Genomic DNA, 72,089 nt, shown 5'->3' on the forward strand with positions numbered 1-72,089 from the left:
CATCCGCTTCTGTGGCCCCCGGGTCATCCAACAATTCTTTTGTGATGTCCCCCAGATCCTGAAACTCTCCTGCGCAAATGACTATCTTGCTGAGGTTGGTGTGTCTGTCTTCCTCTCTTTGGCTGCATTTCTCTGTGTCATCTTTATTGGATTCTCGTACATACACATATTTTCTTCTGTGTTGAGGATGCCATCTGCTGAGAGCAGAGCCAAGGCCTTTTCCACTTGCCTTCCCCACCTCTTTGTCGTCTTATTATTTATTTCTACTGGTATATTTGAGTATTTAAAGCCTCATTCTAACTCTCCAACTGTATCAGACATTTTGCTCACTATTATGTATACAGTCGTTCCCCCAACATTCAATCCAATGATCTATAGCCTGAGAAATAAAGCCATAAAGTTAGCTATCAGAAAGGTTTTTAAGAGAATGAAAACATGTCTGTGTTGGTGACATTTATTTCTTTTTCTTTAAGAGAGAATTTAATATTTTATTGGACAATAATGACATTATCTTTCAGTAACTAATGAACTGATTTAAGAAATAAATTTAATGCGGGAAAGATGTGTGTATATACTGTGGGAGCAATTAAATATTTAAAAAAGGATCTACAAGAATTCTACATAAATATAATATAATGAAATTAACCCGTTAATACATGAGGGCAAAATAAAGAAAACTTTCTTAATATATTTTTAGAATTTTTTATTTATTTATTTATTTCAAGTTATTTATAGTGAATTTTAGACATGCCATATTTCAATACTGTTCCACCATCATTGTCAACCTCCTGTCCTCAGAAACAGTCCCGTGTCAATGCATTCGCCCCAGCCTGCCATGATAACACGCCTGTTTTCAAAATTGGTTGTTAAAGTTTGGGTGTCGAGGTTTTATTTTCATTGACTCCTTGGCTTGAATATTTAATTTTCTTATTAATCCTATCAATAAACCCAAATCCCCTTTGCAGTGACTTCCATATTTCACATTTGTCTTTCTCCTAACTAATTACTTTTCTTCTTCTCACTATTAACTGAGGTCAAGGGTTTTCTCAATAAACCCGATTTAAAACATTACATTCATTTATAGTCATTTGAAATACCACATTTAAGTAATGTCATCCTGTATTTATTCTTCTTCTGGCTTAACTCTTTTAACATAATATCTTCCAATTTGATCCATGTTGAAGCAAATTACATGATTGCATCATTTCATACAGCCATACAGTATTCCATTGTACCAATTCTTTATGACCCGCTCATCTGTTGTTTGACATCTAGGTTGATTCCAATTATTATCTATTCTGAATGCTGTGATGAATGTGTGCAGATTTACTTTTGGATGAATGAAAACTTTCTTATTGTAAGCTTATGATTTTTCATAATATATGAAATCAGAATTATGATCTTTTGAATATAAAATGGTGACTATAATTATTTTTCTCTTTAAAAATAACATTTATTTACACACTTTCTTTTACAAAGTCACACATAATATAATTTCTTCTGGCAGTCAATATTCCAACATCAATTTACACAACAATGTAAATTCCTTTCACCATTGTCCCTGGATCCCCACTCTGCCCCAAGCCTGACCCTTAGTATGTATAGATAATTCACTTAATATTGGTAATGGAATTATTGAATGAAAACCTTCACTAAAATAAGATTTGTGAAAATTTTATCTTTCAATGGGATCATTAAATTATCCTTAGGTTTACTAAACTGTTGCTTGTTGAGCATTCAGTGTTCATAGTTTTGTTTTGTGATCTTAGGTGGTTTCTATGATCATTTTACATATAATTTAATGTTTTTCTACTGGGATATCAGTTTTGAAAATCTGGAATGTGTCACAGGGCTGTATGTATATATGGCTGTTCATTCCAGGAGTTCAGGATCTGTCGAGCTGGAATGATGACCTGATATATGTGTCTTTGGGCCATGGGTATAGCTTCTGAGGTCTTTGGAAGTGCAGAGTCATGGGAGATGGGGTGGGAGAGGTTGTCAGCCCTGATTCCAAGAAAACTTCAGGTTTCTCTGCCCCAAAATTGTCATATCTGGAGTTTTCTGGTCGTCAGTTGTTTCTGCAGAGAACAGTGCAGAAGTGGTTAAAGTATGGTTACTGGTGTAGAGGCAGTTGTGAGGTGTGGGTAGCTTCAACAGGCTAGATGACCCCTCTTGCTTCCCTCTGAGTTTACCCAAAGCCATCAATTAAACAATTTGTTTATGCCTGAGTGTTAGTGCCATAGCTTTCTTTCTTTTTTTAGTTAAAAGTATTCTATGTAGCTGGCCAATTAGCTGACAGGTGCTGGCATTGAGTCACAGAAGTTATCAAAGATGCTTCTCTAAGTATATAGGTGTTAGGGGGAGGCTATCTGCACTGACGGAGCCTTTTTCTTATTTAAATCTGGGGACTCACAGATATTACAGGATGTTTAAAAACTGTTCAAATAACCTCATAACCAATATTCATTGGCTCCATGGAGCTTTGTTATTGCTTTTCAATCTTTTTGAGCTTCAATTCACTTATATTGAAGGCACTCTTGCAAACTGTCATTTTTCTCCCCTTTTTACTATTTCATGTGCACTTTGTCACTCTTATAAAGTAATGTTTTAAGTAACCATCAGTGAGATTCTCAGATATAGTAGTTTTAGGGTGGCAAAAATTATAAATGAAGAAATAAAATATTAATATATTAAAATAAAACATATAACATTATTGAAAGGTCCTTTTGCAAAAAAATTTAAGAGATAATTCCAAATTAAGTAAAATTTGCATATATTAGAAACAAATATAGGTGTATTATTTACATAGATAGACATCTAAATTAATAAATTTATTTGTATTTAATAGCATGAAAAATTATGAAAGAAAATGTATAAACTAAAAGCTTGGAATGAAAATAGATAATAAAACATTGGCATAACTATTAAATCAGTGTGGTACTGGAATAGAAAAACTCCTAGCAATGGACAATAAGAAAATATTCAGGATGGCATTTTATATATTTTTTATAAAGAAACAGAGAGCAAAAAATATAATAAAGGCAGCCTTTTCACCAAATGGTGAAGGAGAATGAATAAGTATGTGTAATAAATTAAATCTCTGTCTATACCATACATGTTGCACAAAAGTCACCTCAAAGTAGATGGAACACCTCGACATAAGACCAGTATATATTAAATATATTGAGGAATATGAGCAAATTGCTCCAAGTCCTAGACTCAATGACGTCTCTACAATACTGCCACTGGCAAAACCTAGAAAATCAAAGACAAATGGAGTTAAACAAAATAAAAAAATTTCTTTTATTTTTATTTTATTTTTTGCCTTTTGGGCCATACCCGTTGATGCTCAGGGGTTACTCCTACGTGCTCAAAAATCACTCCTGGCTTGGGGGACCATATGGGACACTGGGGGAATCAAACTGTGGTCTGTCCTAGGTTAGTGCATGCAAGGAAATGCCTTACTGCTTGTGCTATTGCTCCAACCCCTAAAACAAAAAATTTTCTGTGTGGCAAAACTAAACAAAAGCCCTGAAGAACAAAAGCATGGGCTAAAATTGAAAGACAGAAATCTGAAGTTGAGAAAATATTTGTATTCAACACATCTAAGATATCGAGGAAAAAGTATTCACAAAGATCAATATAACAACAAAAATATCTAAAACCTCTCAAAACATGGGGAGATGAAATGAAAAGACACTTTTCTGATGGACACCAATGGATGACCACTAGGAACATGAAAAATAGCTCAACATAGTTTATTATTAAGGAAATCAAATTCAAGACAAAAATGAGATATCAACTTATACCAGTAAGAATGGAACACATCAAATATATTGGGAATAATCTGTGTTGGTGAGTGTGTGAGTTACTCTAACATCACTGCTGATGGGAACTCTTATGAGTGGGGGAGGAACAGGAACTCTCACCCACTGCTGTACTGAAAGTTGTTTAAGACAACTTCTAAGGAGAACAGTTTGGAGAGTTGTCAGTAAACTCATAATTGAGCTTTCACATAATCTATCAATGCCAGTTTGGTTTATGTATCCACAGGATAGAAAAATATTCATTTAAAAAATGTGTGCAGGAAATTATTCACTGTTACATTCAGCTTACAGTATGAATCAACCTAGATGTCCTGCAACAGATGAGTGGATCTGTATAAAGATATAGTACATATACACAGTGGAATACTACACAGCTATAAGGAATGTTGAAATAATTCAATTCACTGCACTATAGATGGAAGAGGAAGATATCATGCTGCATGAAATAAACCAGAAAGGAGCCAGAGCAGTGGTGAACTGGTAGGAAGTTTGCCGTGCAGACGGCTGACCTAAGACGAACTGTGATTCTGTCCCCCAGTGTCCTATATGGTTCTCCAAGCCAGGAGTGATTTTTGAGCACAAAGCCAGGACTAACCCCTGAGCATCACTGGGTTTGGCCCAAAATAAAAAAACAAAAAGTAAACCAGAAGGATAACCCCAGGATGATAGAATTTATATGTGATATTTAGAATAACTGGCAGAGGAAATGCAATGCTTAAAGGAATGGAATGCATAATTCATCAATGATCTGAGTACAGGGAGAGTAAGGAAAGAAATTGAGTAGAAGTGAAAAAGTGACAGATGGAAGTAATAGGTTTGGAACAGGGAGTAGGGAATTCATGACTATCATATTTGATAAGAAATAATAGAGCTAAATATTCAAACCACAGAGTCAATAACACTAAAATCATGAGACACAGACTTTAACAACTGAACATCAAATGATGCCATTCAAGATGATGGGTGTAAGGGGTTGAAATTTCAAGATAGTTATTTTTATCTACATCCAGGTCGGTTCCAAAAATCTTACTCTTTACTCTATTTGGCAGTTTTACAGGAGTCAAACTACAGGGCAGAGAGACATACTTGTCATTAATGTTATATTAGTTATTTAGAGTAAAACTTAATTGGGATATAATTGTAGATAAATGGATGTTTCTTTTTTAATTCATTAAAATTTATTGGCACTTATGTCCTTTTCATATAGCATCTCTAATATCACAAAAATACAGATTTTAAGTAATTAATGTTCAGTTAATTTACTTCACTCAGTTTAAGTTAAACTTAACTATATATCATTTTATTCCTAGTCTGATGTTTGCCACTATTGGAAGGGTGGTAGTTCTTAAAGAGAGATAGCTAAGTTACCTTAGCTAGAGAGGACTGGGGGAGGACTGTAGGTCTGGGTTTTGAGAGATAAAGTAGAGAAAGACAAAAACAAGCAGGCAGTATCTCGACTTTGCTTTATCTACAGCCAGGCCTAGCATGTTCTGACCTCTGGCTTCCAATTGCAGGCAGGCTCTTCCTCTCTCTACCATTGGCTTTTCTTCCAATCAAATGTCAAACTTTTTCCTTAAATACCCACTTGACAATTGTCTATTCCAGAGGATGTGCCCAAGGGGCATGTCAGAGGACATGTCCAAGTCCAATTTCAAGGGCATGTACAGGTCCAACTACCATTAAAAGATTTACATTAGATATATCAACATTTCTTACTTTTATGTTTTTTTGAACACATGTTTTCCATTGTAAGATTGGAACTCAATCATGATCAACTTTGTAATCACTGAATTTAAGTAAAAGAAAAAAGAAATACATGGTAGAGTGATCTTTCAGTAATTTGTTCCAATGAACATAAATAAAAATGAAAGTTAAGTAGGTGAGGTCCTAACTAGGTGTGTTTTGGTTGAATCAAGAAAAATGCTTCATGAGGCAACTCAGAATAATTGTTATTGGGCCCAAGAGTATACTTGAAGTTCTGAATTCCCAGAGACTTAGAAAGTCTTTTCCTGCCAAAGAGACTTAAGATTCTAACCTCTAATGGTCATTGAAAGGTTCATTTTTTTCTCTCTTCTGTCTAAAGTTGCAGATTTCAAGAATCCCAGATAAGTGTTAACTGTTGTCACTGACAACTTGTCCTCATGTTGAGCGAAGCAGTTCCAGAATGTACTTTGGTGAGTTTCTGATACTGCAAAATATTAAACAGTATTTTGTGAAGTAATACTATCATTTTCAAAACCAGAATGTCTTGCATATCGCTATCATATAAGTCGATTAGTTTGTATATAGAATGGGTTTTAAATATATATATATATACATATATTTTATTTTACTGAATGTTACTTGGTTTGGTTACCATATCAGGCGGAGGTCAGGGTTTACTGCCAGCTCACTGGTAGGTAACAATTCTGGAAATGGATTAGTACAGGGATAGGACAGGGACCAAAAGCGATGATGGGAATCAAATAGAAGTAGTCTGAATTCAAGGCAAAATACTTTAACCATTATAATATCTTCTGGCCCTACTTTGCATTTTTAATAGTTGTTCAATTTGTAAGATTAATTTTAAAAGGATAAGTCATTTTCAGAAAGGAGACTTAGTATAATTTGTTCAAAGATGGTTAATGCATTTTTAAAACTGATAATGGAAGACATTTTAAAAACAGTGAAATAACCACATTTTTATTTTCCCACAGTCAATGATAATCTCTATAGATATAAATGGCAAGAGCATAAAGAAAGACATTTTTATAGTCACAATCACTAACTCACCTTTCATATTTTAAAACATTTTCCTGGAGAAATTCCAATGGCAAGAAAAAAAATCAAAAAATATTGTAATGTGGGGCCCGGAGAGATAACACAGTGGCATTTGCCTTGCAAGCAACCGATCCAGGACCAAAGGTGGTTGGTTCGAATCCCGGTGTCCCATATGGTCTCCTGTGCCTGCCAGGAGCTATTTCTGAGCAGACAGACAGGAGTAACCCCTGAGCACCACTGGGTGTGGCCCAAAAACAAACAAAAAAAATGTTGTAATGTAATGAGAATGTTTCTTTCACCCAGAATTATAAAACCATTCATAATAAAATTAACTGACAAAACTGTTAAATGTATCATATATTTGTTGTATTTAAAAACACTTTAATTTAATCTCTAAAACTATGAAATGGACTCAGGATTTTGTTTGTTCCTCTTTTATGTTGCACAAAGAATAATTTAGAGACAATTAAAATATAAAATGAAAGGCAGTCTTAAAATTTTGGAGTTATGGTAACAGACCTTTAAGACTACATTTAAGAAAAGTAAGTGAGAATTTTGCTGGTTTGTTTTTGACCACACCTGGCAATACTCAGAGATCAATCCTAATGGTCTTGGAGGACTATTTGAGAAGCCAGGGAGGGAACTAGCATCAATTGTGTACAAGGCTTTCCTACTGCTTTTCTACTTCTCCAACCCCCATAATGTGATTGTTTTAAATGATCTTAGATAAAGTCATATAAGGGACAAAAGTCTTGAAATGATATCTAAAATGTATCATATTACTTTCCTACTTGTAGTGTTTTTATAAGATATTAATATGGAAAAAATAGATTGAATAGGATTTAAAGCTGAGGTCTTATACTCAATTTAGCTGGAGGCCGCAGGAGGCAAAGTCAGGGTGAGGCAAGGCCGCATAAGGGATTTCACAAAACAAAGTCCCCAAACATCATTATTAACAGTTTTAATTATTTCTTCTGAACATGAATAGAAGATTGTGTGAAGATCATGAACAGTTCTTCTGAACATGGCATCTTTTGCTATTCCTTGCTGCCAAAGACTTGACAGCGCTTCTCACAAATCTGAACCACATTTGGCTTTAGAGAGGAAGCAGTTGAGACCCTCAGTATGGCTTGAAGATAAAAAATCATTAAGTCTAGACCTGTACTTTGACTTATTGAAGTTCAATGTGGAGAATAACTTTTCACACAAATATGTGCTCCCAAAAAGACACATGGTGCGCTTGAACATTCGGGAAAGATCAAGGAAGCTGGGGGGCAATTCTCTCAAAAATTGCCCATGCATGTCTGCTTTTCCACTAATCTCCCTGAACTTGGCTTTGAGATCAGAGTTGCATTGCAGGTCAATGAGCTCCATTTGAAGCACAGGAGGGGCATCTTGCACATCAAAGAAAAAGGGGTCCACAAAAATTTGAAAAGTGGCTCTGTGCTTTTTGAAGTTTGCAAATCTGTGATCAAATTCCTTCTCTAGCTTAAAAATAGCATCAACATATTTCTCACCACTGAATGATATGCCTGCACCCACAAGTTCCCTGCATGCTGGGAAATGGCAAAGGTTTGTCTGAGGGAGCTGGGATTTCCATAACACAAGTTTTGTGGAGAATGCTCTCACGTTGTCATAGGCAGCACCGATAAGCTGCCCTGGGCCTTGTAACATCTTGTTTCGTACATTCAGCTTATGTGTGATGTCAACAAGAAAAGCTAAGTTTATGAGCCATTTGTGATCACTCAACTCAGAAACAGCATTCCCATCATTTTCCATGAAGGCTTTCACTTCTTCTCTCAACTCAAAAAATCTTTTCAGGACATTTCTCCTGCTGAGCCAACGTACTTCAGTGAAATAGAGCAAATCTCCATATTCTGACTCTATTTCCTCTAAAAAAGCATGGAACCGCCTGTGCTTTAAGCCCCTGGATCTGATTTGGTTGATGCATTTCAGACATCACATTGTCACACGGCAGGCATTTACTGTAAAGGGCCTGCTGATGGATAATGCAGTGAAGAGCAATGGCCTTCTCTACACCCTCCTCTTCAAGTTTTTTTGAACAAGTGCCACCAGTCCATGTTTCCTCCCTCTCCTCGATGGTGCTTTATCGGTTATTATTCCAACAAACCTCTTCCATGGCAAACTTGCATTCTCAATGGCATCACACAAATGCCAAAATATCTCATTAGCCGTGGTCTGGCCATGCATTGGAATTATTGTGAATAGCTCCTCAAAATTGCAATCAACACCACGGACATAAATTGTGAGCTGCTCAGTGTCTGTTATATCTGTGCCCTCATTAAGAGCAACTGAGTATGCATCAAAACATTTGGCTTTCTCACACAATTGATGATAAATGTCACTTGACGTGTCAGAAATGTGCTCTGCCACAATGTTGGCAGAAAGGCTGATTTTACTAAACTGACCTTTCTTTTTCCATACAGATAGTACTTGTACCTGTAACATGCATTTTTTTTTAAACAAACTCTCCTTCTGTGAACGGTTTCCATGCCTTAGTAATCATCTCACTAACCATGTAACTAGCTTCAACTGATGCAACATTCTTTTTGGTTGCTTTCTTGAAGAAATCTTGTTGTCTCATTAGACATGCTTTAAGACTGGCAACCCGCTTGGCTCTCTCATTTCCTTGATATTTTGCACATTCCTCAGCATGTTTAGTTGAATAATGGCATTTCAAGTTGTATTCCTTGTGCACTGCAACTTTCTCTGAGCAAATATGTCATGTGGGATGCCTCTGTGCTCAACAAAAAAATACTGCATCTCCCACTTTTCCTGAAATTGTCTGTGCTCATCATAATCTTTCTCTTCACTGCAGGCTTTGATGAAGTCATAATGAAGGTATGACAAAATCTTATTCTGTAATAAACTTTACAGATTCTAAACAAATTTTTTCAGGGGTAAGGTCTCCTTGTATTTGACCAAGTGCTGCTGTTTTTTCAAATGAAGGAAAAGAAAAACCATACAGCACCACAAATGACTCTGGACACAGACAGATCATGGGGAGTTTCTTACGTATTCATCTGCTGCCTTGTGACTAACATCATCTCTGTAATGACCACATATATTTTCAAGGACTCATTCTTTTATACTGTGGTTGTCTTACATTCATTTCCCCCCTTAATTTAATTTTTATGGAAGCTTTAAAAAATACTGAGTAGGTGCTGGTATTCTAGTAAATTAAATGCTCTCATATCTCTTTCTGCACTATCAGCTCTCTAACCTTGTTTACTTCTTGCAGACTTTACATTTGACAACTACTGATATTTAGGATACAAAACTATACTTCATATTTATCTCATTTTATTAAACTTAAAATTCCTGTAAATTAGTTAATGTATATATAGTCAAAATTAAATTATACAAAAATGGTTTTACTTAACTTCTTTTGAATTATCTCCTAGAAAACATATATCTGATTAAATGATACGCTTTTGATTTATTATATGATTATGATAAATACAAAGGCTTGTTACATTTTATAGTAATTATTTCATAATCTATAAGGTACTTAGAATTTATACATTTTTATATAGTTACTTTTGAATTTTAGGTTTGTTTAATTTACTATTGTTTTACAATTCTACAGAATTTGGGAAATTCTACTTACCAGTCAAGACATGTTCATTTGCAGTCAAATTCAGACATAAGTTAATAAAGATTATATATATAATTTCACAACTGAGTTCCTTCTCACATGGTTTTCAGACAACACTGAACAAGAAATCTATGCTTCTGGAAATTGTTATTCAGCTGTATATGCGGCTGCATGCTCCAGGAGTTGCAAGAGACAACTTGTCAAAATTTGTGGGACACAGCAAAAGCAGTAATTAAAGGGAAACTCATAGCAATACAGGCCTATGTCAAGAAACAGGAAAATGACAAAATCAACAGTTTAAACTATCACCTTCAAGGAATTGGAACAGCAGCAGCAGAGAAATCCAACCACAACCAGAAGGCAAGAAATAATAATAATAAAAAAAAAAACAGAGCAGAAATAAACAACATAGAAACTAAGAAAAAAGGGGCCGGGTAGGTGGCGCTGGAGGTAAGGTGTCTGCCTTGCGAGCGCTAGCCAAGGAAGGACCGCGGTTCGATCCCCCGGCGTTCATATGGTCCCCCCAAGCCAGGGGCGATTTCTGAGCACATAGCCAGGAGTAACCCCTGAGCGTCAAACGGGTGTGGCCCAAAAACCAAAAAAAAAAAAAAAAAAAAAAGAAACTAAGAAAACAATACAAAAAAATCAATGAGACCAGGAGTTGGTTTTTCAAAAAAATAAACAAGATAAACAAACCACTGGCAAAACTTACCAAAAAAAAGGGAAAATGTTGTGGGCCAATTCTGTTGCAGACGTCAGCGCCTGCAAACAGATTCTTCGTGGAGTTCAGGAATCATTCATGGGGAGAGAGTGGGTACACGAAATGGCGAAAAGACGGAACATTATTGTAGAAATGAATGAGAACACACAGAATGCATGGGGAATTGCATCTAAAAAGACAAAGACAAATTTATTTTTTGAGCTGGCTGCTTTTAAGGTTTGAGGTTTGGAATGCAGGGTGTAAATTTTTGACATCAAAGAAAATGGGAAAAGAATGAAGGACCCTGGCTAAAATTAGCATGTTAAAGAGCCGATACTGAAGGTGAAAAGGCAGTTTCTGTTAGGTTTGCTTTGTTTTGGGTAAGCAGGGGGAAACAGGTAATTTTCAGGGAAGTGGGAAGAGAGAGAAATGTTTTAGAGTTTTTTTGGAAAAAACTAAAAATTACTTTGTTTTGAGTAAGCAGGAGAAAACTGAAAATTACTTCACTCATGAGCTAAGTGTTTGGAAAAACCTGATCTTGGCGTCAAAGTAGCAGAGATCATAAGAGCTGGTTAATGGGAGACTTTTTGGCGGGATTTGTACTGTCCTCCTTTGTTAGAAAGAATTACTAAGGCTTGATTTTTAGTAATGGTTAAAAATAAAGAGAGAGATAGTTACAGCCACTTTAGAATTATGGCCAAACAATCCACGCAAAGGGTCAACTGATTTTGACTGCTCTAAGCGGGCCTTTTTGGCAAATAATTCTTTTTCAGGAGTGCAACACTTTTAATGTGTGCCCTTCCTGAGTGAGGCGCAACAATTCACCTTTTTTTTTTTTTTTTTTGAACATGGGCACCTGGTGGCAATTTTAGGCTTTTTTTGGCTGTGAGCTCAGAATAGCCTTTTGCACACTAGGGACCAAATAGGAGTTCGAATTACTATTTTGCATCTGAGGCAAAACGCCTTACGTATGCTATTTTTTGCTATAAGTTCAATTAGAAAGAAAAGAGACAGTACCAAAAGAGCCAAAAGTTATTAATTTGATTCTAGCAAGGTGGGATTAGGAGTATGATACACTTAGCTAAATAGGGTATAAAGTATATACTATTTTATGAAAATTAAAATATAGGCTGGTTACTGTAACAATATAAAAATTGAGAATGTATACTGGCACTGAGGAATAAAAAACAAATAAGTAAGATACTATAAGTGAGAGAATTGTAAGGAGAAGAAAGATTGAGTAATACTACATTATTAAGAAAAGTTAGAAATAAAGAAGCATAGAAAAGTTGGAAATTAGAGGAGAATTTAAGCAATAGTAAAAACATGGCATATATGAAACAATTTTTGCTGGGAAATAGTTGGAAAGGGAATAGCTGGTTTGCTAATTATAATTATAAACACATATACAAAAAATTTTTTTGTTACAAATTACAATGATAATAAAAGTTTTGTTGCTGCTTTCAAGAAGGTAGGCTAAACAGGAAACATATACTCAGAATAAAAGGTGGTATTTTGTTTAAGAGTTTATAAGTTCAGTTTTTAAATTTTCAGAGTTCGTAAGTTCAGCTGCGGGTATGACGTCATCTGTTTCCAGGCAGCCTTCAGGGGTTGACAGTTATGGAGTTTTTTGTAGAAGTCAGTGGAGTTGGGGTTTAGCAGCTGAAGTCAGCAGGGGTTGAGAAGTTGGCAGGGGGTTGAGTCTCTGAGCCTGTCAGTTTCTGCAGAGGGAGGCTGATTTTTTCAGGTAGACAGCGTTTTAGCGTCAGTAGTTTTTGTGAATTTTTTTTGAAGAAACTGGAAAACTTAAGTGAAAAAATTAGTGGGGGCATGGTAATTGTTTCACTTTGACTGGGTTCCAGAGAAAACCTTTTAGACCTGTAGGGAAATTAAATAGCTTTTAATTATGCTTTGGGGGAGCTATATGCTTCCCTTTTGGACTTTATGTTGTAGAAGTTCTATAAAACAAAGGTTGTTAGGAGAAAGTGAGGGCAGAGAATTTGCATTATTTGTTTTTTAAAGGAGCTGTATTTCTTGCCTATAAGAAAGGAAGAAGGAAAGATTTTTGTTACTTTGATTGCAAGGGAATGCAATTGACTGGTATGATTTTGCAGTTTTAATTCCTGGAAAGGATTAAATTGATTAGTGGGATTTGAGCAGATCAGATTCAAAAACTCTAAGATTGTCTTAGAGGTGCATGTGTTCTTGTTTCTGTGGGAGGATAAAAGTTAATTTGCAATGAAAAATATGAAAATTAAGTAAAAGCAATTACAATATTAATTAGTATAGATTGGTTATAAAGCAAGGTAAATTATGTATGGTTATAATATTTAAATGCATTTTATAAGCAAGTAGATAAGGTAGTGGTGGTAGGTATATTTTTAGGCTAGAAATATAAGGAAAATAAAAGAAGCAAAACTTTTGACATAATAGCAATAAGATTATAAAGTAATGATTCTATACTTAAAAAAGAGAAAAATGTTTGTTAAGAAAACCACATAATTGACCTGATTATATATTAAAATAAAAGAGAACAAATTTATAGAAAAATTATAGAAAGGATAGAGAGAAGGAAAATACTTTTTAGTTATGTAAATAAAAAGTTATGCAGCAAACAAGACGTAAAAATTTATGTTTTTTATTAGTTTGAATGGCATTCGTGTGAAGGCACAACTTCATTTCTAGGAAAAAATACTTTAATGATTTGGTGGGAGAAAACACAGCTGAATAGTACTGTTAATTTGTTTACTATAAATTTTTGGGTAAGAGTTACCGTGATAAGGTAGAGTAATTAGTACATGAATAAACTTTGTTACTAATGACCAGTTTTTTGTAGTCATTAAGTAACTTTTACTTAAGTATTTTTAAATGCATATAAAACAAATACAGAAAGTAGTTACCAAATACATGTTAACTAAAAATCTTAATTTTAGATAGCTGAAATTAAAAATATATTTTTAAACATATATATTTATAAGATTGGAGAAAATTCTTTCTTTTTGGGGGCAGCCACTGAAAGCTGTTTGCAAATTTGGTTTGCAGAGAAGGCATTTTTGTTTATACATATGCAAATTAAGGTAGCCATTGAGTATAAACAAAAGATAAATTTAAAGATTTTAAGAGGCTGAAAGCACAGAGCAACAAGTAAATTTTTAAAATTGCAATTAGTAATTTAAGTTACAATAAGTTATGTAGCTCCGATTTTTTTTGAGCACTTGTAACATGAGGTTGAAAACATGCTTTATTACTAGAATTTTACCATATAAAGCATTAGATTAGTGTTTTGAAAATAATTTGGCATTAATAGACTGACAAATGAAATAGCCTGATTAATTAATTATTAAAGTTGTAGAGTTTTGGGGATAAGTTCCCTTTTACCAATTAAAGGTACTAAATTTTGTTGAAAATTTGAGGGCATTCTTTGAAGATGAATTAAACCTCAACTAAATTAAGACCAGTGCTGACAGGTGGTATATGCCAGCTATTTGTTATCATTTGAAAACTTATATTAAGGCTTAAAGATGGAAATGATGAAAATTGCCCTTATTTATAAAAAAATATAGGTAAATAAAATGCTAGATGTTTATTAAAGACAACAAATGGTGTTGGTACAACTGGAAAACCACATGTACGAAAGTCAAAATCGACCCATACCTCACTCCTTATACAAAAGTCAACTCAAAATGGATCAAAGACCTTGAAATCAGACCCGAATCTATAAAGTTTATCGAGAATAAAATTGGCAGACACTCAAAGACCTATATATCAAAAAGGTCTTCGAAGATAGAGTGTCAATGGCAAGAACTTTAGCATTAAACATAAACAAATGGGACTACATCAAACTAAAAAGCTTCTGCATGGCAAAAAAAAAAACCCTACTTAACACAAGAAGATAACATACAAAGCACTCAGAAAGTGGATCCCCCCAAAACCAAATCCATAAACAAAAACAAAGCCATAAAAATGGGGAGATGAAATAGATAGACACTTCTCGGAGGAAGACAGAAGGATGGCCAATAAACACATGAAAACATGCTTACCTTCACTCATCATCAGGGAGATCCAAATCAAGACAACAATGAGATACCACCTTACACCAGTGAGGATGGCTCACATCAAAAATAATGAGAACAACCTCTGTTGGCGAGGATGCAGTATGAAAGGCACACTCATCCAGTGCTGGTGGGAATGCCCCCTAGTCCAACACCTATGGAGAACAGTCTGGAGAGTGCTCAAAGAACTCAGAATTGAGCTGCCATTTGACCCAGCAATTGCTCTTCTAGGTATATACCCCCAAGTTGGAAGGACATTTGTAGGGTACCTATCTGAGACCCGCCCATTCCTGGGAGGGGTCTTGGAATAGGTAGATAAACCCGGTAGCCAGGGGATTAAGGGTCTTTGTCTTTTGGCCCTGGTGGGCTCTCGGAGGGAGATGGCTGAAATAAGACGTAGGGCAAGCCTAGAATGGCTAAATGCTTGAAAGGTTATGAGTAGGCCACACACATGTGGTGGCTAGGGCATAAATAAAGATAATGCTTCCCGAGGTCTGCCTGCTTGTGAGTCTGATTCCACCGTTCGCCTAACCTGGGACCCGCCGGCTGCATGGGGGTTGCTGAGCCACGTGGCCTGGGATTGCAGAAAGAAATCCATCGCCATCCAGCCCCATCCAGCCCCATCCTTAATTATTTAACACTACAAATGGCGCTCCGAACTTTGACCTCAATCCTGGACCCAAGAAAACAGCAATCATGGTGAGATTTCTGCTTTTCAGTTTCATTTTGGCTCTTTTCGGGTGCACTAAGCCCAAAACCCTGGGCCATGTGCAACAATGTTCAAAGATGGCCGTGACCCCTTCCAGGGGAAGAAGGGCAACTGAAAGAAGAGAGGTGGAAGCTTGCATCACCTCCAGCCCAGGCCCAGGCCCAGAACTGAAACTTTGTTACAAGAAACAAAAACCTCGGCCTGTACAAAAACTGATTAAAAGCTTAAATTGGAAACGGAGGAGAAAAAAGACTGTATTTAAAGTGAACTGATTTTCTGAAAATGACCTGCGGCTTGAATTTGGATTTCAACTTTGAAAATTTCGGACTGAACTTTTAGTTTAAATAACTTTAAACTTTGAACATCCAAAAGCCCTCTGCAAAAAAGCTGTGGCCAAAAACTGGCTTGCTAAGTGCTGCCCGGAGGAGAAAAGCGGCGAAAAGCTCCTATCGGCCCAAAAGCAGGAACGCCTCAGCTCAGCTCAGCTCAGCTTTTGCTCCGCTGCAAGCCTGGAAAGGTGAAACAGCAAAAGCAAACCTGCAACCTCATGGTCAACAAAACCGTCTGCGGGGCCTAAAACTATGAAAGGAAGCCACGTGGTGAGATCAGCGTGAAACAAACCAGCATCTAAACTTTAAGTTTACAAAAGCCACGTGGTGAGATCAGCGTGGGACAAATTAATCATTTGAACTATGATTTTAGGTGTAGGAACTAAGCGGGTAGTCTTATAGTTTACTCATAGTTGGTGATGGGATAAGTTTTAGTTAGTTAGTGGTTAAAAAATAAAAATAAAGGGAGGTAATACAAATTAGCCCATTTAAACATCTAATTTCTAACCACCTGCATCTTTGTCTTAGTCATTTTCTTTATAATTTAAATGTGTTTTGTTGTCTTTCATAGTTAATATTTTCAATTGCAAAATGTTTTATTGTGTATTTTAATGTACTTAGCCGGTTTTTAAAATGTATGTTATGCATGTATGCTGAAGTACTTGTGTATAGAAAAGGTATAGGAACAATAAAGTTCCCCCAATATAGTTTAAGAGTATAGGAACATAAAAGTTCCGGAATAATGCTTGGTAAAAAAGCATTAATAGAATTTTAGGTTACAGGTGTAAAGTATATTTTGCAAAAATATGTTTTTAAAAAGGGCTGGTATATTAATTTTCACTTTATTACGTTGCTGCATGAAAATATTAACCCACCTTTGGCTAAAGGTGAAGTCAAAATTACAAAAGGCTCTTTTTATATTTCAAAAAAGGAGGAAATGTAGGGTACCTATCTGAGACCCACCCATTCCTGGGAGGGGTCTTGGAATAGGTAGATAAACCCAGTAGCCAGGGGATTATGGGCTTTTGCCTTTTGGCCCTGCTGGGCTCTCTGAGGGAGATGGCTGAAAGAGGATAAGATGCAGGGCAAGCCTAAAATGGCTGTATGCTTGAAAGGTTATGAGTAGGCCACACACATGTGGTGGCTAGGGCCTAAATAAAGATGATTCTTCCTGAAGCCTGCGTGTGAGTAAGTGATTTCACCTGGGCCTGGAACTCGCCGGCTGCATGGGGGATGAAGCCACGTGGCTGGGGCCTAAGCACAAAGGCCTCCATCCATTGCCATCCAGCCCCATCCTTAATTATTTAACACTACAGACATTCATTCCAAAATACATGTGCACCCCACTATTTGTCAGCACTCAGTATAATAGCCAAGTCTTGGAACCAACCTAGATGTCCAAAAACAGATGAATGGATCACTAAGATGTGGTATTTATACACAATGGAATACTACATGGCAGTCAGAAATGATACAATCACAGACTTTGCAGCAACATGGATGGACCTAGAACATATTATGTTAAACGAAGTAAGTCAGAAGAAAAAAGATAAACACATAATGATAGCACTGTTCTGAAGCACCTAGAACATACACCTTATATACAACTAATACTCAACAATCAAATAACAGGGTATAACAAGGTAGAAACTCCAAACATGGTAATACTCAACTTATACTCGGGAGCAGTGCCCAAAATACATGAAAAAGGAACAACACAAACTCTTGACTACACATTATACCACAAAGAAACCAGCAATAGTAGAAACAGTAGCATAGAGAAAACAAGTAAGTTATCAGCCTTCTTCTACAAAGGCCCATAATATCTCTTAGGGATCTTATACAGGATCAGAGGTAAAGTATACCATGAAAAATCACTGACTCCAAAGGAAACATCCCATAACACTATGCTTTAATGCCTTAATCTTACTATATTTAAAATAACCTCTCAGCTTTTCTGTCCACAGGTGTTCTTGGATACAAAAATGGACAAACTAAGATGGCATCTCGGGGCTCACTGACACGAGATACCATACCCAGCTTGCACTACGAGAATGTCCTGAGAAAACTCTTTAAAATACACTTTATCTCTAGGTTATACCTTCTTTTAGGATTTGAAGCATGTGACCAGTCAGACCACCGAAGCTACAACTGTGACATACAGACTCATACTACAGGCCCTACTCATCGAACACATTCAAGCAAACTAGCATTCCCTTGCTATTTTCTCCTGTATTCTCACTACTTTTTTTCTTTTTCTTTTCCTTTCTTTTATTTTTTCTTTTCTCTTCTTCCTTTCTTTCTAATGTATTTTCTCTTTTCTTCTTTCCTACCCCTTCCATATATTTTCCCTCCCCCCCCTTTGGAAATCCAACTATTCCTTCACCCCTCAATCCCATCCAGACCTCCCACCATATTAAAACTCTTCACCCTTAGTTCTTAATCCATTAGGCATCAAGACTGACCTCCTACCCCAAAAAACCAGTACCCAGCACCCAAGCGAAGGGACACCCAGTCAAACCCACACCTCGCCCCCCACGAGAAAAGGCATCCAACTCCCCTGCGGACTCATGCTGCACGGACCTCCCTACAAAATCCCCCTACCATGGACTGTTACTTGAAACCGGAACTAGCTCTAAAAGTATCCCCAATGCAAGAACTCTTACAAGACCTCCATGCCGCAAATCCTTTGCCAATCTCAAGAAGATCAGGGGGAGTGATGGAAAGGTGCCTGGGAATTCACACACCACAAGAAAATCCCAAAAGACAATGGGAAAACCTATACTTCCAGCATAAGTATAAGACCTGTATTGCACCACCTTTTTACCTGCTTTTCCCCAAAAGTAAGGTAGTCTCATGCATCACATGGTTCCTTTAATTATTTTGTTGATTCATTTTGTTTAAATGTTTGTTCTATGTATACATATGTGAGCACATATATTTTTATTCCTACCTTTATCTTGTTTGGATGAGTGACCTGTTTCTGTTTTCTTCTCTGTCCACCCCCAAATGCACCTACAATATAAAGTAGCACCATTTCTCCCTGCAAAGGCACACTAAAAAAAAGGGAAATCTTACATATAAAAAAGAGCTCTTATCTACTAGAGATAAGAACTCATACTTGTTTACAATACAGGGATATCTCCTACCTTGAAAATATGTCACGCAGACCCAACTTAGACCTCAGGTTATTAGACACAATCCATCCAGCCCTGAACCCTGGATCCTAGACATAGAATCGACACTTTTAGAACCACAAAGACAGACTTCATCATAAGTCCCACTCCTGGACCTGTGCAGATACTGAGATCTATAGATAAAGAGGTCTTATTTCATCACCCAGGACGGAGCAGAAGTTTTCCAAACACCACGAAAGCACCACCGGTAGAGTAAATGAACCTGAACGGAGTCTATAGTTAATCCCGTGACAATATACCCCAAGGATGGAGAAACCCCATAGCGCTAAGGCCAAGTGAATTCCTTTTCGAATGACCCCAATATTTACTGTGCCAGTGCAGGAGGGGAATAAAAAAGGCAAAGAGCACAAAACATTTTTATCTTTTATATATTTTTTATTCATTTTTTATTATTATTACTATTTTTATTTTTATTTACCTATCTACTTTTTGTCAATTTCTTTGTTTTGGTGTGGTTATTTAAGTTGTTGTCCCCATTTATATTTATATTGTTTTTTTTTCTTTTCTTTCTTTAGGTGCTCTGCCATGTTTTTTAACTCAAGACCATGGGTTTGTTTTTGTTTTTGTTTTTGTGGTGCCTATCATTATCTCTGGAGTGCTCACTGAATATTTGACACTTCTTTTTGTACTGTTGGGGTGTTTCACATTCTTTTTCTCCTTCATCTCTCAAACCGATGATGAGAGCCTGTAGAAGGATTACGCCCCTTTTCAGCATATTAGACTTTTACCCCAGTTTACTACTTTTCTCTTCTTCAAATAAAACCACATAACTTGAACTATGTGGTCCTTCCTCCCAGTTAGAGGGGGAAATAAGGGAGGCACCAAGACCAAGACTATTAAGTAGGAAGCTAGGTATAGAGGGGACCACATATTCTCACAGCCCCAGGGGTGAGGGAGGAGGATATGGGAGGTAGGACGAACACGGAGGTGTAGGGAAGACAAATCAGTGATGGGAACCCCCCCTGATTTTATGTAAATGTGAACCTATAATATTATTGTCAACAATATGTGAACCACTACAATCAAAATAAAAATTATATTAAAAAAAGAAATTAAATTTGGATCCATATTTCACACCTTACACAAGTCACCTCAGTGTGGCACAAGGACCTTAAGATCAGACCAGAATCCAAAAAAATTATTCAGAAAATATTATTAGGAGACTCCAAAACCTAGACTAAAAGGATTGTTTACTTTACTGCCACTGGCAAAACCTAGAGAATCAAAATGAGACAAATGGAACTACATCAAATGAAAAAGTTTCTGTATGGCAAAGGAAATATGGGCTAAAACTGAAAGACAGCTAACTAAATGGGATAAAATATTTATACTTAACACTCAGAGTAAGAGTTGATTTCTAGGGAAAATAAAGTAATTACAAAAACCAACAACAATAAATAATCTAAAAATTCCAACAAAATGGGGAAAGAAAATGAACAGTTCCTTCCCCCAAGGAAGATCAATGGATGTCCAGTAGCACATAAAAATAGCTCATCATCACTTATTATTAGGGAAGTTAAAATTAAGACAAAAATAGGATAACATCTTATACCAGTAAGAATGACACATATCAAAATTACTAGAACAATTGGTGTTGGTAGAGAAGTTATTTACTTTAACATCCACTACTAGTGGGAATTCTCACAAGTGGGTAAGAAAAAGGAACTCTCATCCATGGCCAGAGGGAATGTTGTCTAATATAACCCCTAGAGAAAATAGTATGGAGGGTTGTCAATCAAATCAGATTTGAGTTTCCACATAATCTAGCAATGTCAGTTTGGGTATGTATCCCAGGATAGAAAAACATTCATTCAAAAGATTATGTACACATTATTCACTGTAGTACTCATTACAATAGCTAAGATTTAGAATCAACCTACATGTCCAACAACAGATAAGTAGATCATGAATATGTGGCACATATACACAATGGAATACTACACAGCTATAACAAATGTTGAAATCATGCAATTCATTGCACTATGTTTGAAACAGAAAGATTATGTAAAATGAAGTAAACCTAAAGATTTAACCCAGGATGACATCACTTATATGTGGTATTTAGTATAAATGGATGATGAAATAGAACATTTTAAAAGGGTGGAATGCTTACTTCATTCTTGACCCCAGAGTACAAAGAGAAGAAGCAAAGAAATAGAGTAAAAGGAAGAGAAGAAGCAACAGTTGAAAGTAATAAGAGTGTGAGGGGGCCAAGGAATTCATGGTCATTAGAGTTAATAAGGAATGATAGTGCTAAATATTCAAACCACAGTGTCAACAACACTGAAATGAGACTAAAACTTTAAAAATTGAACTTCAAAATCTGCCTTCCAAGATGGCAGGCTGCTGGGTGGTAGAGGAAGAAACCTGGGATATTGTTTTGGGAAGTTAACCCTGACTAGAGATTGATGCTGGAACACAGTATAATCTAAAATGATTCCGTAGATTACTAGTACCTTAAAATCAAGTAAAGAAAAAAAAATCACCTTTTCCTTTTAGGAAACATCACTCATGGTGGGTAAAAAGAAAGTGTTCCCTATTGTCACTGAAGCTTCCAGTGTAATTTAGGCCTTCTGACCCTCCAAACTCAGTGAATGTTATCACTCACATTCCCAAGCACTCATTAAAGTAAAGACAAAGTGAGATTTTGGATCCTTCCTAGAAGTAGATAGAAAAAACCGTTTTGAAATTTCATCCAAAATGAATAGGATGATTTTCATCGTTAAAGTGGCATTTCATAAAATAAACACATTATTTTGTAATGGAATGAAAAAATCCACTAAACAGAAGCAAACTTTTTTCATTGCATTTCATACATGATATGGGAAACAACAACTTTTTGTTATTAGATATTTTTGTTAAGAAAATAAAAACACTGGAAATTCAACTCCTATATGATCCAGCTATACCACTTCTAGGGATATACCAGACCTAGGAACATAAAAATACAATTCAAAAATCCCTTCCTCACACCAATACTCATTGTAGCACTATTTACAATAGCCAGACTTTTGAAACAACTAATATGCCCTTCAACAAATGAATAACTAAAGAAACTGTGGTACATCATATACACAATGGAATATTATGTAGTTGTCAGGAGAAATGAAGTCATGAAATTTTCCTATACATGGATGTACATGGAATCTATTTTGCTGAGTGAAATAAGTCAGAGAGAGAGAGAGATAGACACAGAATAGTATCACTCATATATGGGTTTTAAGAAAAATAAGACATTTTTGTAATAATTCTCAGAGACAATAGAGATGAGGGTTGGAGGGTCCAGCTCATGATATGAAGCTCACCACAAAGAGTGGTGAGTGCAGATATAGAAATAACTACACTGACAACTAATATAACAATGTGAATGAACAAGGGAAGTAGAAAGCCTGTCTCAAATACAGGTTGGGGGTAGGGAGGTGGGAGATTTGGGGAATTGGTGATGAGAATGTCATATTAGTGAAGGGGGATGTTCTTTATATGACTGAAACCCAACTACAATTATGTTTGTAATAAAATTGTATAAAGACATTAATGAAGAAAAAAGCTAAAAAACAATAGAAAAGAAAAAAGAAAATAATATAAGAGGTACTGTAGTTGGAGATAATGATGTTGTTGATGGGATGTTGCATAGAAACAAGATCTAGTCCTGTAGTCCAGTAATAAGACCCTTTAAGTAAGACTCTAATTGTGATGGGCTGGCTGAGTCTAGAAACAACCCCCCACCCCACCTCGAGAAAGATTTGGAGTGGAGTGTTGTTGACAGTTAGGAGAGCTAGTTGAAGGAGCAAGTGGATTGAACTGTTTCTACCCCTGGCTGTGGCTTTTCTTCCTGATTTGGACAGACATTTGGCTACTTTCAGCTGTATCCTTTTACTTTATATCATATACCTGTTCCTTTTATCTGGCTCTCAATTTGGCCTTACTCTGATCCCAAGCCCATCTCTCTTTCTTTCTTTCTCTCTTTACTGGCCTAGAGGTATGTCATAGAACCCTGGGCTTCTCTAATAAATAATACTAAGATATTTGTCAGAGTCTTACCTACAAGGCCCTGTGGACACCAGCAGCATGGGACATCTCTGTTAACTCGGGTTTGACATAGGTAAATAGGTGTTCGAAGCATATGGGATCAATCCATGGTTGTACTATTGCCTTGGGCCCCCCAAATTTATTTTTAACATTTAAATAACATTAAATAATCTTAAGAATAAATTTTATTTAAATTTATTCAGTAAAATTAATTGATAAATTTTATCCAAGTTTTGGAAGATTGAATCTCTTTTATCTTCTCTTGAGCTCAAATAGTGCAAACCTATGCCTTTATTTATAAATTATGATTTTCTCAGAGAACAAATTCACTTTTTGTTTTCACCACTATTATTAGAAATCATGTTAGGGTCAGAGCAGACAACCTGACCAGCACTGGGTGTCAAAAACTATCTCTGAGGGCCAGAGCTATGGCTCAGGGGTAGGGCTTTTGCCTTGCATGCAACGAACGCAGGACAGACCTCGGTTCGAACCTCTGGCATCCCTTATGGCCCCCAGCCTACCAGGAGTGATTTCTGAGCGCATAGCCAGGAGTAACCCCTTAGCATCACCGGGTGTACCCCCCTCCAAAGCTACTTCTGATAATGTAAAATACAAAAGGGAGTTTAATCAGCTCTAGCTGGGACAAAAGGCCCTGCATGAAACCAACAGATCACTTATATAGGGTCAACAGGCCTTAGCAGGCTAAACATTTTATTGATTAATACAAACAGTTTAACTTTCACAGTATACATGTTTGGTTCTCACATCTCACAATTCTAACTATGTCTCCTCCTACCTTCCTTATCTGGTCTGATGCCATTTAGACCGAAAAAACAGAATAGCCTTTATTAGAAGGAGGCCTTGAACCCTCTATGATACATACTGACACCACATTTTCTCGGAATTAGTCTGGGAATGAGAGAGAGCAGTATCTGAGAAGGGAGAGGGAATGGGTGTGCAAAATTTTCAGAGTCTGGGGTCCATCAACCATAGCTATTTTTTCATAGAAATGTATTCTACAAATTCAGAGGCATGCACTGAATGGAAAAGCAAATGTATGGGTAGTGATTTTACAATGAATGGATGTCACTTTTCACAACGGGACTTTTGTTGTTGTTGTTGTTGTTGTTGTTGTTGTTTTTGGGCCACACCCAGCGGTGCTCAGGGGCCACTCCTGGCTGTCTGCTCAGAAATAGCTCCTGGCAGGCAGGGGGACCATATGGGACACCGGGATTTGAACCAACCACCTTTGGTCCAGGATGGCTGCTTGCAAGGCAAATGCCGCTGTGCTATCTCTCTGGGCCCATCAGGACTTATCTTAAGCAATGCGTTTGCTTGCATTATATTTGGGAATTTTATAAGACTCAAACTGCAGAGCACACAGACATTTACTATAAATGGCTTCATATTACCTATTCAGAATAAAACTTAATCGGGATTATAGTTATAGATAATAGATTATTTTGTTTTATTAATTCAATATATTGACCTTTATCTCCTTTTCCTGTACTATATCTACTAATCACAATAATTTTAAATTTTAACTATTACCTAGTCAACTTATTTCACTCAATTTACTTAATTTAAATATTTTGATCCATTTTTAAAAAGGCACATATAAAAATGAAAACTAACTAGGTGAGTTTATAACTAGGTGTGATTATGGTGTTGAATAAATACTTTACAAGGAAAAATAATAATAATATTCTGGCCCCTGAGAATACTCAAAGGTCTAAATTTCCAGAGACCCAAGAGGTCATCTCCTACCAGAGAGAATTCATTGTGTAACCTCTAGTGGTCAATGAAGGATTGAAATAGACTCATTTTTTTCTTTCTTTTGTCCACATTTGCAGAGATCAAGAATTCCAGATCAGTGTTAATTGGTGTCACTGACAATTTGTCCTCATGTTGAGGGAAGAAGTTCTTGAATGTACTCTGGTGAGTTTCTTGAAACTGCAAAGTATTAAATCAAATGTATGTATTCGGATGATTTTATTTAGGAATCTGGAAAAGAACATTGTGAGGTTTGATTCAAGGAATATTTTGTAGAGTAAAACTCTTCTCTTCCACGCAACATGTTTGTATATTGACATCAAATAAGTATATTAATGTGTATATAGGATGGGTTTAATACAATTGATTATTTAGTATAATTAAATTTTACTTTATTTTATTTAATGTCATGTGATTTGAGTGCCATCCCTGGTGGTGATCAGGTTCACTGTCAGTTCACTGGTCAGATATCAATCCTAGAAGGAAACAGGAAATTGATAGGAATCAAATATGTTGATTGATTCCTTCCAATACATGCAAAATCCCTTAACTCTTACAGATTCTTTTGGCCCCACTTTGCATTCTTAATATTTGTTCACCCTGTATGATTGAATTGATGAGGAAAAATCATTGTAGAAGAGATTTAATATACATTATTTAAATATTATTAATGTATTTTTAAATATCAATGAATAACATATTTGAATAACAGCAAAATGCTCATTTCTTTTTTTTCCAAACTTAATCTATAGATAGAAATTTTCAAAAATCATCATAAAAATACCTTCTTTTAGTCACAATTCTCTCTTTACCTTCCCTACTTCTTAACTTTCACTGGGAAAAATTCTTTTTCTTTTTGGGGTGATGACTGGGAGAAATTCTTACATTAAGAAAAATTAAAAAAAACTACTATAATGTGAATGGCTTCCCCCCCAGATTTATAATAAAAGAAATGACAAAAGTGTTAAATATCTTATATTAAATATCTGTTGTATTTCATAACACTTTGATTTATATCTAAAACTATGAAATGGGTTCAAGATTTTGCTTGTTCCTTTCATATATGGGACAATGAATAATTTAGAACCAGTAGATTTTATGAAGGAAAGCCAATCAATTAATTATGAAGTTACAGTAACAGACCTTTAAACGTTCATTTAAGAAGAAACATTATTGGGGCCAGAGCCGTGGCAAGAGTGGTAAGGCATCTGACTTCTCTGCACTAGCCTAGGACGGACAACGGTTCAATCCTCCAGAGTCTCCTTATGGTCCCCCAAGCCAGGAGTGCATAGCCAGAAATAACCCTAAGTGTCACCGGGTGTGGCCCAAAAAACCAAAACACCAAAACAAAACAAAAAGAATAAGAAAGATTATTATTTTCTGGTTTGACATTTGACTGTACCTGGTGATGCTCAGAAATTACTATGCTCAGGCTTAGAGGACCATCTGGGGTTTCAGGGATGCTTCCAGCATTATTTTTGTGCAAGGCATATACCCTAACTGCTTTGCTACTCACTTGCTTCCCGAATTTTCCTATTTTTAATTATCTTAGATAAAGTGATATAAGGGACAAATGTCTTGAAATGAAATAAAAAATAACATATTATTTTCCTACTAGTGATCTTAATATAACATATTAATATGGTAACTATGGGTTAAAATAGATTTGAGTTCATATCACAAACTTATTTTTAGATGCACATGATTTAATATGTCAGTGATACATATATTTTAAATTAATATAAATAATATAGATCATTTAAACATCTTGGTTACAAACATGATTGTGGTTATAGATTATATATTTTAGAGATACAGAAAAATTATGTGATGCATGAAGATAAAAGTAAGATATGGGTGTTATTTTTATTATTAGTAACAATACATATGACTTATTGATTAAGTATGGCAATTAAAATAGATGAACAATATTTCTCTGTGTAAAAATAAAGTTCTTGGGGCCAGCGAGGTGGCGCTAGAGGTTAGGTGTCTGCCTTACAAGCGCTAGCCAAGGAAGGATCGCAGTTCGATCCCCTGGCATCCCACATGGTCCCCCCAAGCCAGGGGCAATTTCTGAGCGCTTAGCCAGGAGTAACCCCTGAGCATCAAACGGGTGTGGTCTGAAAACAAACAAAAAAAAATAAAGTTCTCTTTGTACATTGACTTTTATTAGAAAATTAAACAACATTCTCCCAAAAGATAGAAATGGAAGAAATTTCTCAAGTCTACAAAAATTGACTTGGTGGGTTTAAGAAGGAAGAACAAAATGTCTATGTGAATTAATGAGTTCTTATTATGTCAAGACACATTCTCTTTTAAGGCTTTTTTATGTCAGTATTTATATAAAGTTCTTTAATTTCAACTCCATTTTAAGATGCTTGTGAAACACATACACACACAGAAGAAGTATTCACACAGTGGGCAAACTGATTTCCATAAGTATAAAATTTGATATATGTTGTGTTTTTTACTTGTGGGAGAAGCTGACTCTAGAAAAGTCAGACTTGAATTTTTTCAATATTATTCCATGGTATGTAACAGATGCAAGAAAAAACCTTAGCTTTATATTAGTACAGTATTATCCCTGGAATCTTTCTAATGTGGAAAAACACAAAGTAGGCTCAGATTTTTTTTTCTGAGATAGGGTAACAGTTTGTTAATCAGCATATACATCAGCATATGTTATGGTTTTATTTCCTTCTAATATTTAGTCTCTGTCATTTCACACAAAAAGCAACACGTGGGTCATTTATATATTTTGAGATCCTAGTGTAGATATAATATCTCAGTGTAAAGTAATCATAAGTAAGAAAACATCACAGAAAACTTGCCTTATAATCATAGTATTCAATCATCCTAAAACCTTATGTTAATTGAGTTTTGGAATTTTCTTTCCTTTTTTTGTAGTAATTGTTTTGTACTACTTTTAACTAAGTTTGGTTTGCTTTTATTCTCTTTTTTCTTTTCGGCATTGCGTAGAACTGAAGCCAGGGCCTCAGACACGCAAGTCAAGTACTCTACAGCTGTGAAACATCCAGGACTCGGACAAATTTTCTCAAATAAAGTTATTCACTCACTATATGAAAGTGCTTCTAGATATACAGTTAATTATTTTAGAATACACAGTACTTTTGTTTTCTGTTAGTTACTCTTTTTCAGAATATATACACATTCTTGACCATGCTATTTTATACTTTCTATGATTTTCTTCATAAAAAGTATTTTTGAATGATTAAACATATCTTTTTTATATTAATATCTTTATTTAAACACTTTGATTCAAATATGATTGTAGTTGGGTTTCAGTCATGTAAAGATCACCCCCCTGATATTAAGCACAAAATCAGACTTTGTATATTCTTATGTTTTATTACGATTAATGAAATATTTCAGAGCATACATAAATAATACTTATTTATACAAATAATTTCCCTCTTTAAAATAGACTCCACACTTGCATTCTTGTGTAATTCCTAAGAAATATACATTAAATAATAAATTGATAAGACTTTGGCTAACTAAAGATTTGGAAGGGTTATTTATATATTATAATAATTTATTAAAATTTATAAAAGACCTAACATTTTTATATTTATGAAGAAACTACTGAGATTTTATTTAATGGCTTTTTTCATTTACCATTGGTTTTACCTCTACAGGATTTGGGGAGTTCTATTTACCATTCAAGATCTGTCATTGGCAGCCAACTTCAGTCAGAAGTGAGTGAAGAATATGGCTAACTTTACAGCTGGGTTTCTTCTCACGGGGTTTTTGGTCAACCGTGAGCTAGAAAACTTATATGCGTCTCTGTTCTTAGTCCTGTACTTGTTGGCTTTAACTGGTAACATCCTCATCATCACCACCACTTCCATGGATGAAAGTCTCAACACCCCCAGGTACTTCTTCCTAAAGCATCTCTCTTTCTTGGATCTCTGCTATATTTCTGGGACTGTACCAAGATTTATCATTAACTCCTTCTTGCATAGTGGAAACATTTCCTTCCTGGAATGTGTTTTGCAGTGCTTTGTTTTCACTCTTTGTGTTTCTGCCGAGATGGCCATGCTCACAGTGATGTCCTATGATCGCTATGTCGCCATCTGCCTTCCACTGCACTATGACATCATCATGGATGTCAGAACCTGTGTCCATGGAGTCATTGCAGTCTGGGTCAGTGGGGCCATCTCTGGAGTCATGCACACAGTGGCTACTTTTTCTATTCGCTTCTGAGGCCCAAGGATCATCCACCAGTTTTTCTGTGACATCCCCCAGATCTTGAAACTCTCCTGCTCCAATGACTATCTTGCTGAAGTTGGAGTCATTATCTTTGTAGCTATGTTGTCATTTCTTTGTTTCATATATGTTGGATTCTCCTACATGCATATATTTTCCTCTGTGCTGAGGATGCTGTCAGCAGAAGGCAGAGCCAAGGCCTTTTCCACTTGCCTCCCTCATCTCACTGTTGTCATCTTATTTATTTCTACAGCTTTTTTTGAGTACTTAAAGCCTCATTCTGACTCTCCAACTATGTCAGACATTTTAATCACTATTATGTATACAGTCGTTCCCCCAACATTTAATCCAATGATTTATAGCTTAAGAAATAAAGCCATCAAGTTAGCTGTTATAAGGGTTTTTAAGAGAAATAAAGGACCGAGGTCTTAATTATATTGTTTTCACTGTTGAGAGACTATTTTCAGTTTTAATGGCCAATAACAACATAGCCTATCAGGAACTTCCAGTAAATAAAAAAATTGATCATAGAGTCAAGTTGTGTTTATATCAGTAATAAGCTTAACTTAAAACAAGATAGGTTAATGACTTCTGATACTTATATCATGATGAAGTAAACTAAACTATGATTATTTTTCTTAGTTTAAATAACCTCTGCTTTACTCATAGATGTTGCATGATATTTATAAACTGATTAAAAACAACCGGTCCAGGGGCTGGAGAGATAGCATGGAGGTAAGGCATTTGCCTTGCATGCAGAAGGAGGGTGGTTCGAATTACAGCATCCCATATGATCTCCCAAGCCTGCCAAAAGCAACTTCTGAGCCAGGAGTAATCTCTGAGTGCTGCCAGGTATGACCCAAAAACAAACAAACAAACAAAAGCAAACAAAAAAACCAACCAGTCCTGATAACCATCATTCTTGGCTACTTGAAGCCCCCAAAATCCTGGTTTTTCAATATTTTTCAGTTTCAATTACAGATATCTTATAAAGTCTCATTATTCCCATTTTTACCAATTCTCATGGACTGGAACACTTGGCCAATTAAGGGGAAGTGTTATTACTGATTAAATAATAATCAGTGACAGTATGATAGAACATTTTTGAAATAGAATAACAAACAAAAAGATATAAATGATATATAATAAGATATTATTTACTATATTTATTTGCTAAGAAATGGAAGACCTGGGGCAGGAGAAGTGGTGCAAGCAGTAAGGTAAGATAAGGTCTGCCTTGCCTGAGTTATCCTAGAATGGACAGCGTTTTGACCCCCCAGCGTCCCATATGGTCCCCAAGCCAGGAGTGATATCTGAGCATATAGCCAGGAGTAACCCCTGAACGTCACCAGGTGTGACCCAAAAACTACAAAAAATATGGAAGAACAGAATTAAATAAAAGGGTACATGCATAAATATACAATCACATTATAACGGAAAATTTATAAATGCATTTAACAGTAAATAAAATTAGGAAAGGAAATAAATCAACTAAAATTTTAGTTTCTATTACAAAACGAAGTTTTGTATAGAGTAAAAAAAGTGATAAGGACCATGGAAAAGACTATATCACAAATGATTTAATCAAGATGTATAGTATTTTCCTACAAGCACATATCAATATATTATTTTATATACTTTCAAATAATCTTGTTTAAAAAGATAATAAAAGTAATAAAATGTATATGAAATATATACATAAATCATTTATATAAAGTGCAGTCATAAATAAAATATATTGTTAATGTATCCAATTATAAAAGTTGCTTTAACATTTTCCATAAAGTACTGTCTGCTTATCAATTGTATCTTTTAAGTCATTAGAAGCTAATATTTGTTGATGGTGTGTGTAGACTTCTACTTTTCATTCATTTTAAATATTTTGTAATATAGGGGCCAGAGTGATAGCAAAGCTGTAGACCTCATGCAGGGCAAATGTCCTGCAGCAGCTGACTCAGGATGTACCGCAGTTCGATCCTGGCATCCCATATGGTCCCCGAAGCCAGGAGCGATTTCTGAACACATAGCCAGGAGTAACACCTGAGCGTCACTAAGTGTGACTCAAAAAACAAACAAAAAATTATATTGTTAATTGATTCAGATCATTTTATTAGAGAATTTTAGTAACAACCTACTTGGAATTAAATGATAAGTATAGTTTTTTAATTCTCTTGAATTGAAGAAAATGTTTTTAATATCAGTTTATATCATTAATCTAGTTTTTACAGTGTTATTTTTATCAGAAATACAACTCTCTTCCTCTGTCCCTTCAAAGAGGGTATTACCATTGGAACTTCTTATAGTACAAGTTTTATATTCATTTTCACATTTTCTAAAATATACAAACTTTCCTTCTGATATGAATTGTAATAAATCTTAAATCAATTAGAAAATTATGTCTCCTAATGGTCACCAAGATACTTTCTTGCATAGGTTTAACTCTTCAAAATGTTTTTTATCAAGAGAGCCATGGGTTGGAAAGCATCTCAGTTGGAAAGCAGATGGCTTTCTGGCATTCTTGGCATCAAGACACAACAAATGAAGAAAGTGTGACAATGGGCTCATCAGTATAATATGTATTTTTATGCAATGGGTAGACAACAACTTTTTGTAGTTTTATATCTGCTTTCTTTTATTCTAAATTGTAATTTCAAAATAATCTGTTTTTGTGTCATTATTTGGAACTGCAATCTATTTTTATTTATTGATGTTATATTCAATGACTAGCCTGAACTGATTTTTATAAATGGCAATATGGAAGTTCTTTTAAATTTCTATGTGTATATCTTATCTCTAAATAAAGAGATTTTGTTTTCTCCATTCTAAGAGTAAAATCTTTGTTAGATTTTTTTTCATTTAATTGTGCTTTATTTCGATGGGAAAATATTTTTAATTGGAATAGATGAATCAAAGTTGCTTAATATGCAAACAATTGTAAGACAGATAGTACTAAAAAGTTAATTTTATACAAGGATTCTTTATGTGTAAGGAACATTGTTCATTACTGTTAAGAAACTATAATTGACTTCATTAACAATACATTAATACTAATTTATTTTCACTATGTAGATGGACTTAACTAGAGGTGAGGTCCTAGATTCACAGAACTATTAAATGTAATTATTTCTTATGACCTCTAATAATGTTTACAAATGGTACTGCTGTATTTTTTAACTTTATATTATTGGTTTAATTTTTGAGATTGTAAAACTATTTTGGCTTGAAACAATTTATTTACTGAAATATATATTATAAAATTATCTCCTTTCTTTCTGGGAAATATTCTACTACATGGGTGAATATGGAGACTATTGTGCTGAGTGAAATGAGTCAGCAGGATATATGTAGAATGACCATACTCATTTGTGTAATATAAAAATAAAGATAGTATGTTATTAATACTAATATAATAATATTAATAATTTTAATTCATTAATAAAAGAAAGCAAACAAAAAAGCATACCTTTTCGAACATTAAGTTACTCATGGAAATCACCTTTTTAAAAATTTTAATTTATTTAAAGAGCATGTACCACATAATTGACATAGATGATTATAATATATTTTTCAGATAGATTAGAGCAAAAACACTTTTTAAAAAAAAAAGGGAAAAAAAGGGAAGAGAAAAAGAGTAGCACTGAGACAAAAATTTTTTTAACAATTTATTGTATCTCCAATGAAGACATTAATTCATTGCCAGAACGTTCTTTAAGTTCTTGTTCCTAGCTAACCATTCTTACATGTCACTTGTTTCTGAACATTAAGTGACTTCATCTACACTTTAGTATCTGAATTGGTATGTTCCTATTGGGATAACAAAATTAAAATTGAAGTTGTCACATGACCACAAATGGGACATTGAGGTCCAGGAATTTCAAAGCAGTTCTGCTGATCTTGTAGATTTTGGTGCATCGTTTAGGCTGCCAAGACTTCTGGTTTTTTTTTTTTTGTTGTTGTTGTTGTTGTTGTTTGTTTGTTTTTTTTGGTCACACTCGGCAGTGCTCAGGAGTTACTCCTGGCTGTCTGCTCAGAAATAGCTCCTGGCAGGCACAGGGGACCACGTGGGACACCGGGATTCGAACCAACCTCCTTAGGTCCTGGATTGGCTGCTTGCAAGGCAAACACTGCTGTGCTATCTCTCTGGGCCCTAAGACTTCTGGAAGAAGGAAGTGCCTTCACATAATTCTGAAAATTCCTGGTGATATCAACCCTAATATTGGCATGACTGTAATTTGCTTCACCACTCCTTACAACTCTCTGCACAGTCTCTAAGATAAAACAGTGATTCTGGGTGATGGATACAGCAGGCATGCCTTCGATTGGATAGGGTCTTGGCCCACTCTCGTCTCCCAAGATTTCAAGCTTTGAGCTGTATGGCTGGTGACTTTTATATCTCTTTTTGAGAACAGAGTGAGTCTATGGTGTTGACCAGGTGATCGTGTTTGTAGATGAGAATTCAGCGTTTTTAAGTGACTAAGCAGGAAATTCCCCTAATTGCAACCAAAGCTACCAAATATCCCTTAAGTCTATTAACTTCCCCTCCCATAGGCTACCTGAATGGTATCACACACATTACCAAATAGTGATTAAAATAAAGGCAAAGTAAGATTTGGGTTCCATACTGACAATACATACAGATAGTATCATTTTTGGAATTTCACTAAAGAAGAGAATGATTTTTTTTTTTTCGGTTTTTGGGTAACACCCGGCAGTGCTCAGGGGTTACTCCTGGCTCTACCCTAAGAAATTGCTCCTGGCAGGCTCGGGGGATCATATGGGATGCCGGGATTCTAACTACTGATCTTCTGCATGCAAGGCAAACAACCTCCCTGCTATCTCTCCGGCCCCAAGAATGACCTTTTTGATCTTCATTGTTAAACTGACATTTCATAAAATAAGACAAAATTATTTTGTAATGGTAGGGAAGTAACATCCAGGGAAAGAAAAACAATTTCTCTTTTTATTTGATCTAAGAGAAGAGAAACAACAAAGAAAATGAGAGGTGCTGTGGGTGGAGAGACTGATGATGTCTAAAGTTGCTTAGGAGCGTGTTGATGGGTTGTTTGGACGATATAAATGATGATTAAGGGAGTTAACAGTATGTGTTTCAATTATGGCTTCATTATTGCTCTGGGCCCAATAAATTTATTTTTAAACATTTTAATGGCATTAAATATAATCTTGAAAAATTAATTTAAATTAAATTTGTCAATGAATTTAATGAATAAAATTAAAATTTTGCAATATTTTTGTTTTTACTTTTCTTTGAGCTCAAAGAGTCCAAGCCTACTCCTTTATGTATAAATTATAATTTTCTCAGAGAATGCCTTTACTTTCTGTAGTAACCCATATTCTTAGAAACTATTGATATTTTTCAATGGAATGTATTCTACAAATTTAGGAACACAGAGGTATGCACTGAATAGAAAACATATAGATATGGATTGTGATTTTACAATGACTAGATGTCACCTTTCACAACTGGACTTATCTTAAATGATAATTTTGCTTTCACCATATTTGGCAGTTTTATAGAAGTCAAACCCAGACACATTTATTATAAATGGCTCTTTCTCAGAGTAAGAGTATTACTTATTCAGAGTAAAGCTTAATTGGGCTATAGTTGTAGATAAGTGGATTTTTTATTAATTGAATTATTGACATCTCCTTTTCCTGTATCTACTAATCACAATAATTTCAATTTGTTAAGACTTGTCTGTTTAATTTATTTTACTCTAATTAATTTAAATATTTTGATCAACCTTCAATAAAGCATATATAAATAAAAATAAACCTAATAGGTGAGGGCATAACTAAGTATGGTTATAATATTAAATAGAAGAAAATTACTTTACAAGGTAATTAGAATAATTGTATTTGGGCCCTTTAGTCTACTTAAAGCTCTAAATTCCCAGAGACCCAGGAGGTCTCCTCTTGCCAAAGAGACTTTGTAATGTAATCTCTAGTGGTCAATGGAAGATTACAATTGGCTCAAATTTTTCTCTTTTCAGTTCAGATTTGCAGAGAGCAAGAATTCCAGATAAGTGTTAACTGGTGTCACTGACATTTTGTCCCCATGTTAAGGGAAGAAGTTTCTGAATGTATTCTGGTGAGTTTCCCAAGAACTGCAAAATATTAAAGAAAATGTATGCATTCATCTGATTTTAATGAGGAATCTGGAAGAGAACATTTTTAACTTTGATTCTAAAAATATTTTCTGGAGTAAAACTCTCATTTTTCATGCATATATTTTGTTTATAGCCTTCATATAAGTAGATTAGTGTGTATATAAAATGGGTTGTAAAAATAATTGATTACTTGTTTTTAAATTTTATTTAAGATTATTTAATTTAGGTATCATATCTGGTGGAGGTCAGTGTTTACTTCCAGTTCTCTGGTCAGGTATCAATACTGGAAATGATCAGGGAACCACAGAAATGATGTGAATCAAATGAATGGGTTGAATGCAATTAAAATTCCTCAACCCTTGTACTATAAATTGGCCTCAAAACACATCCTTTATATTTTTTCAGCTTTGTAAGTTTGATTTAAAGAGGAGAAATAGGGGCCAGAGAGATAGCACAGCATTAGGGCATTTGTCTTGCATGCTGCTAATCTGGAAGAACTGACATCAATTCCTAGCATCCCATATGGTCCCCCAGCCTGCCAGGGTTGATTTCTGAGTGCAGAGCCAGGAGTTAACCCCTCAGCACTGCCGGGTGTGATCCAAAAACCAATGAATCAGTAATAAAGTTTTAAAAAAGAGGAAAAATAACATTTTAGAACAGATTTAATTTAAATTATTCAAATATTAATGCATTTTAAAACTCTTAACCATTAACATATTTGTATAACAGCAAATAATCACCATTTTCTATTTTCAAGAATATTGATACAAATTGTGAAAGCATAAAGAAAGACCTTCTTTTAGTCTCTACCTTCCCTTCTTTTCTTTCTTTTTTGGTTTTTGGGCCATACCCAGCTGGGCTCAGAGGTTATTCCTGACTCTTTGCTCAGAAATAACTCCTGGCAGGCTTGGGGGACCATATGATATACTGAGGATTAAACCCAGTCAGCCATGCAAGGGAAAAGCCCTAGCCGTTGTGCTATTGCTTTGGCCCCAACCTTCCCTTTTTCTAAACTTAGGCTAGGAGAAATCATAATTTTAATAAATTAAAAATTACTGTAATGTGAATTTCTTCCCCATAAATATAATAAAATAATTGATATTTTATATTATATATAATAAAATATAATAAAAGAATGGATTTGCAAAGTCGTCCCTTCTTGGGTTTCAGACATATAATGAATCAGGACCAATAGAACCATCAGTGCTTACATCCATCAACAAATAATCCTCAAGCTCATCCCATAATATCTCCTCCTATCCCCCAGACTGCCAGTATAATACATCCATTTTAAGTTTAAATTGTTAAATTTGGGGTTCCTTGATTCTAAAGCTGCTGCCTTTTTCTTGGATATTTAGTTCTTCTTCATCTTTTTTTTTCTTTTGACACTACCAATGCACCTGAAACTGTTTGGTTCCTAGCCCCATCTTCTCATATTTGTGTTTCTCCTCTTCCACTGTTTCTTTCCTCCTCTCTATACTCTGGGGCCAAGGGTGTTAGAAACAACTCCCATTTAGACCATAGTGTTTCTTCATGCAGTTATTCTAAGTACTATATAAAAATGATATCATTCTGTATTTATCCTTTTCCTGGCTTACTTCAGCTAACTTATCTTCCCATTTCATCCAGTTGCAAATTACATGACTGCAACATTCCTTAGAGCTATGTAGTATTCCATTGTGTATAGGTACCACAACATCAGGATCCACTCTTCTGTGGTTGGACATCTAAGTTGATTTCAAATTTTGGCTATTCTACAGAGTGCTGCAATGAATAGTGGTGTGCATACATCTTTTTGGATGTGTGTTTTTCTTTCCTGGGTATAGATACCCAAAAGAGGAATTTTTAGGTCACATGAAAGCTCAATTTTGAGTTTACTGAGATACCTCCATACTGTTTTCCATAGCAGTAGGACCAGATAGCAGTTCCATCTGCTGTGGAGGAGAGTTCCTTTCTCACCATATCCCCTCCAAGAGAGATTGTTCTGTTCCCAGTATATTTAATATGCGCTGTCCTCACTGGTATAAAATATCATCTTACAAACTTGTCTTGATTTGTAATTCTCTAATGATAAGTGATGATGAGTATTTTTTCATGTGTGTGTCGATCATCTGTTGGTCTTCCTTGAAGAAGTGTTTGCTTCTTTCCTTTCCCCATTTTTTGATGGGAGTTTTAGGTTTTGTGGAGTTAACTTTTGTACATCCTTTGAATATCCTAAATATATAACCTTTATCTGATGTGAAGCCATTTCAAGTTCAATCTAACACTGGGAAGTGAATTTAGGATTTTGCTAGTCCCTTTCTTATGCAAACAAAAAATAATTTAGAGAAAATAGAATTTAAGACGGAAAGGAAAATGGAAAATTCTGGAGTTACATAATAGACCTTGAAGACTTAATTTAAGAAGAAATGTGTCTTTTTGTTGTTTTACTTTTAACCACACCTAGTGTTACTTAACGATCACTGTGTGCAAGCTTGGAGGACCATCTGGGGTGCCAGAAATGGAGCCAGCATGGATTGTGTTTATTTTTTTAAATATGGAATGCTTCACGAATTTGCATGTATTCTTGTGCAGGGGCCATGCTAATCTTCTCTGTATCGTTCCAATTTTAGTACATGTGCTGCTGAAGCGAGCAGAATTTTTTTCTCTTTTTAAGGATCTTAGGTAAAGCGATCTAAGGAGAAAAACCCTTAACATTATATCTAAAAAGCAATGTTTTATTTTCCTACTAATGATCTTTTTATTACATCTTATTATGTAAACAATAGGTTAAATAGAGCTTAGAGATAAGTTCTTATCACGTTATTTGATATGAAAATGATTTGATATGCAAATTATACATAGATTTAAAGTAGCATATAGATTTATATACATTATAAGGATTTTAAAGATAGAGAAAAATTATATCATGCATCGTCATGCATCTTAATATTAAAATTATTTTAATTATAGATAACAGTATATATGACTTATTGATCAAGAATAACATTTAAGATAAGTGAACATGGACTTTAAACTTGGATTCGTTCGTATTTTTCTACTAGAAAATATACAATATCTGGTGATACAAATTTGAATAATTGAAGAATTTATAAGGGTTATTTCTATATCATAGTCATAATCAGCTTCTTTATGCCTTAACACTTTTATATTTACAAAAGAAAATATGGAGTTAAATTTAATATATTGGCTTGTTTAATTTATCATTGGCTTTTAACTCTATAGAATTTGGGAAGCTCTCCTTTCTACTCAAGACCTATCATTTTTAGCCAACTTCAGTCAGAAGCTAGTGAAGGCTATGGCTAACTTCACAACTGGGTTTCTTCTCACAGGATTTTCAGCCAACCCTGAGCTAGAAAACTTATATGCTTCTTTGTTTTTAGTTTTGTATCTGTTGGCTTTTACGGGCAACATCCTCATCATCACCGCCATTTCCATGGATGACAGTCTTAACACTCCCATGTATTTTTTCCTGAAACATCTCTCCTTTTTGGATCTCTGCTATATTTCTGTGACTGTACCGAGATTCATTTACAACTCTTTCATGCAGAGTGGAAATATCTCTCTCTGGGGATGCGTATTGCAATGTTTTGCTCTAATACTTTGTGCATCTGCTGAGCTGTTCATGCTGACAGTGATGTCTTATGACCGCTACGTGGCCATCTGTTTTCCATTGCACTATGACATCATCATGGACGTCAGAACCTGTGCCCATGGAGTCATTGGAGTTTGGGTCAGTGGGACCCTCTCTGGAGTCATGCATACAGCAGGTACTTTCTCCATCCAATTCTGTGGCCCCCGGGTCATCCATCAGTTCTTCTGTGATGTTCCCCAGATCTTGAAACTCTCCTGCTTCAATGACTATCTTGCTGAGGTTGGTGTCACTATCTTCCTCTCTTTGGCTGCATTTCTTTGTTTCATCTTTATTGGATTCTCCTACATGCACATACTTTCTTCTGTACTGAGGATGCCATCAGAGGAGGGCAGAGCCAAGGCCTTTTCCACTTGTCTGCCCCACCTTGTTGTTGTCTTATTATTTCTTTCTACTGCTGCTATCGAGTATTTAAAGCCTCATTCTGACTCTCCAACTGTGTTGGACATTTTGCTCACTGTTCTCTACACAGTTGTTCCCCCAACCTTCAATCCAATGATCTATAGTCTGAGAAATAAAGCCATCAAGTTGGCTGTCAGAAAAGTTTTTAAGGGAAAGAAAGGACAATGGTTTTAGTGACATTGTTTTATACTGTTGAAAGAATATTTTGAATTTTATTGGCCAATAACAACATAGGCTATCAGGAACTTTCATTGATACCTTGTGCTTATATACTGTGTAATGATACTATTTAAAATATAACTATAGAAATACTTTTGTAAATATATTAGGTCAAAATTTATTTATTACAGCTAAATATAAAACTTAAAATCAGTCTGGTTAATGACTGTGATGTTTATATTAAGGTAAAATGAGCTATAAATTAATGTTATCTTATTTTAAAAAATCTATTCTTTACTCTTAGATATTGCATCATTTTTAAAAACTGATTAAAAACACCTAACCCTCACAATCAGCACACATTGGCTACTTTTAGCTCTATTATTGTTTTTTTTTCTTTTGTCTTGTTTTGTTTTTGGGTCACACCTGGCAGCGCTCAAGGGTTACTCCTGGTTTTATGCTCAGTAATCACCCCTGGCAGGCTCGGAGGACCATGTGGGATGCCGGGATTCGAACCACCAACCTTCTGCATGCAAGGCAAACGCCTTGCCTCCATGCTATCTATTATTGTTTTTGAAGTTTTCCAATTTGATTCACATATACCTTATAAAGTCTCATTATCTCCTGTTTTTACAATCGCCATGTACTGGAAAACTTTACCATTCATGGGAAGGAATGCTTTAAGTAATCATCAGTGAGAGTCTTGGATCATTTAAAAATTGCATAATTAATAAAATATAAAAGTAATAATAAGCCAGAGAGATAGTACAGTGGTAGGGCATTTGCCTTGCACACAGCCAATCTAGGATGGACTGTGGTTTGAATCTCTGTGCCTGCCAGGAGTGATTTCTGAGCACAGAGTCAGGATTAAGCCCTGAGAGCTGCTGGGTGTGACTCCAAAACAAAATAAAACAAAAGTGTCAGTTTTAAAAAGGGGCCGGAGTGCTGGCGCAAATAATAAGGTTTTTGCCTTGCATGCGGCTAACCTAAGAGACTGTGGTTCGATCCTCTGGCGTCCCATCTGGTCCCCCAAGCCAGGAGTGATTTCTGAGCGCATACCCAGGAGTAACCCCTGAGAGTCACTGGGTGTGGCCCCCAAACAAAATATATACATATATTCTGTATATATGTAATATATATGTATCTATAAAATAAAATATTATTTAAAAACTGACTTGCTAAGAAATAAGCATTAAATTATAGATATTTGCATAAAAATACTAACATATTACAACAAAAATATTTATAGATGTATTTAACAGCATATAAAATTAGGAAAGAAAATGACTCAACTAAAATTTGACTTCAATTAGAAAAGAAATATTAGTATAGACTAAAAAAAGTTATAAGAATCACAGAAAAGACAATATCATAAATGATATAAACAAGATGTATAACATTTACCTACAAATACATTTCAAAATATTATTTTATTCACTTCTTTTGTTCTGAGGGAATGAAAACAATCAATGTACAAGAAAAACGTTAAGTAATTCCCCCAAATCCTATTTTCAAATAATTTGTTTGAAATAATAATAAAAGTAATAAAATGTATATAAAATATATATATAACTTATGTATATAAAATATAGCCGAAAATAGAAAATATTGCAAAATTATCTTTTTTTGTTTTTGGTTTTTGGGCATTGCTCAGGGGTTACTCCTGGCTGTCTGCTCAGAAATAGTTCCTGGCAGGCACGGGGAAACATATGGGACACCGGGATTCGAACCAACCACCTTAGGTCCTGGATTGGCTGATTGCAAGGCAAACACCACTGTGCTATCTCTCTGGGCCCGCAAAATTATCTAATTATAAAAGTTACATTTAACATTTTCAGTTAAGTACTTTATGTCTATCAATTGCATTTTATCCATCATTGGAAGATAATATTTGCTGATGGTATGTGTTGAATCTCAGTTATTTTATTTATTCACAATCCAAATCCATTATATTAGTATTGTTAAATGAGTTCTATCATTTTCTTAGAGAACTTTCATGACAACTTGTCTGGAATAATATGAGAATATAGGGTTGGGAGTTTTGAATGAGTTGAATCGAAATAAATGTTCATGTTTTTAATATCAGACTTTGTTCATTGTCTAGTTTTATAGAGTTAATTTATATCTGGACTCTAACTCTTTCCCTCTGTCCTTCCAAAGAGGGGATTACCCTTGGAACTTCATATAGTCATACAAATTTTAGAATTACTTTCACATTTTCTGAATATACACTCTTTTTTTATGTTTGTTTTTGTTTTTGTTTTTTGTTTTTGGGTCATGACCAGCAGCACTCAGGGGCTACTCCTAGCTCTACACTCAGAAATCACTTCTGGCAGTCTCAGGGGACCATATGGGATGCCGGAATTCGAACCACTGTCCATTTGTATGCAAGGCAAACGCCATACCTCCATGCTATCTCTCTGGTCCAACACTCTTTGCTTTTGACTGGAATTGTAGTAAATATAAAAATCAAGCAAGAACTGTATCTCCTAATGGTCACCAAGATCTTTCATGCATAGGCTTAATCTTCAAAACATTTTTCATTAATAAGAGTCATGGATATATCTCAGTTGGAAAGCAGATGCCATGTTTTCGGGCATTCTTGACATCAAGACACAATAAAACAATCCTCCCCAAATGAAAAAAGTGCAACAATGGGCTCATAAGTGTTTTTTATGTAGATTTATTAGCATATTTTATAGATTTATTTCTGTGACTGCTTTTATTCTCAACTGTATGTTCAAAATGATCTGTTTGTGTCATTATTGAATTTTATCAACTTTTATGACCTTATATTCTTTTTTAAATTATCTTTATTTAAACACCATGATTACAAATATAATTGTAGTTGTATGATTACAGTCATGTAAAGAACACCCCCCTTCACCAGTGCAACATTCCCACCAACAATTTCCCAGATCTACCTACTCCCCACCCCACCCACACCTGTACTCGAGACAGGCTTTCTTTTTCCCTCATTCATTCACATTGTTATGATAGTTTTCAGTGTAGTTATTTCTCTAACTGCACTTATCATTCTATGTGGTGAGCTTCATGTCATTAGCTGCACCTACATGGGAGGATGGGGGGAAGTAAGGGTTGGGACTGAGGCAGTAAATATTAGAAATGAGCTTTGTAGGGCAGTATCAAGGTCCCAATACAAGATGGATATTATGGATATATAGAATATATGCACACAATACTATCAATATGAAAACAAAGAGAAAAAATTTCCACTGACTGTCCCAACATAAACCAGTGCTAGAACAGCCTGCCCTCCTTCCAGAGCGCATTCCCATTAGTGTAGGGAGAGATAGGGGGAAAGCATGTTGACCCCTATAGAGTCCACCTAGACCGGTGGCCAGGGAAAGACTGAAGTCTAGGGGAGAAAAACCCTATACCTGGCAAGAGCTGGTCTCCAGAATTAAGGAGGAAACCGGAAGCCAAATGTCTGCCCACCCTCCTCCCCATGCACCTTCCCCCTGTAGTACAGAGGGAGAGGGGAAGCCTGTGGACCACTAAGAGTCCACCTGAACCCACTTCTGGCCATATGAGATGGCACCCAGGGAAGGCCTGAAGTCAGGGGAAAAAGACAAGCATGGCTGGGGGCCTGGCAAGCCTCCCAGCACTCCCCAGGCTAGGGAGAAAGGTTCTGGTATGGAGCCTCCCCAAACCCCATAGCTGGCAAGAGCTGGTCTCCAGAATCAAAGAGGAAACCGGAGGCCAGATGTCTGCCCACCCTCCTCCCCATGCACCTCCCCCCTGGAGTACGGAGGGAGGAGGGAACCTGAGGACCACTAAGAGTCCACCTGAGGGCCCAGAGAAATAGCACAGTGGTGTTTGCCTTGCAAGCAGCCAATCCAGGACCAAAGGTGGTTGGTTCGAATCCCGGTGTCCCATATGTTTCCCCGTGCCTGCCAGGAGCTATTTCTGAGCAGACAGCCAGGAGTAACCCCTGAGTACTGCCAGGTGTGCCCCCCCCCAAAGAATTTAAAAAAAAAAGAGTCCACCTGAACCTACTTCTGGCCATCTGAGCTGGCACCCAGGGAAAGCCTGGAGTCAGGGGGAAAAGACAAGCACAGCTGGGGGCCTGGCAAGCCTCCCAGCACTCACCAGGCTAGGGAGAAAGGCTCTGGTATGAGGCCTCCCCAAACCCCATACCTGGCAAGACTGGTCTCCAAAATCAAAGAGGAAACCGGAAGCCAGATGTCTGCCCGCCCTCCTCCCCATGCACCTTCCCCCTGGAGTACGGAGGGAGGGGGGAACCTGAGGACCACTAAGGGTCTACCTGAACCCACTTCTGGCCATCTGAGCTGGTACCCAGGAAGGCTTGAAGTCAGGGGAAAAAGACAAGAATGGCTAGGGGCCTGCCAAGCCTCCCAGCACTCCCCTGGCTAGGGAGAAAGGCTCTGGTATGGGGCCTCCCCAAACCCCATACCTGGCACGAGCTGGTATCCAGAATCAAAGAGGAAACTGGAAGCCAGATGTCTGCCCGCCCTCCTCCCCATGTACTTCCCCCCTGGAGTACGGAGGGAGGGGGAACCTGAGGACCACTAAGAGTCCACTTGAACCCACTTCTGGCCATCTGAGCTGGCACCCAGAGAAGGCCTGGAGTCAGGGGGAAAAGACAAGGATGGCTGGGGCCTACCAAGCCTCCCAGCACTCCTCAGGCTAGGGTTAAGGGCCCTGGTAAGCTCAGTTTTTCTGATCTGTTAGTTCAGTGTGAAAATTTCTAATTTCAGTTGACAAATCTTCTTGATGCTTAATTTTGCTCTAGTCAAGTTTATCGATGCTTTTTTTTTGAGCTCCCTGAACATTTTCCACAAGTCTACTCTAAACTTCTTATTTGAGAGGATACCTATTTGTTTCCTACTTTTTAGATTATTAGAGGAGCCATCTTGATTTCTGTAAATATGGGGGTGTACTGAAAAATTACTCCATTGGCAAGGCTGTAGATTGCTTCTTAAAATGTGCAGAAATGGAATTCAGGGGTTACAAGTGTGTGTCCTGAAGAGATTATAGTCCTTGGAGTTTCTAGGCAGGCTCAGCAGAAAAGAGGCAGAGAGCATGGCCGCCATGCTTTATAAGTCTCTGGGTCCCCAGTAACAGGGCAGGAATTGTCCCCACGTGCGTTGGGTGGGGACATCTTACCGGGTGTGGATCCTGGAGAGGTTATAGTCCTTGGAGTCTAGGCAGGCTCAGTAGAAAAGAGGTGACCTTATTTCTATTCAATGACTATACTAAACTAACTGATTTTATAAATGGCAATTTATGAAGGTGTTTTAAAATTTCTATGTTTACATATTATTTCTCTGTAAGGGGATTTCTTCTTTCATGAAGTAAAACTGTTGTTAATATTTTTACCATTAAATTAATTAAAAATTTTAAGTGGGAAAATATTTTCCAATTGGAACAGTTGAATCAAAGCGGCTTAATATGCAAGCAATTGTCATACAGATAGTAATAAAGTTAATTTCATAAAGGATTCTATTTACTGTTCTAATTACTATTAAGAAACTGTAATTTTCTTTTTGAATAACACATAAAGAATGATTTATGTTATTCTCACTATATAGATTAAGTCTGAACTAGAGGTGAAGTAATTTTGTACTAGATTCACAGAACTATTAAATGTGCTTGTTTTTTATGATCTCTAATGTTTATAAGTGATACTGCTATATTTTTACATTCCTATAATTGCCTTGATTTTTGAGATTGTTAAATTATTATTGCCAAATAGATTTTATTTACTAAAATAAATATTATGATATTCTATCCTTTCCTTGAAATTTGGTCCTACATGGATGGATAGAATATTGTAATATTTGTTTTTTTAAATAAAATCTACTGTGCTGAACTGAGTCAGAGGGACAAATGTAGAATGATTACACCTATTTGGTAAATACAAAAATCAAAAAGTATATGGTATTAATATCTAAAGATGAAAGAGATGAAAGCCAGGAGGACCAGTCAATAATAGGAAATAGCAAAAAATATTGGGCAAGAGTAGTTAGAGTACGAAGGGACTGTCATGACATTGAGAATTGGAACTCATCTCTCTAGTCAAGAATAGCATGCTTAAAGGAAAGAAAGGGAAAAGGGAGAGAGGGAGAGAGAAAGAGAAAGAGATAGAAGAGTATCTCACAGGGGCAGGCAGGGAGGATTGTGAAAGGGAAACTGGGGAAACTGGTGTCAGTAAATGTGCACTGATGAAGAGTGTAGGACATTAGATGGTTGAAACTCAATCATGAACAACTATTGCAAGCTTGGGGGAAAAACCCAGCAACCATGGTATTTAAATAATATAATTTAAAATATAAAATAATAGAGAAGGAGGGAGAGAAGAAACTTAAGTAGAAACTGAGGTGGAACTGGGGTTAAGAAGATTCATATATGTCAATGGTGGTAAAGAATATTCAAACCACAGGGCCAACAACACTGAAATGATGATACCCAAACTATAATAACTGAACTTCAAAAGATGCCAGTGAAGATGGTAGTCTGGTTGGTGGTAGTGGAGGAAACTTGGAACATTCATGGAAGGAAGATGACAATGCTGGTAGCATTGATGTTGGACAATTGTATGCCTAAAACAACATTGAATATCTTTGTAGATTTCTGTGCTTAATAAAATAAAATAAGCACCAAGATCAATTACCCTTTTTTATTTTTTTACTTTTATCTTTTATTTGAAGACAAAGATGCAAAGAAATGACAAGGTGAAGTTACAGTGGGAAGGCAATCACCCATAAACAGAATTCTCAAAAGAAATCTCCTTGCTGACACCTTAATTTGGAATTTTCAGCCAAAAACCATTAAGAAAAATAAAACAAAATACATGTACAGTGACTTTGTCCCTCAAGTCCCCAGATTGTAGTACATTATAACATTTCTTAGCAGCACACAAAGCAATCTAAAGCCACAAAATTTATGTAGCTCCTTCAACATTATAGGAGTATTGATGACACAGTTGATCATAATACATTATTTCATTAAAGATGAGTCAAAGGAGCACAGCAAAAATGGTGTTAGAGTGGCAATTGTTTGCATAGGCCCAGCAAAATATAGGGGACATGGAAAGGAAAAGCCTTGGTCAAATACAAGGAGACCTTACTCCTGAAAAAATTTGTTTAGAATCTGTAAAGTTTATGAGTTTATACCTCATATATTATATGTCTTTGAAGAGTTAGGCCGGTTGGAGCCTAGGAGATAGCTCAAAGGGCTAGAGTGTTTGCTTTTTTAAAAATGTCTAATTATTTATTTAAACACATGGTTATTAGGCTGTTAATAATACATTTGTTTGTTGCTCACAGATAAAGTTGTTCATGATTGAGTTACAGTCATACCATGTATAATAATCTTCACCAGTGTTCATTTCTCACCACCCATGTTCCCAGTTTTCCTCTCATCTTCATAATGCTATTTCCCCTTCCTGCCTCTGGAGCATAATGTTTTCTTCTCTATCTATCTTTCTCTCCCTCAATTACATTTTTTCTCTTGTGGCAAATTTTCTAATAAATGCCTCACATTTGTGAAATGATCAACCTAAATATTACTGATTTGTGTTTCAATTTGAAGTCAGGCAACCTTGATAGTATGAGTCTATTTTTATAAGTTTCAAAAATTTTAAATTTTTAGCCAGTGTCACACCACTGGCTAAACAAAATTTCTTGCAAGTTAATTTCAGTCAAAATTTTATTTTTTGTTACTTCCTCCTTCAGAGTAAAATTGTATTGGAGTATGTGCTATGACTTTAGGAGACAATGCTTTGCTTTTTGGGTAGCAATCCATTAATGTAAGTACCCCTTTTCATATAGTATCACTCATAATTATGATGGTATCTTTTTAGAAATGAATATTCTGTTAATTTAGAAAATTGAATTCAATTAAGTCCTATATTTTATATTTGGAACCTGTAACAAAATCAAGGACAACGTTTATTCATAATTTTCTGATGCATACAAAATTAAAACACTAAATGTGCAATCATTATAACAAATCAACTGAAAAATGCTCTATAAGGAAACTCAAGATCATTATAAGCTTGAAGCCCCTGAGTGCTTGTTTGCTGAGTCCCAAATTCCCAGCGACCAAGCACTCTGCTCCTCCCAAACAAATTTTAAACTAACCTCTAGTGGCCAGAGTCCTATAGAAATGGGGCATTTTTTTCTTTCCTCAAGAAAATTAGACTGAAAGAGGCAGTTCACTGACATCAGGACCTTGGGTTAAGTGTTAGCTGCTGACACTGATATTTTGTCCTTATGCTGAGGGAAGAATTACTTGAATGTGTTCTGGTGAGTTTCTTGAGATTTTTAGAAAGATCACAAAAATGAATGCAAATTGCATGAGTTTTCTGCAATAAAAACTTTTCAAAGGCATATATAAGTTCAAATGCTTTTTGTGGAAATAGGGAACCTGGAAGAAAGAAATGTAAATTATGTCTAAGTTATCTCCATGAGTCTCAACTTTGAGCAAGTTTTCCAGTGCCATTACTTGCCAGTTATCTGTGTGAGAAAAAAACATCACGTTCAATTCTAATGGGCACATCTGGATTTACAGCTGAACATCTAAAAAGAAGGTCCATTGTCTTACTTGCTTGTAGGTCATGAGAGTAAATATATTAAATGACCATTCAGAAAATTATTTTTGGGGAGGAGATTTGTGTTCACCCCGAAGTGTTCAAGGGTTACGCCCAGTTCTGCACTCAGGAATTACTCCAGGTGGTGCTCAGGGAATGATATTGGATTCTGGAATTGAAACCACGTTAACTGTGTTGAAGGCAAGCTCCCTACTCAAGTTTCTACCTCTCAGCCCCTATTGTTTTTATTCTTCGGTCTATATGTTTTCTAGTCAGTGTCATTTCCATTCTCATAGATTTACATAATTTAAAGTTATATGTAAAATAATGTCTTCCAGTCTAAATAGTTGTCAAGTTCTTATTTGAGAAAAAATACTTCATAATCATAACTTTCAAACCTTCTTGAATTTTTATAATGTCAATAATTATTTTATTCCTTTTAAGATGTGTCAGTGTTTTTTTGTCATGGTTCCAATTTTAAAATTAAAGTTTTTTAAGTACTGATTGTACTGATTTAATTTACTGATTGTAAAATGCTTTAGCTACATCTAAAATGCTTTATAATGCTAAAATGCTTTAGCTATACATATACTCAGATTTTACTATAATACTTGTGTTGTTAGAAACATTCTTTGTAAAACAATATTTTATATTTCAAATCTTGTAATCTTTGAACTCAGAAAAGCCATACAAGAACTAAATATAATTATTGCTATGTTAACTTTCTTTTTCACTCTACACTTAATGAGCCTATGGGATCTTCACTTTCTTGATTTATTTTGCTGAGCAGAGAGTACCCAGAGTAGATTAGAGTATTTAGAAGATGAAGTGGAGAAATTTCCTGCTCAAGAGTTCTTAACTTACCTTGCAGTCAACATCATCAAAAATTATAAAGAATCATGGAAAATTTTAGTACGACTGGTTTTATTCTCATGGGGTTTTCAGCTAACACTGAGCTAGATAGTTTTTATGCATCTTTGTTCTTAGTCTTATACTTGTTAGCCTTAATTGGCAATATTGTCATTATCACCACCACTTCCATGGATGACAGTCTCAACTCCCCCATGTACTTCTTCCTGAAGCATCTCTCCTTCTTGGACCTCTGCTATATTTCTGTGACTGTACCAAGATTCATATATGACTCTTACATGCACAGAGGAAATATTTCTCTCTGGGAATGCATTGTACAGTGCTTTGCTTTTGTATCCTGTGCTTCTGCTGAGCTGTGCATCCTCACTGTAATGTCCTATGACCGCTACGTGGCCATCTGCCTTCCATTACGTTATGACATCATCATGGATGTCAGAACCTGTGTCCACGGAGTCGTGGGAGTCTGGGTTGGTGGGGCCATCTCTGGAGTCATGCACACTGCAGCGACTTTCTCCATCCACTTCTGTGGCCCCCGGATCATCCACCAGTTCTTCTGTGATGTCCCCCAGCTGGTGAAACTCTCTTGCAACATGGAGTTTATTGGTGAGGTGAGCGTTGCTCTCTTCCTGGCTCTGTTGGCATCTCTTTGCATTCTTTTCATTGGATTCTCCTATATGCACATCTTTTCTTCTGTGCTTAGAATCTCTTCCGCAGAGGGCAGAGCCAAGGCCTTTTCCACTTGTCTTCCCCATCTCGTTGTTGTTCTGCTATTTATTTCCACGGGCACTTTTGAGTTTTTAAAGCCTCATTCTGAATCCCCCACTGTTTCTGATATATTGCTCACGATTCTTTATACAGTGGTTCCCCCAATATTCAATCCAGTTATCTATAGCCTGAGAAATAAAGCCATAAAGTTAGCTGTTAAAAAAGTTTTTAAAAAAAGATATGGATGCCACTTCTGTTGAAACACATGTGCTCTTCTGTTGGGTAGATAAGCTTAAAATGTATGTTGTTATTGTTAAGGCATAATTTAGAAAATGTATCTTTTCCCCAATTTTGAAGAAGTTGTTTGTTTATGTAATGCTGAGTTTTAAGAATGCTTATATAGCTTAGATAATAACTCTCAGTGATACTGTGAAAGTTTTCTGTCAGTCACTACGTTGTTTTATGAATTTAGGACACTTACTGCATAGTAAGAAACATTTTAAGTCCGAGCTGTGAAGACCCATTTACGCATAGTTTTTTTTTTTTTTTCTTCTAACAATGGGTCATATCAATAAAGACATTTTTGGGATCAGTAACTTGAACAGTTCTGTTGATGAGGGTCAATACTCTTGAAAAGTGCTCATAATCATTGACTCTTAGGGAAATACTTATCAAAATGACAGTGGAATATTTCCTCACACCACAGACCACAGTCTCTGTCAAAGTAGAAACAATAAGTTCTGGTGAGGATGTGATTAAAAGGTACTTTAATTCACTGTTATTGGAACTGTTGTATACTTCAGACTCTTGGGAAACCTCTTAGAAAATAATTAATATAGTTTTCATATGGCCCTGTAATTCCTAGGCATCTACTCCAAAAATACAAACCCTCTAATTCTACAGAATATTTGCACACCTATTTTATCTGCTGAAATATTTACAAAACTAAATAAACCAAGTATCCAACAACAGATGCATGAATAAAGAAAATGCAGTAGAAATATGTTGTATAAAAAAAAAGAAATATGTTGTAAGCACATATGTTTACATATGCATTTAAGTGCACACAATGGAATACTACTTACCTCTAAGAAGAAGAAAAAAAATATTATGATTTGTTGCAACTTTTGTAGAAATGGAAGATGCTGAGTATCAATTGGAGGAAGCAAGATAGAAAAGATTTTTTAAAAAGAGGATATTGCTCTAGGGGGAGCATAATGAAGCAAAGCATAGAATTAGAAAATCCTAAACAGAAACCAATCCTGAGCCAAGGTCAACAGAACTGTAAACTGAGATAAAGAGAGGTGCTGAATAAGGGATATCTTGGGATATCAGGTTAAGAGACCTGGTATATCTCTGGTATTAAAAATGGTTATAGTTTTCTGAAGTATAAAATGATAATATCAACACTATTGCAAACTATAATACCCCAATATAAATGGATTGGAAAAAATATACAGGACAATAATGGTCAATCTCAAATTTAAATATAAACAACTAATTACAGGGAAATTTGTCTTATGAAAAATGTGTAATTATATGCTATTTAAATAATAAAAAATTAAAATATATACTATGTAAACGTTATTGCTATAAATAAAGTTGATTAAAATGTTAATCTTTGGAAAGAAATGAAATTTCCTTAATTTTAAAGAAGTTAAAATCATTTTTACTCATTTGTGAAAGGAAAGTATAAATAAAGTGTTTTATTTCTCATTTTTTAAATTACACTCACTTTTGAACACGATATATTCCAAGAGTTGATGAGAACATCTTCACTTTTCGGGCCCATGAGTTATTCATTCCAAGTTCAGTAGTGTTTTATTCACCTCGTTAGACTTCAGTTACTTACACCAAAGGCTGCCTGCAAAAGTATTTTCAGGTGTTTGCTGTGACAGTTTAGATGCATTGGATTATTATTGTTATTTTTGGGTCATAGTCAAAGGCTGTCAGAGCTTACTATTGCTTCTGTGCTCAGGGATCACACCTGGCAGGACTTGATAGGAACCATACTGGAAACTGGGGACCCAACCAAGGTCAACTACATGTAAAGCAAGTGTCCTATCTACTGTATTACTGCTTTAAGCCAGCGCTGGATAATTTTGTATAAATGAATGTGTAAATTATAATCTGTAAAAGCTTCAAAACAATTTTTTGCATGGTGACATGAATAGTAAAGAATGAAAGTAATATGAAGAAATAAAAATAATATTAAAAAGTCAATGCTGAGAAAGTAGATCTCTCAAAAATAAGTAAATATACTTATAAAATAGGCTGAATTATGTTTTAAAATGTAACTGATCTTTTCAAAAGCAGATAAAATGAGGAGATGTAAAATAAATAAATCTAAAGGTCATATTCAAGCAGAAATATATTTTTCTACACAGTAAACAAAACAGAAGTATAAAGAATCATAAAAAGAACAAATCACAACAATAAAGTGGGAAGATTATCAGTTACATACTAAAAATTTCCCTAAGTTCAATTTCACTTATTTTTTTATGACTTGAGGGAGTACGCAAAGACAACACTTTGAAAATAACTTCAAACATTTTTCAGAATTAGTAAAGCTACAGATAATTAGATTTGAAGCCAGAAAATTTTGTTTTCTATTTCTATAGAAAATAAATTTACAAAGTGAGTGTCCACTTCAAATTCCAATGAAAAAAGGGTTTTCTCTCTACCTCCCACAAGGTGACTCAGAGGCCAAAGAATAAGGCTGGTGATTCTGGGCCAATGAACTACTGTTGCAAGGCATCAAGGGTGTGGTGTGGTGAGAGCCACAACAACACAACCACTATTTATTCTATTAGCTTTTCCACTTGGTCAAAAAGTAATGTAAAATACCTGAACACTTTTTACTTTCCATCCATCTTCTTAAAAGTTTTTTATTTACACCTTTGTGATTTACAGTTATTCATAGTTGGGTTTTAGACATACAATGTTTCAGGACCGAAGTCATCACTAGTGTCCACCACAAACCAGAGTCCCCAGAGTCAATCCCATGTCACTAACCCTCCCCAGTCTGCCAGAATAACAAGCTCATTTTTAATTTTGGTTGTTAAAGTTTGGGCGTCATGATTTCATTGTTGACTCTGGCTTGGATATTTAGTTTCATCCTTTATAAATACAACCATGGCAGCTGAGACCCTTTCTTTCCATACATTTTAATCTGTGACTACTGCTTCATTAGCACAAAAATTGGGCATCCATACTTCCATTTACAAATTCAAAAATTCTAAGAGCATCCTCGCTTGCTAGTGTCCCATGTCATCAGAAGCCTGAAGAAATCTTTTCATTATTTGGAAAATAACTTTGCTCTCCAAGTATAGAAGAATTTAGAGTCAAGTGGCAGACAAATATATATTGGGGAAAAATAGCAAAGAAGTTAAAGCTAGATAATAAATTTATTGTAAGGGAAGTTGTTTTCTGGGAAAGATGTCAATGTATGTGTTAGTTGAGTAATAAAACATATTTTATATGGTATATAAACATTACTTTTGTGAATAAGTTAGATTAAATTTCATCTGACAAACATAAATGTTAATTTAAGTTGCATTGGCCCAGGGCTGCCAGGCTCAGTGCTGCAAGGCTCAAAGGGCCCAGCTACCTAGTGGGGCCAAGAAACTACCTAGGGATGCCAATATTTAGCAACCACCCACATGAGACAGAGAGAGAAGAGAAAGAGAAACCAAGTACACATTTTATTCCTCTGGATTTTGAGGCCTGTTGCCATTCCCCATAGGTGTCAGAGAGAGGGAGAAACAAGCACTATACCCAATGTACAATCATTTCAGTCCCAAAATATCTTGGACTCTTAAAAAACAATTTTAAGAGATTTATAGGAATAATAAAATCATAGGCTATTCTGTTTATATTAGAAAATTAACAAACTGGCCAATATCATAAAATGATTTCAAAAATTGAATACGCTATTGAAATTACAAAACAAATTCAAAATATTAACATACATAGATAGACATTATAGTTCTATTTTTTCTCCCATAATCCACTAAAATGATTTTTGCCCAAAATTGGTAGAATCAAGATCATTTAATAATAGAAATATGCAGTGGTACCTATATTATTAACTGGGTGCATTGTTTTCTTAGGAAATAAAACTGACAGCTTTGTCAGTGATCAGACGATGCTTTAGGTGTGAAGCATTTGAATCTGAACAATTGCAGTAAAGTTCACAAGTATAGTATCAAAGATCAATTATTGTAGTTTGTCATTTTTAAGACTAATATTCTAACCTTCCTAACTATTCTTTCAAGTGGGTTAGCCGTAAGCAGCCAGTGTTTGTGACTTCTTTTTTGTTCATTTGTTTGATTTTTTTTTTGCTCACTCCTTTTTACAGAAAATTTCAATGCAGGGGCCAGAGAGATAGCATGAAAGTAGGGCATTTGCCTTGCATGCAAAAGGATGGTGGTTCAAATTCTGGTATCCAATACGGTCCCCTGAGCCTGCTGGGGCAAATTCTGAGTGTAGAATCAGGAGTAATCCCTGAGTGCTGCTGGGTCTGACCCCCCCCCCAAAAAAAAAACCAAACCCCCCAAAAAGAAAATTTCAATACATAGATGTTTAGAAAACTTGCCATTTTTCTATAGAGATTCTAGTAGTTTTTTTCCCCACTCAACATGTGGGTATTCAAATAAAAGAATATACAGAATTACTTGCAGAGTTTTTTTGGAGATAATAAATGCCTTCAGTTATTCCCCTTTTAGTAAATTTTTAAAAATTACTTCCTCAATACAAATAATCTGTAGGATAAAGGTTACTTGGTTGGAGAATTGTTAAATTAAGAAATGTGGAAATATCATAATGTAGCATTTTGGTCCTCATAGTTTTATGTGAGCATTCTGATGAGAGTCCTGCAAGACTACCTGAAAAGCAAAACTTTGTTTTTGCTACTTAAATTACAAGAATTTTACTGTTCTTCTATTTGGGTTCATGTTTTGTTTTTTTTTTTTTTTGTAACTGCACTTTCTAGATCAGGCTATTTACATCCATCATCAGATCTTTGAAAATATTGTCTATGGGGTGGGAATGATAGCACATATGTAGGTGTTGAAAATGGAATATAAATAATAAAATTGAAATATATTAATCTTTCATTTGCTTCTGTGAATCATGCTGCTGCTCATTGAATTTGTTTAAAGTTTAACTAGAGTCCCAAAGCCTGAACAATGGTCAAGACATACACAGGCTTCGAAGCCCAGGCAAAGACAGAAACTAGGCATCTAAGACTGGCTTGCCTTTGTCATTTATTAAACTAGGTATTTTCTAGGTATACCTTGAAACAAACATGAAAATATTTGTGGGAGCAATAAACTTATGTACACGAAATTCAGATGAGATAGGAGAGGATGCTTGTGGTTAAAAATGGAAAGAGCTTTTGTTTCAAAATTGCTGCGTTTTTTCTTAATGATTTATTAAATGATGTATGTAACATCTCAAAACTTATAAAAAAATAACTATGTGACTGGCACTTGAGGTCCACGGAACACTGGAGATTGTTGGACCCCTTGGATAAGTGACAAGATAATTAAATCCTCATTGCTAATTACATTACTGACTGATTGTTTTTCTCTTTGATTTGCAGGAAGGATACTCAGATACTCAATCTGCTAGCCTGTCTTTTCTTCTCTCCTGGCTTCTATACCTCTAAGCCTCTATTCACTGCAGCGTTCTGAATATCCTCTGGGTCATGGGTCCTCTGAATAAAAGCTCTTAGAGCAGGAGGCTGTGAAGGCACCCATGACAGGATGAAGGGGTCTTAATCATGTCTTCCCAGATAAAGACCTGTCCTCCACAGAAGAAAAAACTGTGCACACACTGGTTAAAACAAAACACTGTCCCAAAAAATTATTTGGATGACTACTTCTCTTTTACTCTTGTTTCAGGCTTCTCTGTCTTTAACATAGGGAGTTTGCCTTGCATGTGGCCAACCAGGGATGGACTCGGGTTCAATCCCCTGCATCCCATATGGTCCTCCAAGACTGCCAGGAGTGCTGAGAGCAGAGCCAGGAGTAATCCCTGAGTTCCACTGCATATAGCTCCAAAACCAAAACAAAACATATACATATAGACTATGAGTTTTTTTTTTTACCAACATTACTTTACCTTTCTCTCTTTCCTTATGTAATACTTTTTACATACTCTTCTTAATGCGTATCTGACATATATTATGGTGTCTTCATTTTTAAAATTTTTTGACTGCCTAATTTAGTTTTTTATTATTCCTAGTATTAGGTTAGAATTTAAAGTGGATTAGATAGTAGATTAGAGTTTAAGGTAGATTAGTAAATTAAAGTTTAAAGTTAAAACTTGTTAGAAATGGTTTAAAAGAAAAATTTATACTAAACAGGCTGGAGGTCCCAATCCCAGCTGCCCGATGCAGAGAAATGAAGAGACTGATGCCCAGGCAAATGCTCAAGCGAGTCCTTTATTTCTGGCCAGTCAGGGTCTAATGCATGTCCACAACAAGACAGAGGCAAGAGAACCTGAGGCCCTTGACCATTCAGCTTATATAATTTTCAGGCAAAAGCAAAGTCACTCTTAGTCATTACTTTTTATGAGGATCAAAGCAAAGCTTAAGAGAGGCACTGGTATATTAGAACCACATCAGGGACCATAAGATAAGGGCAAATAAGTTTCGAAGCATACTGGTATTCTTTACGATAAGGAAATGGCCTGCACAGGGGCTTATGTATGTAGGCTTGCCCATGCAGGAGCGTGGAAAACCACATCTGGAACATTCATATAAGGAGCATGAAAAACAGTCAAAGGAATTTAAAACAAGTAAGAAAACTTAAGTAGTAAAATAATTCTTTAACAAGCAGTAAAAACATTTATTTAATAACTACATCAGTCACATTAACCTATATTGATTTTCTTTTTCCTTCTCAATACAAAAATGTAGATATTTTATGGCAAAATTTATACTATAAAGCTCATATGTGGAAAGGATAGTCAAAAATAGTGTTATGTTTGGTGATTTGGGGTAAAAATAACTCCTCTGTGCTAATTATATCTTGAAGCAATGAGTTAAATTTATTTTAATAGTTTTATTATGCTCCAACTATTGATCAAACTATTTTTATCCATAATAGAATTATTATGTTAAAATATCCCTGCACATATTTTATTAAGTCAATACATTTTATTAAAGTATGGAAAAATCAGTCAGAAAGGAACACTATTTGCAGAGACAGAATAGACTCAGGAAGTCAAAGATGGAGTTATACACCCACTGTAGGATGTCCATGGTTCTAAGAAGAAATTTTCCAAACTCATTTTAATTAACTTTGTTACTTCCTTATTTACAGTACAATTTGATTGGGGGTACAGGAATAAAAATCAGGGGATATTTCTTTGTTTTCTTGATTATAATCTGTTAATATTTTTTGTATAGATAAAAATACTAGTAATAAAAATTGAATGTGTAATGTATAGTTAATTGTATTAATATTATTCATTTAACTAGGTGTTTTCATTGGATTTGGTGAACATAAAGTGCAAATTACAATGATTTTCAATATTTGGTTTAGGGAACATACATAAAAATAAAAGCACAGCTAATTAAGTGTGACCACTCTACCAGCTTAACAGAAAAATACCAGAAAACAGTATAATTGCAGGATTGGGCCCTAGGGTATTGATAAAGTGACTCAAATACCCAGAGGTTCAGTAACTTTTTTCTTGCCATGGGGTATTCACAGCCTAACCTTTAAGGTCAAAGAAGAATTAAAATTGGCTTTTTTTCTTTCTCTCCACAGAGCCATACTTTATTGAAAGACGCAGATTGAAACGATCAGAACTTTGAGCTAAGAGTCATCACCCTCTGATATTTCAGCTCGTTCTTATGTTAAGGAAATTAGTTTGTGCATGTGTCCTGGTGAGTGTCTTGAGATTCAGTAATAAAGATGGATAAAATACTGTATGTCACCGATAGTAAAAATATTAATGAAATGTTAGAATTCATATTTTTAACTTGAAATTAGGAATTCAGAAAAGAATATTATGAATTCCTTCTATTCCAGAAACAATTGGTGGATCAAAATTCTCACCTCTACACAATGCCATCCTTTAAATAGTCACTGATGTAATTTACAGTGAGTATCCAACAGTGTGGCACAGCTAATGTATACTTGGCATACTTAAACAGATTGACCATTATAAGATCAATTTGCAAAAGTTTTAAAATCATTTGTACATCCACAAATACAGAAAAATGTTTCAAAGGTATTAAACAGGGGTTTGAGAGGTATTTATGATTTTCTTTACCCCTTTGTTATAGGTTAATGAGTAAGTTGGAGATGCAAAAAAGTAGAATTGATGAAATAACGCCCTAACAAATCTTGAGACTATGTTTCAAGTACGAGAAATACTTTTATATTTTATTAAAAATGAAAGTAATGAACAGGAGAGTAGGACAGTGGTAGAGTGTTTGCCTGGCATGCAGACAATTAAGGTCAGAAGAGGTTAGAATCCAGGCAGCCCAGATGGTCTCCCATGCCTGCCAGGAGTGATTTCTGACCTGGGTGTGACACAAAAACAAAACAAAAAATAAATTAATAAAAATAAATAAATAAAAATGAATGTAATATTTTAAATTCTGAGTTTGGTTAAAAAGATATGAATAAAGGCTATGGAATATTATGCAGCTGTCAGGAGAGATGAAGTCATGAAATTCTCCTATACAAGGATGTACATGGAATTTATTATGCCGAGTGAAATAAGTCAGAGAGAGAGAGAGAGAGAGAGAGAGAGAGAGAGAGAGAGAGAGAGAGAGAGAGAGAGAGAGAGAGAAACGCAGAATGGTCTCACTCATCTATGGGTTTTAAGAAAAGTGAAAGACATTTTTGCAATAATAATTTTCAGGCACAAAAGAGAAAAAAGCTGTGTTGTGAGCCAATTTTGTTGCAAGACTTCAGCGCCTGCAAACAGATTCTTCGTGGAGGTCGGAAATCCTTCACGGGGAGAGAGTGGGTACACGAAATGGTGAAAAGACGGAACATTATTGTAGAAATGAATGAGACCACACAGAATGCATGGGGACTTGCGTCTAAAAAGACGAAGACAAAATTTATTTTTTGAGCTGGCTGCTTTTAAGGTTTGAGGTTTGGAATGCAGGGTGAAAATTCTTGACATCAAAGAAAATGGGAAACAGAATGAAAGTCCATGGATAAAATTTGCACATTAAAGAACCGATACTGAAGTTGAAAAGAAGTTTTGTTTTGGGTTAGTTTTGTTTTGGGTAAGCAGGGGGAAACAGGTAATTTTCAGGGAAGTGGGAAGAGAGAGAAATGTTTTAGAGTTTTTGGGGGAAAACTGAAAATTGTTTTACTATGAGCTAAGTTTTGGGTTAAAACCTGATCTTGGCGCCAAAGTAGCTGTTTAGTGGGAGACTTTTGGCGGGATTTGTACTGTCCTTCTTTGTTAGAATTACTAAGGCCTGATTTTTAATATTGGTTAAAAATAAAGAGAGAGATAGTTACAGCCACATATTAGAATTATGGCCAAACAATCCACGCAAAGGGTCAAGTGATTTTGACTGCTCTAAGCGGGCCTTTTTGGCAAATAATTCCTTTTCAGGAGAGCACTACACCTTCTGGTGTGTGCCCCTTCTGAGTGGGATGTAACAAAGCTGGAAGTTACAGCTCACCTCATGAAGCTCACTGCAAACAGGGATGAGTTTAGTTAGAGAAATAACTACGTTTTGAACTATCCTAATAATGAGAATGTATGAGGGAAATAGAAAGCCTGTCTAGAGTACAGGCAGGGGTTGGGTGGGGAGGAGGGAGATTTTGGACATTGGTGATGGGAATGTTGCACTGGTGATGGGTGGTGTTTTTACATGAATGAAACCCAAATACAATCATGTATGTAATAAATTTGGTTAATAAAAAAAGATATGAATAAAGGCAAAAATACCTTGAAATGATATAGAAGAAGTTCCTTCTTTTTTTCTGTGTATATTTTTGGTATTATAGATAAATGTAGCAACAATGGATTAAATAAGTGTTAGTTATTCATATATAATGTGGCAAAATTCTGGCTACAGTGATAGTACAATAGGTAGGGCACCTGCCTTGCATATGGCCAACTCAGGTTTGATCTTCAACCCCAGTGTTTCACATGATCTCCTGAGCCCTTCTAGTAGGACCCACATTTGATCCTCAAGCATCCTACATGATGCCCTGAGCCCAGCCAGCCAGAGTGATCCCTAAATGCAGAAACAGGGAGTAAGCCCTGAGCACAACTACATAAGGTCCCTCTCACAAGAAGTAAAAAAATACTTTAGCACACAACAAATTGCTGAAGAACTTAATGACACATATATTTTCTAATCTATAACTCTGAATATTATATAAATTTTAAGTGACAAAACATTTAAAGATATTAACATAAAAACAAAATCTTTATACCATGTAAGGCCATGTTTTAATTAATAATACTATTTTAATATAAATCAATACAATGACTATATTGAGAATAAATATTAGATTTGAGAATTTTAAGTACACAATAAAAACAAGAACAATTCATCATTCTCAGATCTAAGTAAATAAATACAGGATTATCCACATAGTGATAAAATCTAAAATCTAAAATGTGTATCCAATTTTGTATTTGTCTTGAGTCAAGCTAACCCATCAACAACAAATAACATCTTATACTCATCATTCAGAAATATTGTTATTTTTATTCCTAAGTTTTTTCATCTCTGATTGTGTTTCTATTTACTGAGAATAAAATGTACCAGTATAGTATATATGAATATAAATAGTGATCAATATCTCACTTATGAAAAAGTGCATTATAATTTTCAGTGCCTTCTAAAATCTTACTGTGTAAAGAGTTTTTAATTTACTTTATAATTTGTGTGCAGATTTTAGTACAATTGTAAACAAACTTTATCAAATACATATTTTATTAATAAAATATTGCTTAGATACAGAATTTTCCATTTTGAATTTTAGACAATTTACTTATTATGTTAAATCATATTCTCTTTCCTGCAGTACACAAAGATTTTATAAATAAATGTATTTAAATTAAATGTATAATTTTTAAAATTATTTGTTTAAAATAAATGTATAATTTCTTTCCAAATGAATACAAATTAACAAAATAAAATTTCTTATGAAGAAAGTGCTTTTCAATGATTAAATTAAGAGTTTAAATAATTTATTGATTCAGCTACCTATCATCAACTCGATTTTATTTTAATAATATACTTTTTAGGATGCTTTATGATAAAAATAAAGGTGAAAGAACATGGTTGCCTCTATATCATAAATGGTGTATAGGTTTAAAACTAGAGTTTTTCTGGTTGTATTGACATTTTTTGCCTGAATTTTGCCTCCTAGCAGTGCTCTGAAGCATCTCCTGTGATATTCAGCCTATATCTTTGAAGTTCATTGTGCAAACCCAAGAATACTGTGATGTCAAGGGGTGTTCATGCCCTGTGTCTTCAGGGATTATGTATTGGGCTAACCTGGTGGTGCTTAGGATGCCTTCAATTCTGCATCCAACAATGCTCAGGGAACTACATGGTCCCTGAAATAACCTGGGGTCACCTATAAGCAAGATCTGTACCCTCTCTCTAGTTAGTTTCTGGTTTTAAATGTTTATTTGTTATGAAAAATGATGTGTATTTTAATTAATTGATGTATCATTGGTTTACAAACCTTATAAAAATTTTAGAAATACTGCCTTCCACTTTTATGTATGAATCTGAATCTAGTGGTAACAGGAAAATGCCTTCTCTCTTTTTTCCACCACATTACTTATCCTTTCCTTCTGTTAATCAACAGAAGTTTCACAAAGTCTGAGTAGTATTCCTCCTTTTCCCAGTTTAGATGTTTTGGTTCTTTAGGGTTCATCTGAGAATGATGCCCCTAAATTAAAGAATAAGGAGAACAACAAATTTTCTCTCCCAAAATAACAGAAATTTGAAATTGCTATAATAAAAGTAATGTTTCAATGATATATAAACAGAAAGATTTGTAAGAAATTAGAAGCATTTCAAGCACATATCAATATGTGTGTTGTGGAGAATAAAACATGTAAATTCACAGAGATGGAGAGATCTTACAGCAGAGAAGATTTTTCTTTGCATGCACCAACATTGTTTGGTCTGGGCAGTAAAAGTCTGACCACTGCCAGGAGTGACCCCTGAGGGTAGAATTAGGATTAAGCCCTTGACATCACCAGTTGTATATAACCCCTTAAAGAAAAAATCTTATAAAAGCACTGCATGTCAATCTAAATACTTTATAGTCCCATTAATGAAAACATAAATTTTAAAATCCCTTTGTTTGAAATGGAAGTGCAAAATTTTGTAATATAGCTTTTCAATATTAATTTTATTGAGAAGGCCTCACAGGGTTTATGACAATACATTTATAAATAATTGTATATATTGATAATGAAAAATGGCATCCTAACTTCTTAGCATATTTTATTGAGTATAAGTGGCTTATATTTTAATATTTACAACAATTTTTTGTTGAAGAGTGGACATCATGTCTTGTTACAACCAATCACGATTGGAAGTGACAGAAACCATGGTTAATTTCACTACAAGTGGTTTTCTTCTATTGGGGTTTTCCACCAAGTCTGAGCTGGAAGTGTTTTATGCCTCTTTATTCTTGGTCTTCTACTTGTTGGCTTTAACTGGCAACATCCTCATCATCACCACCACTTCCATGGATGACAATCTCAACTCCCCCGTACTTCTTCCTGAAGCATCTGTCATTTTTGGATCTCTCCTATATTTCTGTGACTGTACCAAAATTCATTTACAATTCTTTCACTCATAGAAGAAACATTTCCCTCTGGGAATGTGCATTACAATGCTTTGCTTTCTTAGTCTGTGGTTCTGCTGAACTGCCCTTACTAATGGTGATGTCCTATGAGCGTTATGTGGCCATCTGCCTTCCATTGCGCTATGACATCATCATGGATGCCAGAACCTGTATCCATGGAGTCGTTGGAGCCTGGGTCAGTGGGACAATCTCTGGAATAATGCACACAGCAGCTACTTTCTCCATTCGCTTCTGTGGCCCCCGTATTATCCACCAGTTCTTCTGTGATGTCCCCAGATCCTGAAACTCTCCTGTTCCAATGAGTATATCAATGATGTTTATGTCACTATATTCCTATCTTTGTTCTGATTTCTTTGTTTCATCTTTATTGGATTCTCCTACGTGCACATATTTTCCTCTGAACTGAGAATGCCATCTGCGGAGGGCAGAGCCAAGGTCTTTTCCACTTGCCTGCCCCACCTCGTTGTTGTCACATTATTTATTTCTACTGGAACCTTTGAGTTTTTGAAGCCCCATTCAGACACTCCAACAGCGCTAGACATTTTACTCACTATTCTGTACACAGTCATTCCTCCGACGTTCAATCCAGTGATCTACAGCCTGAGAAATAAAGTCATCAAAACAGCTCTAAGAAAGGTGTTTCAAAGAAGAAAATCATACTTCTTTGTTTGAGACCCATCTGTTTATTTTTGATTGGGAGACTGATTCAAAACAGATTCGGCAATACTTTAGCCACACAAGAATTTAAATGAAAACAAAGATGTGATTATATGGATGAATAATTGTTTTATGAGAAAGGTAACTTATCTATATGATGTATGCTATTTGAATAATAAACTTATTAAAAATTTCCTACTTAATTTGTACTCTTGTTTAGTTTGGGAGTCAAACCTGGTAGCTTACCTCTGTGATCAAGGGCCATGCTTAGCTATGGTCAAGGGGCCGTATGTGATTCTGGAGATCTAACCTGCAAGCCACGCAACTAACCCATTGTTCTGTTTATCTCTTTGGATCTGCCCAGGACTTTTTTTGTTTGGTTTGGTTTGGTTTGGTATTGGTCTTGGTTTCTGGGTCACACCTGGCTGTACTCAGGGGTTACTCCTGGCTCTATGCTCAGAAAGCACTCCCGGCAGGCTTGGGGGACCATATGGGATGCCAGGATTCGAACCACCAACCTTCTGCACGCAAGGCAAACGCCTTAGCTCCTTGCTATCTCTCTGGCCCCTGCTCAGGACTTTTTAAAGGCAGTGATTTAAAATTTCACCTTGTGAAGCAGTAAAATTTCCTTAATTTTTACTAAGTCATAAGTATTTTACCTATTGTTTCTTCTAGGAAATGTATATCTTTGACTATAAGGTTGTCTTCTCATGTTTCTCAGGTCCTAACTTTTGGATTTTACCTAATATTCAATACTTTATAATAAAATCTTGGCAATATTTATTATAAGTCTTGGTTCAATACATGTTGGCCATTTTGTGGGCATTGATATTGATTTGTGGGCTTCTATATTTGAAGTTACTGTGCAAGAATATTGTTATGCCATTTTCTTTTTCTCTTGTGTACTGTATTACTTTGCTATTCGTGAGAAAGAAACAGTTAAAGGATCATTTCTGGGAGACTGAAAGGAAAATATTTAAAGTGGTAAAGAATAAAATGAAGAAGCAATAATAATATAGATAAATATATTATTTAGAGTCACATTCTTTGAAAAGAATATTCAGTAAAATTTAAAAATATTGGGTCCAGAGAGATAGCACAGCGGCGTTTGCCTTGCAAGCAGCCGATCCAGGACCAAAGGTGATTGGTTCGAATCCCGGTGTCCCATATGGTCCCCCGTGCCTGCCAGGAGCTATTTCTGAGCAGACAGCCAGAAGTAACCCCTGAGCAACGCCAGGTGTGTCCCAAAAACCAAAAAAAAATTTTTTAAATATTTATTACATAAAGATAGTGTTATATTATAGTGGAAAACACAATTAATGGATTCATTAGCAGGTAAATAAGGAAAAATAAAATATGTGTAATTAAAAAGTCATGAGAAAGAGAATTAGTTACAAACATAAAAGAAAGATGTAAAAGTTGCCTACTTAGGGTTTCCCAAAGATTTATTGTATTAATTTCCCCATGCTTTGATGAATTAGGTAAAAGAAAATATTCACTAGTAATGTAGTCTCATTCAGAATTAGTTTCAGTTTGAAGATGCAAAAACATGAAAGTAGAATTATAAATGTGAAAGTTTAACATTTCTGGTAATGTTTTATTGTTTATCCTTTGCATTTGATAGTCACTATAAAATAATTTTGACAACCTATGTGAGGGAGGCTCTTGTTTTATCTGTTCATAGAAATATACAACTTAATTAGTAACTGGATAAACTGAGAAATATATGCTTCTTCTATGAATTTTAGTAGCGTCATTGTTGGAATCAGATTATGATGTAGGTATGGGGGTGTTTAATACATTGAAATAAATGATAATATTTTATTAGCTTGCTAATGAACTAGCCTCAAATCTATTTTTGTTCTGATTTCATATCACTTTCCTAATAACCTTCCAGATTCTCTTGGATGCTCTTATGTTTTCTATCTTTGTTGCAAAATTAAGACCATTTTTCAGCTTTCAAAACACATCTATTGAGGTTTTTTTTTGTTTATTGTTGGGCCATACCTGACAGTACTCAGGGGCTACTCCTGGCTCTATGTTCAGAAATTGTTCCTTGCAGGCTAGGGGGACCGTATTAAATGCTGTGGATTATACCAGTATCAGCCAGGGAAAAAGGCAAATGCCCTATCGCTGTGCTATCACTCCAGTTCCATGTACTAAGCTTTTTACTGGAATTCCTGGAAGCTTGAGATCAAGTAGATTATTGAGTTCTTATTGTACTCTTTCATATTATTTGTCTTTGGATTTTTTCTCATCAATAATATAGTTTCCAGTATGATGGATAGTATTTTCTATACCTGTTTTTGTGTACTATTCTATATGTTTGATGTTATTCTGAATTGTAACTAGACAATAATGGTCTGCTTTAATGTATTTGGAAATACAATAAAATGCTCCTCTGTTGACCTGATACTTAATGACTTTGCTTATTTTATTGTGTTTAGAAGTTATCATGGAACTTTATAGGCTCTTTAAATTTTCTACATTTGTTTTTTGTAAGTAAAGGGTCTTATTTTTTCAATTCCAGTTTTTAAAAATTTGTTTAATTTTAATTTCCAGAACATCTAGATCAAAATTCAAGTAAAGTACCTTTTTATATTTTTTAATTAATTTTGATTTGGGGCCCAAAAAATCCAATTTGTGTAGTGCTGAGGGATCACTCTTGGTGGGACTATGTGGTTTTCAGTACTGAATGGTAAGTTTCATGCACTTTAGTTCCACTGTTTAGTTCTACAACAGTGTGTGGAAGGAGTATTCTTTCTCTACCATTTCACTCCACTAATGTTCCAATTCCCAAACCCATTGAATCATTCACAGGGGAAAACTTCCTACTCAAGACAGGATCTTGGTTTCTATTGTCCTTTGGCATTTGTCCCCTGTGCTAAAGTATCTTACACCAAGAACTTGTCCAAAGTCTTTTCTAATTGCAATATTTGAATCACAATTAATTGATGTAAAAAAAATGATGGTACATTTGAAAATGTCTGGAAAAATTAGCCTAGTTGTTGGTGGAATGGAATGAATTAAGGACTCTCAATCATTGTTGGTGGGAATGCCCACTTGTTCAGCCTCTGTGAATAATAGTTCAGAGACTTCTAGAAAAAATTCTGAAGAGGGTTTCCATACACCCTACAACTTTACTTCTTGATAACTACAAGCGCACAAAAAATTACCTTGAAAAACAGACAGGCCCACCTAAGCTCATTGCAGCCTTTAGTATTATAGTTAGATTATGGAAACACCCAAAGGTACAATACACGAGCATCATGATGATGTAGTACATATAATTAGTGCAATATTTTGCAGTAATGAGAAGAAATGAAATCTTGTAGTTTGCTGCAATATAGTTAAAATGAGGAAATATTAAATAAAATTAATCAGGGACCGGCGAGGTGGCGCTAGAGGTAAGGTGTCTGCCTTGCAAGCGCTAGCCAAGGAACAACCGCGGTTGAATCCCCTGGCATCCCATATGGTCCCTACAAGCCAGGGGCAATTTCTGAGCACTTAGCCAGGAGTAACTCCTGAGCATCAAATGGGTGCGGCCTGAAAAACCAAAATAAAATAAAATAAAATTAATCAAAGACAAACACTTGAATGAACTCACTTATTTCAGGTCTTCTGGTGCTAGAGCTGAATTCCAAGTCACACACATGCAAGGTATCATTTGTGTGTGTATTTGTGTGTGTGTGTGTGTGTGTGTGTGTGTGTGTGTGCGCGCGCGCGCATATATACAAAGAAACAATAGGCTTGTGCTCAGGGCTTTCTCTTGGGTCTTTGTACGGGGACTGTTTCTGACAGAGCTTGAAAGAGCAGTTTTGGTATGCCAGGAAACCCAGTTTGACCAAATGCAAGGCAAGCAACTTGATCATTTTCTTTTGATTTATGGCCACATCAAACTGTGCTCAGGATTTAATTCTGGCATTGTACTCAAGGATCTCTGGGGAACTACAGAGGGTGTAAGGATAGAACCTGGGTAAGTGGCATGCAAAACAAGTTCTCTACCCACTATATTATTTCTCCAGCTCCAAGCCTTGTTTTTATTTTTTCAATGGCTATTTGTTCCTTTTCTAATCTAAGTTAAATTTTATTATTATATAATAGTATTAAATAGCAATTTTTTTATTGGTATCAATGCTTAGTATTTAGACCATTTTTATTAAGGGAATATATATACATATATACCAGACATTTTAATAAGATCAAATTCGAGGTTAAATTGCTTTTAAAGTATTTATATAAATAGGTTACTTTTAAGTCTTTTGTCGGATATTTTGAATTTCAAATACAAATAATGAAAATTTTCAATTATTTGATCCAATAAATGTAAAATAAGTTATATATCTCATTAACTAGGAGTTATTTTTAAATTAATGCAAACAACAATTACTCTATAAGAAAATTCAGTGTAATAATCTGCAAGATTTGACACCAGTTTATTTGTAAAGAATTCCAAATACCCAAAACACCCATGAACTTTGTTTTGGCCAAAGGGAGCTAATAGCCTAATCTCAAGTGGCCAAAGAAGATTGAAATTGAGTCATCTTTTTTTTTTCTCTCCACCTACCACAGTTTTTAGTCAATGGCAACATTCAACTTGTCCTCTAAATAGCAACTGCTGACACTTCATCTTGTCTTTATGTTGAGAGAAGTAAATCTTTGATGTTGTTGGGTAAGTTTCCATTCGTTCCAGAAAGATGGAATATGCTGAGTAATGGAATGTCTGTAAATTGCAGGGTTTTGGGTGGATAAGATAAAACCAGTCCTTTTACTAATTTACATTTGAATAAAACAAAATTTTCTTCACACAGTCATTGTGAAAATGGTTTAATATTCCTTATACTATTATGATGATTGATTTTTATAGAATATATTTATGAAGAAATTTAAATACTTTCCATGTCAGACCCATTAATAAATTGCTCAAGTATGGCAAACAAAATTTTTGATTTTTGGGCCACATATGATGATGATCTGGGGTTAATCCTAGTTCTGTACTCAGAAATCATCCTGGTCATGCTCAGATAACCAAATGCAATGACAATGACAAAGCCTGATTTGTGGAGTGATGGAAAGTGCCTACTTCCCTGTACTATTTTACTAGCACTTTGATAAATAAATCTTTAAATTATAGTGGAATTATAACTATGCTTATATTATATATTTACAACATGATATATGCTTATATTATGTATATAAACATATTTGTATGCTTTATATTTTACTGTGCTGGACCTTATGTGTCAAGATATTCAGTGAATCTCTAAATTACACCATTATACCATGGAGCAAATACTTTTGTGAGAGAAAATAATCTTTCTTTCCATATTTACAATGCAAGGCAAAGAGCAACCATTATAATTGCAAGAGTAAATTGAGAAACCAAGTTTCCTTTTCTGCTAGTGATTCTAAATGTTTAATTATAGGAGGATAAAGTTCAGTCTTGGCATGACCGATACCCTGAACTCCCCTTGAAACGTCCCTTGAATCCAGAATGATTTGAATCCCCCAAATAGTGCCAGGTTTTATTCCCAAATAAACAAAATTCCGAGAGCAAATTTAATAAACTGCTGTAATGTATATGTGAAAGGTTCATATCTAGAGACTTATAAATTACAACACATGATTAAATTTTGGTTATAAGACTTTAAAATTGTAGGATTATAACTCCACTATCTAACTTCTGCCTGTATAAGCATCAATACTCCTCATCCCGAACACCAATGTCATCACAGTCAAAAGGACAATTTACTCTCATCTCCCTCACTCCTCTCCATTCCCTTAGTAAACACACAATGTTTTCTGGGTCTAAGAATTAGCTTTGTGGGTTTTATTTATTTTTTATTTTGCTTTTTTGGGGGGCTATTCTGGCTTTGCTCATGACAGGTTCCTAGATTTTTGCTCAGTTCTCACTCCCAGGGAACCAGGGTCTGCCATGAGCAAGACAAATGATTGGATCTCTATGATGTTTCTCTGGCCCACTTAGTGCTTGGGCCCATTAAGTTGGCTTGAATATTCATATTTTTTAGTGTAAAGCCATCTTGAAATTTTCTTTTCCTTTACTTAAAAATATTAAGAGAAGAAAAAATAATTAGGAAAATTTTTCACTTAGAAAGGACAAAATTATAAAGCAACCATGGTAATCCAATGTGGTTGTAGTGATATACAAGATAATAAGAGAATGAATACATTAATCAGAAACATATTAATGAATGGCGTGCTGTGTTGAATAGAATTTTATGATAGAGGTTCATTTTATATAAACTCAAAGCTAACATGCACTTTCCTGTTATTTATATGTGCCCTTTTTCTTTTTTAAATTGATGCGGTAATGCTAAATTTTGTAACCTCCACAGTCAGCATTTCTTTCTTTCACAAAGTGATCAAATTATTCAACAGATTTTTATATATGTATAATATATATTAGATATAGTGAGAAATTTGTGATAGTGATTTCTAGCCAAAATTTCTAAGGACAAGCGCATAGATTGATAGGGTACAAAATTGTCCTCTTAAGATATTTCACGTTCTTTTGCAGAAGCAAAACTTGGAAAGGAAGAAGGACTATGACTAATTTTACCATGAGTGGATTTCTTCTCCTGGGATTTCCTGTCAGTGCTGAGCTAGAAATATTCTATGCATCTTTGTTCTTAGTCTTCTATGTGTTGGCTTTAACTGGCAACTTCCTCATTATCACCACCATTACCATGGATGACAGTCTCAACTCCCCCATGTACTTCTTCCTGAAGCATCTCTCCTTCTTGGACCTCTGCTATATTTCTGTGACTGTACCAAAATTTATTTATAACTCTTTCATGCAAAGTGGAAACATTTCCTTCTGGGAATGCGTATTCCAGAGCTTTGCTTTTATTGCCTTTGCTCTCGCTGAGCTGGGTATGCTCACTGTGATGTCCTATGACCGCTACGTGGCCATCTGCCTTCCACTGCGCTATGACATCATCATGAATGTCAGAGCCTGTGTCCATGGTGTCGTTGGTGTCTGGGTCAGTGGAACCATTTCTGGAGTCATGCATGCAGCAGCGACATTCTCCATCCACTTCTGTGGCCCCAGGATCATCCATCAGTTCTTCTGTGACATCCCCCAGATTCTGAAACTTTCCTGCTCCAATGAGTATATTGGTGATGTTGCTGTCACTATTTTCCTCTCTTTTCTGGCATTTCTCTGTGTCATCTTTATTGGCTTCTCCTACATACACATATTTTCCTCTGTGTTGAGGATGCCTTCAGCGGAGGGCAGAGCCAAGGCCTTTTCCACCTGCCTCCCCCACCTCACTGTGGTCTTATTATTTATTTCTACAGCTTCCTTTGAGTATTTAAAACCTCATTCTGATTCTCCAACTGCTTTGGACATTTTGCTCACTATTATGTATACAGTAGTTCCCCCAACATTCAATCCACTCATCTACAGCCTGAGAAATAAAGCCATCAAGTCAGCTCTCGGTAATGTTTTTAAAAGAAATAAATGTCTCTTCTGTTGAAGTACTTAAAATCATTCTCATTTGAGAGAGAAGTTTAAAATATTGGTTAATATCAAGATACAAATTAATAAATTAAAGTGAAATAGAAATGGTTAAAGTAATATTTTAAAGCTTGAGAAATCTTTTTATTAATGTGTTCCTTGAGTATAAAAATGTACAAACATGAGTATGTATCATTACTCGTGTGAATTTTGTTTTTTTGGAGCCTCTTTTGATGTTTACTCCCAGGGGGATAAAGGGGGATCGTGCAGAGTTGGGGGTCAAAATTGAGATAGACTCCACACAATGTAAATATTTAAGCCCTGTATCTCTAATCTTCTATGTTGTAAATATTTTAGCATACATATTATTCTCCCAAAGTTGTTGTAAATTAATGAAAATTGTCATTATGTATAATAATTTAGGTTAAATGTGGAGAGATAGAACAAGAGGTGAAATGGCTCCCATGTACAGGCCTGTTCATAAATTTAATTTCTTTTTTGGGGATGGGGGTTTTCGGTCACACCCATTTGATGCTCAGGGTTTACTCCTGGCTGAGCGCTCAGAAATTGCTCCTGGCTTGGGGGGACCATATGGGACGTTGGGGGATCAAATAGTGGTCCTTCCTTGGCTAGCGCTTGCAAGGCAGACACCTTACCTCTAGAACCACCTCACCATCCCCCCTAAATTTAATTTCTATCATAGAATTATATGATCTCTTAGTATTTCCAGTACTGCTCTCTGGCCACAAAGTCCTGAGCATTTCAGTTGTGATACCAAACCACCTCCCCTCAAAAAAAATTTTTTTAGGTTTATTTTGTTTCCCCAATCAGTTTCCTAAAAGAAGGATAAAATAAGTAAATATAGGATTTTTTGGTTATTTTTATACTTACACTAATTTGCATGATATCTAAGAATGAATTATCAAGTACTAATTCTCATTGTTATTAATATTTTTAATTTCAGATTTATTAAACCCTTAGGAATCCAATAGATATGATGAAATCACTCTGAAAATGTCTCATTATACTTTTATTCCTCCTATGATGTACTAGATTAGTTTTTCTTATGAGATTGATAACTGAAAAATGTGTGACCACAGCTGAAATGCACATTTACATGATAAAATAAATATACTTTTTAATAATATAAAAGGAAAGTAGTTTAAGGAGCCATAATAAAATAGATCATTTTAAGCTAAAATAATTTATATAATCGTATTTTGTGATTGAAACAGAAAATTTAGTGAATAGATTCAGCAGCAGACATAAGTAAATTTGATAATATGATTTAAATTTTGAAAATCTGGTTCTTCATAGTCAGAAAAGTTGCATTATAAAAATTATGGAAATTAAAAAGGTATGGAAATAATAAAAGAAAAAGTCATGAATCTGGA

The 72,089-nt window shown here is 35.3% G+C and overlaps 5 protein-coding genes, 1 non-coding gene and 1 pseudogene across 6 annotated transcripts in view; 6 read left to right on the forward strand and 1 right to left on the reverse strand.

Annotated features, from left to right (window-relative positions):
* LOC125995902 (olfactory receptor 14J1-like) overlaps nucleotides 1-451 on the forward strand; it is a 936-nt gene extending 485 nt beyond the window's left edge. Inside the window, exon 1 of the mRNA XM_049764857.1 lies at nucleotides 1-451. This exon is cut by the window's left edge and continues 485 nt beyond it. Coding sequence (XP_049620814.1) covers nucleotides 1-451 — 451 coding nt within the window.
* Nucleotides 452-22,009: 21,558 nt separating this feature from the next.
* On the forward strand, nucleotides 22,010-29,657 carry LOC125995903 (olfactory receptor 14J1-like). The gene is given in 2 exon segments (XM_049764858.1): nucleotides 22,010-22,034; nucleotides 28,744-29,657. Coding segments are annotated over 2 exon segments (939 nt in total).
* Nucleotides 29,658-37,883: 8,226 nt separating this feature from the next.
* On the reverse strand, nucleotides 37,884-37,989 carry LOC125996768 (U6 spliceosomal RNA). Its single transcript, XR_007491449.1, has one exon. It is a non-coding gene; the product is annotated as a U6 spliceosomal RNA (small nuclear RNA).
* A 662-nt stretch (nucleotides 37,990-38,651) lies between these two features.
* On the forward strand, nucleotides 38,652-39,581 carry LOC125995905 (olfactory receptor 14J1-like). The gene has a single exon (XM_049764859.1). It carries the CDS (start codon nucleotides 38,652-38,654, stop codon nucleotides 39,579-39,581), a length of 930 nt encoding a protein of 309 aa, XP_049620816.1.
* A 9,462-nt stretch (nucleotides 39,582-49,043) lies between these two features.
* On the forward strand, nucleotides 49,044-49,979 carry LOC125995906 (olfactory receptor 14J1-like). Its single transcript, XM_049764860.1, has one exon. The coding sequence runs from the start codon at nucleotides 49,044-49,046 to the stop codon at nucleotides 49,977-49,979; it is 936 nt and encodes a 311-aa protein (XP_049620817.1).
* Nucleotides 49,980-62,297: 12,318 nt separating this feature from the next.
* LOC125995907 (olfactory receptor 14J1-like) lies at nucleotides 62,298-63,230 on the forward strand (annotated as a pseudogene).
* Nucleotides 63,231-69,781: 6,551 nt separating this feature from the next.
* Nucleotides 69,782-70,714, forward strand: LOC125995908 (olfactory receptor 14J1-like). Its single transcript, XM_049764861.1, has one exon. It carries the CDS (start codon nucleotides 69,782-69,784, stop codon nucleotides 70,712-70,714), a length of 933 nt encoding a protein of 310 aa, XP_049620818.1.
* Nucleotides 70,715-72,089: the final 1,375 nt, after the last annotated feature.

Source organism: Suncus etruscus, chromosome 18 (genome assembly GCF_024139225.1).
Source record: "Suncus etruscus isolate mSunEtr1 chromosome 18, mSunEtr1.pri.cur, whole genome shotgun sequence".
Taxonomy (NCBI): Eukaryota; Metazoa; Chordata; class Mammalia; order Eulipotyphla; family Soricidae; genus Suncus; species Suncus etruscus.

Bases quoted from the DNA above. Each gene is read 5' to 3' on its own strand.
- LOC125995908 (XM_049764861.1), top strand. From the start codon at position 69,782: ATGACTAATTTTACCATGAGTGGATTTCTTCTCCTGGGATTTCCTGTC.
- LOC125995906 (XM_049764860.1), top strand. From the start codon at position 49,044: ATGGAAAATTTTAGTACGACTGGTTTTATTCTCATGGGGTTTTCAGCT.
- LOC125995905 (XM_049764859.1), top strand. From the start codon at position 38,652: ATGGCTAACTTCACAACTGGGTTTCTTCTCACAGGATTTTCAGCCAAC.